Source organism: Hyla sarda, chromosome 2 (assembly GCF_029499605.1).
Source record: "Hyla sarda isolate aHylSar1 chromosome 2, aHylSar1.hap1, whole genome shotgun sequence".
NCBI lineage: Eukaryota > Metazoa > Chordata > Amphibia > Anura > Hylidae > Hyla > Hyla sarda.
Window position 1 is genome coordinate 488,656,191 of NC_079190.1, and position 72,089 is coordinate 488,728,279.

Below are 72,089 nucleotides of genomic sequence, written 5' to 3' on the forward strand. Positions count from 1 at the left end.
ACTTTTTATAAAAAAAAAAAAAAAAAAAATATTTATTTATGTAATTCCTACTATCCATATGTTTCCTAACCAAGCTATCAAGACAACACACACACAAACTGAAAATGAACATAAGTATAGCACAAATTGGCTTATCAAGATATAAACATAAAATTTTGCACTGCTCAGCTATAACTCAAACCACAAAACAGAAACATAACAAGCATACCACTGATTTATATATATATACACACAGATATACACACATGCATACATTTAAAAAAAATAATAATTATATTAGTAACACAATCATAATAATCAGGGCTGGTTTTAGGCTTAGCGTGGCCCTAGGCAAAAGTAGGGCCCCAAAAGTCGTAGTAGTGAACTAACCAGATTTGAATAGTTTTTGGTCACTTCAAATACTATAAAAAAAATATCTAAAAAGCTATTAAAAAGTCCCATCAAAACAAAAATAGTACCGATAAAAACTAAAAATCACAGCACAAAAATGAACCTCATACATCTCTATATACAGAAAAATAAGAGTTATAGGGATCAGAATAGTACAATTTTATATTTTTGTATAGTTCCCCCCACATTAGGTAAAGAGTATAGCTTCCAACATTAGGTTGGCAGTATAGTTCCCCCACATTAGGTGCAGTATAGTTCCCCCACATTAGGTGCAGTATAGTTCCCCCACATTAGGTGCAGTATAGTCCTCCACATTATGTGCAGTATAGTTTCCCACATTAGGTGCAGTATACAGTAGTCTCCCACATTAGGTGCAGTATAGCTCTCCACATTAGGTGCAGTATAGCTCTCCACATTAGGTGCAGTATAGTTCTCCACATTAGGTGCAGTATAGTTCTCCACATTAGGTGCAGTATAGTTCCCCCACATTAGGTGCAGTATAGTTCCCCCACATTAGGTGCAGTATAGTTCCCCCACATTACATGCAGTATAGTCCCCCACATTAGGTGCAGTATAGTCCCCCACATTAGGTGCAGTATACAGTAGTTCCCCCCATATTAGGTGCAGTATACAGTAGTTCCTCACATTAGGTGCAGTATACAGTAGTCCCCCACATTAGGTGCAGTATACAGTAGTCCCCCACATTAGGTGCAGTATACAGTAGTCCCCCCACATTAGATGCAGTATACAGTAGTTCCCCACATTAGGTGCAGTATACAGTAGATCCCCACATTAGGTGCAGTATACAGTAGTTCCCCCACATTAGGTGCAGTATACAGTAGTTCCCCCACATTAGGTGCAGTATACAGTAGTTCCCCCACATTAGGTGCAGTATACAGTAGATCCCCACATTAGGTACAGTATACAGTAGTCCCCCACATTAGGTGCAGTATACAGTAGTTCCCCCACATTAGGTGCAGTATACAGTAGTTCCCCCACATTAGGTGCAGTATACAGTAGTCCCCCACATTAGGTGCAGTATACAGTAGTTCCCCAACATTAGGTGCAGTATACAGTAGTTCCCCCACATTAGGTGCAGTATACAGTAGTTCCTCCACATTAGGTGCAGTATACAGTAGTTTCCCCACATTAGGTGCAGTATACAGTAGTTCCCCCACATTAGGTGCAGTGTAGTTCCCACACATAAGGTGCAGTATGTTCCCCCACAGACATACAGCCTTCAGCCATATACAGTGTATGGCTGGAGGCTGTATGCCTGTTTACTGCCCCACTTGAGTATTCCGACCACCGCTCCGAGGTCACGATCTACTGCTATGGCCTATGGGCCATAGCAGTAGATCCCGGGAGCGGCGGTCAGAACACTGAAGAAGACTGCAGGTCACTTACCATACCTGCGCGTCCTCCTCACTGCTCCGCTGTACTGTTGCTATGGGCGCACGCATGGGACGTCAGTGACATCACTGCGTGCGCTTCCTCCCAGCGCCCCCAGCGTTTTTAAAGTTAACGCGGGGCTGCTGTGAGGTAAATGGGGCATTCTTGTGCCCTGAAAAGATTTTTCGGGGCACAGGGATGTCCCGAATGTGACAGGGGCCCCCTGTGGGCACGGGGCCCGGAGCTGGTCACTGTTTTAAAGTGGCCGCGGCCGGGCTGCTAATCTTTTAATCTTTAACAAGAAGCCAACGCTGCGGCCACTTTAAAACAGTTGCCCCCCCTACTGAGCAGCCGGTAAAGGGCCCCCTGGGGGAGGGGGGCCCTAGGCAATTGCCTGGTTTTCCCCGCCCTAACGCCGGCCCTGATAATAATAACATACAACACCACACGCACATATCAAAAGTACCAACAAAATCATAACAGATACTCCTCTGCATCTTACCAACATTTTTTTTCTTTTAAGCACACACGCACATCATACACATCATACACGCACTAACCTAAAAACTAGACTAAATAAACTAAAACCTCATCCGGGAATAAAAATTATTTTGACACAGCACACAAAGATATCAACATAACATCTGGCCTAACTGCCTTATCTACTATAATAATGTATGACATACGAAACATAATATACATAGAAAATGCAATATAGATACTAAATAACAAATATAATATAAATGTAAACATGAATATAATATAATATGTACACAGAAACAGCGAAAAACTATAGAAAACCAAAGAAAAACTGTACACTAAAACTGTCTCCTCACCCACACCTCCACTCCTGTACATGGATTAGAGTCCATACCGTCCATACAGTTCACAAAGTCAGGTCCTTAACTGACCCATGTCAGGTCCCCCCAAAGAAGCAAAACACCACCATCCACAAATACACTCTCCCCACCTAGCACTCCTCCCAACCAACTTATACACAAACTTATACACACAAAAACACAACCCACTTTAGGCTCAAGTTTGGTCGCCTGTAAGCCCTTCATACCATATCAACCTAAAACAAAACAAAAAGCTGGAGTGTGCATGCATTAGCCCACCACCAGGAAGAAAGATGGCAGACTTGATAAATCAAAGTTAAACTCTTCGCCTAACTCTTCCCCCTACAATTCTCCCTAATTCTATCCCTTCATTAAAACTGACCCTGCTCTCACCCTATCTCTATGCCTATAACACTGTCCTTAATCAAAATAAAGGTACTCTACCCAAAAGGTCTAGTACCTAGGGCACATCAAAAGAAAAACCTTTCTGTAGGAGAGATGCCCTACTGGTACCAAGACTGCCATACTCCAAAGATCTGATCTTCCCAAGGTCACCAGTGATGTTCCTACACACCTCCACCTCGGAGAGGACTTTCTGCTGAGTAGACACTAGACACCGTGCATTCCACGTGTAGTAACTAACCACTAAACTGACTAAAAACAAAGTGTCCGATCTCGGCCACCTTGGTTTTTGAATGCCCTATAAGCCCACTCGGAATAAGCAAGGCTGGCAAGTTAACTCCAGCCGATGAAAGCACCCACCCGTTTGGAAGTGGGTCAACAGAACCTGTTTGTCAACTGCCTTGACTGGGTCCTGATCTCCCACACTCCCAGACCCCACCGACGTATCGCCTTCAGAGTCAGGGTAGCATAAGCCGGAAGATGCCCATGGGGCATACGGAGGTGCTTCACCCGCCCTCCTGTTGCCCATTCCTGAAAGAAAGGCCAAAACCATTCTCTGCAGGAGAGTACCCATGAAGGAGCCCTCTCTTTTCAGAGGTTTGCGATGTTGGCTTTCAAGAAGGTGTTCGTTAAGAACACCACGGGGTTCACCACAGATAAACCCCCTAGTCTCCTTGTGCGGTACGTAACCTCCCTGTTTCCATAACAGTTAGAAATACAGGCTGTAGATCCTAGTGTAGTAAGCCTCTGGCAAAATACACATGCTGCCCAGATAGATAAACAAAGGAAGCAGGTACGATTTCTTGACACCGTCGCCAGCGTCACCGACCTGTGCGGGAGCTGCCCCTCCGAGTGCATTTCTGTCCCTACTCGTACTGCTGACGCACAAGAAACCCCTTCTTTAGCGCCAGCACCAGCTGCCTGGGCACCCCCCCTCCCCAAAGAGGAGTGCCCTGCAGCACCAGGAAATCTTCCGGAAACCTGTCATAGGGGATCTCCCCCCCGAGCGGGTGACACCCGCGACACCTGGCACGTCCTGGGGAAGGCTCCACGAAGAGACAAGGTCTGATGCCCGAAGACCCTGCCCATGGGGGGGGGGTTCCCCACAGTGCCATGACCAGCACCGCCCACCTCACTTAGGGGACCACCCCGAAATGGTGATTCCGTCTACAGACCCCAGCCCCAGGACACCCCCCCCCCCCCTCACAGGGGGATGCTGCATAGCACCAGAGCCGCTCAGGGGACCGCCTCCTAAGCCAGTCTGGGAACGCGCAGAGACCCCGAACATGCCCTGCCCATCCCTACCGACAGGACACTTGGCGGGGTCTCTGACACCCACTGTAGCACTCGTAGCCATCTTGAGCGCACCACTGTACCCCCAATGCTGGCCCCGTTCCACTTCAGAAACGGAGCCTGGCAGTTTGGGGGGCCAAGCAGCCTGAACCCACTGACCAGCAGGTCCAGACTGTTGGAAAGAAGAAAAAACAAACTTGGTTACTTCTTCTTTCTTCTGTTTTTTCTTTCCTTTCTTCCTCTTCTTCCCAGTCTTGTCAGATCCCATCTTGTTACCAAAGGAGAAGTTCTCAAACCAAGTGGGGGACTCCTGCATGACGATGGCCTTGGGCACCCCACCCTCCAGGAGACAGCTGTTGCTGTCCATCTCGTATTTACTATCATCCGAGGAGGAAGGCAGGGCAACCCTCTGAGCTGCTTTCAGATGATCCTGAAACTGTGAGTGGGGGTGACACTTCTCCACTTTTACTGCCATTATCTTCACTGAGGGGAAAAGCAGGGATGGGGGTGACACAGACACCAGCAGCCACTGCATTAGCTTCTACACCCCCCACAGCTCCCCCAGCCACTTCAACATCGTCTCTGCCATTGCTATCTTCCATAGCCTTTACTTGTTTTTCCACATGCTCCTTCACCGACAGCACTTCATCTTCACCGCCACTACTCTCTCCATCATCCATCTTCCACCAAAGCCTCCTTACCTGGGTTTTCATGGTGGCGAATCTGTCATCATTCAGCAGCTTCTCCATGAAAATGCAACAGCCTTCCACAAGCTCTTGCCTCCTCTCCTCCAGCTTTTCAATCTCCAGTTTTAGAGCCACCATGCAGATTTTAAGTACTTGCCTCTTCTTTTTGGAACCTGTATTGTGGAGATTCCTGACCAGCTTCAACTCTTCCCTCGCAGCACGAAGCTCTTTACCACATGTCTCATATTCTATGAATCTTGCAGTCATGTGGGAACAAAAGATGTTTGTAGATTCCCTGGGCCCTCTGTTCCCCCACATCTCCACATCAACCACAACCTTCTTACTTGGCTTTTTCTTTGCCGTCGCCTGGGAAGCAGAGCCTGTATTGCTGCAGACTCTGCTTGATCTTCTCCCACCTGCTGGAATGCTGGCTGTAGCAGGCTGCTCTCCACCCCCCGCCAGCCTAAAACGGGAAGTGGAGGCCCGGGACTCTCGGGAAGCCATGCAGGAGGCCCTTCCCAGGAGGCAGCCACACTCCTGGGAAGATGCTAGTAGGAAACTCTGCTGGCTTTGGCCTAGTTCATGGAAGTCTGAAGCTCAAAAGACACACACCCTCCCTCTAACCTCCCTCGAGTTGGAATTACTGTGGCTGCTGGCTCCAGATTTGGCCTCCAATGGGTCCTCAAAAAAGGATTTAAGTTTGCATATTCAAATTTCCAGGCTCTGTCATTGTGCCGCTGTGTGACAGTGATTCTAATAGCGAGGACTGTAATCTGCATGTCATACTGAATATCAGTATTATATCACTAACACAGCACACTCCCTATGCGTGTTATGACAAGGAAAAGTGTTCTACACCCCTATTGAGGCTCTCTGAAGCCTGGTAATAGTCATTTTTAATAGCGATTTGCCTTGAATAAATTTGGATCAAACCTAATTTTTTTCGGAAAATTCGGCGAATCTGCTTTTCCTAAAATTGCTCATCTCTAAACATCACCTGTAATGCATCTAGCGCAGTGTTTTTCAAAACTGGTCCTCAAGACCCCCCAACAGGTCATGTTTTCAGGATTTCAGGTGATATAATTATGGTCAGTGAATCAGGCATCACCAGTTATATCACCTGTGAAAGACTAAGGAAATCCTGAAAACATGGCCTGTTTGGGGAGTCTTGAGGACCGCGCTTGAGAAACACTGGTCTAGCGGAACTACTATCAGGAAACGGGGTATGGCACACAAGATCCTGACACTGACCAGCACCAGGACCTTGTGTGTAGAAGTAATATATCGAAGTAAAAAGGACCAGGATCAGTAGTTATACATTTTTTTTAAATATCTGGGGTCTGAAATAATGTTATACGTCTGGTTTGGGATTTGATTAATCTAAGGGTCTGGTTTGGAGTCTGAATTAATTTTAAGAATCTGGTCGGGGTTTGGTTTCTTTTCTTTTTGGGTCTGAATAACATTTTAGGAATCTGGTCCAGGATCTAAGTTATTTATGTCTCGTTTGAGGTCTGACCAATTTTAGGGACCTAAGGGGGGGGGGGGGGGGGATTTATCAAAACCTGTGGAGAGGCAAAGTTGCCCAGGTGCCCATAGCAACCAATCAGTTCTCTTCTTTAATTTTTCAGAGGCCTTGTTAAGAATGTAAGAAGCAATCTGATTGGTTGCTATAGGAAAGTGGGCAACTTTGCCTCTCCAGAGAGTCTGAATTGATTTTAGGGGTTGGTCTTAAGTCTGACTCAATCTGAGATAGCAGAGGATGATACCTTGTCTCGGGAGAGAAGGAGGAGCTGGGGAGCTGCTGAGACAACACTACACTGACAATGAGAGGACTACAAAACTTCCTGTCAGGGTCAAATGCAGCAAAAACATGCTGAGTGCCAGCACAATTAGTGATACCAATATATAAGTAAGTTATTTATCTTGGATTTATCTTAGATAGTGTAGATATTTTTTTTTAATACAGAAAACAGTGCAAATATAGACCTGTTCTATGCAAATGTAGTTTTCATTTTTTTACTTTAGTCCCGTCTTATAAGCACCAAATATATTCTGGAATGTGTCTTTTAATTAATTTGGTACAATTTACTCCAGCATTTTCTTTTCTTTTAGACTGGTGTAAACGGAGCTGCCTCCTAAATGAAAATATTTTTTTTTTTTGTGTCTGCATCCACGTCTATGGAACGTTTAGGAGACCCTTTCATCCAAGTTATTCAAGGCATTATGCTAGTGTTTTTTTTCCAACCAGTGTGTCTCCAGCCGTTGCAAAACTACAACTCCCAGCATGCCCAGACAGCCAACGGCATGCAATAACTTTACTTTAGAAGTGGCAAGTCAATACCTAAAGGGGTACTCCACCCCTAGACATCTCATCCCCTATCCAAAGGATAGAGTATAAGATATCTGGTTGCTGGGGGTCCACCGCTGGCACCCCCTGCCATCTCCCTGCACCACCGGAGGCTTGTGATGTCACACCACGCCCCCTTAATGCAATTCTATGGGAGGGGGCATGGTGGCCGTCAGGCCCCCTCCCATAGACTTTCATTGAGGGAGCGTGGTGTGACGTCACGAGGGGCCATGGCTGTGACTTCAGCACCGCATCGCTAGTCATCAGGCATGGAGCAAAGTTTGCTTCGTGCACCGGAAGACTGCGGTGGCGCAACAGAGATCGCGGGGGTCCCAGCTGCAGGAACCCTGTGGTCAGACATCTTTTCCCCTATCCTTTGTATAGAGGATAAGATGTCTAGGGGTACCCCTTTAAGACATATAATGCAAAGTTATGACCAAAAGGGGCCCCCTCCTGAGCAGTGGATGTCACAATGAGTGAGCAGCAGAACAGAGGGATTATTGAGCCAAATACAGAAGCTAGACACATAAAACAGACATTTAAAGCATCTGCATGACCTGGTGAGTATCATACATGAGCATAACTTTTTTTTTTCACTGATATGACAGGTACGCTTTTAAAAAAATGTTCTACCGAAATTACACCGATACTTATTTATATTAGGAGAGCAAAAGCATTGTAGACCATAATGCCTATAGGTCATGTTTCCTCTAAACAGCACACCGTGTGGTCAGGCATGGTAATGCACGTAAAACAGTTTTTTTTGTTGTTATTCATGATCTAAAATATTGTAATTCCTGTAAACTGGTCTTTGATGAATGAAGTTCCAACTGCTGGGACAGCCATTAAACCCATGTCACACGTTACTGTAAAGACTAGATAGGAAGTCTGCCTCATATTAGTGGCATCTGTCAATGTATTCTATGGTAAGTAGCAGTAACGCTTTATTTATTGTTGTCCTTAGTGGGATTTGAACCCAAGTCCCCAGCACTGCAAGGCAGCAGTGCTAACCACTGAGCCACCATGCTGCACTTGATATTAACACTTTATTTATTGTTGTCCTCAGTGGGATTTGAACCCAAATCCCCAGCACTGCAAGGCAGCAGTGCTAACCACTGAGCCACCATGCTGCACTAAATAATAGCGCTTTATTTATTGTTGTCCTTAGTGGGATTTGAACCCAAGTCCCCAGCACTGCAAGGCAGCAGTGCTAACCACTGAGCCACCATGCTGCACTTATGGTAAGTAGCAGGCATGTCCCATAGACTTCAATAGTAGAACACTTTGGGCTGCTTTGGTAACTTTCCAAAATGTACAAGGGTGCAAAGCATGTACAAGGCAGTTCTCTTATTGTTTCTTCACAGTGAAAAAGGGTCGGAGTACTCAAACTGATACTCTAGAGGAGTGGTCTCCAAACTGTGGGGCAGTGGTCTCCCAACATGTGGCCCTCCAGATGTTTCAAAACTGCAACTCCCAGCATTCCCGGACAGCCGTTGGTTGTAGTTTCTAGGGTTGAAACATCTGGGGGCCACTGTTTGAAGACCATTCAGACCGGTTCAGTGGGATCGGACCAGGCAAGCTAGCCCTCCCTGCACCAAACTGTAACTAGTTCCCCATTGGCCCTTACTTGAAGCACTTTTGATAGGTACTAACCACTACGTACCCGGAACACCCCACAAGACTGGACATTCTGGAGATGCTCTGACCCAATTGTCTAGACATCACTATTTGGCCCTTGTCAGAGTCACTCAGATCCTATAGTTTTTCAATCTTTCCTGCTTCCAACTCGAAGCCCCACCCTCAAAAATGTACATAGCTTAAAGGGGTGCAAATGTTTTCAAATCAACTGGTGCCAGAAAGTTATACAGATTTGTAAATTACTTCTATTTAAAAATCCTAATCCTTCCAGTACTTATCAGCTGCGGTATGCTCCACAGGAAGTTGTGCAGTTCTTTCCAGTCTTACCACAGTGCTCTCTGCTGACACCTCTTGTCCATGTCAGGAACTGTCCAGAGTAGGAGAAAATCCCCATAGCAAACCCCTCCTGCTCTGGACAGTTCCTGACATGGACAGAGGTGTCAGCAGAGAGCACTGTGGTCAGACTGGAAAGAACTGCACAACTTCCACTGGAGCATACAGCAGCTAATAAGTACTGGAAGGATTAAGATTTTTAAATAGAAGTAATTTACAAATCTGTTTCACTTTCTGGCACCAGTTGATTTGAAAACATTTGTTTTCCACCGGAGTTCCCTTTTAAGGTGTCCTGATCACACACCTTGTGGTTATAGTTTCTGGATACGCCATTCCGTTCCTGAGATATCGGGGTTTTTATTTTGTCAGACAATTCAGGGAATAGTCAAATGGGCGTGAACTTAATTTTAATAATGGGAGTGATGGGTGGGATTATACAGTCAGGGGGTGTGGAAGTTTAACATTGAGGGGTGTACCTGTCTAAAACACACCTCCTGGCTGTATAATCCCGCCCATCACCTGATAGTCACTCCCATTATTAAAATTAAGTTCACGCCCATTTGTCAGACAAACTATAAACCCTCATATCTCAGGAACGGGAGGGCCTATTGAGAAACTGTAAAAAGCTGTGTGACCGGGGCGCTCTAGGCTATGTAATGATAATGCCATCTAATTGTTGTATGATTTTTTTTTATGGATACTTCCACAACCTATGTTCATCAGGACTAGAGATGAGCGAACTTACAGTAAATTCGATTCGTCACGAACTTCTCGGCTCGGCAGTTGATGACTTTTCCTGCATAAATTAGTTCAGCTTTCAGGTGCTCCGATGGGCTGGAAAAGATGGATACAGTCATAGGAGACTCTTTCCTAGGAATGTATCCACCTCTTCCAGCCCACCGGAGCACCTGAATGCTGAACTAATTTATGCAGGATAAGTCATCAACTGCCGAGCCGAGAAGTTCGTGACTAATCGAATTTACTGTAAGTTCACTCATCTCTAATCAGGACAAACACGATCTTCGACTATAATACAGTATTGCATTTTCAAGCATTAAAGGGGTACTCCGGTGGAAAACGTATTTTTTTTTTTTTATCAATTGGTGCCAGAAAGTTAAACAGATTTGTAAATTTCTTCTATTAAAAAAATCTTTATCCTTCCAGTACTTATTAGCTGCTAAATACTACAGAGGAAATTCTGTTCTTTTTGGAACACAGAGCTCTCTGCTGACATCATGAGCACAGTGCTCTCTGCTGACATCTCTGTCCATTTTAGGAACTGTCCAGAGCAGCATATGATTGTTATTGGGACAGTTCCTTAAAATGGACAGAGATGTCAGCAGAGAGGACTGTGCTCGTGATGTCAGCAGAGAGCTCTGTGTTCCAAAAAGAACAGAATTTCCTCTGCAGTATTCAGCAGCTAATAAGTACTGGAAGGATAAAGATTTTTTAATAGAAGTAATTTACAAATCTGTTTAACTTTCTGGCACCAGTTGATTTAAAAATAAAAAGTTTTCCACCGGAGTACCCCTTTAATTAGCTTTTAGAATCTAGCTCACTGTTTCCCAACCAGCGTGCCTTCAGCTGTTTCAAAACTACAACTCCCAGCATGCCCGGACAGCCGGTGGCTGTCCGGGCATGCTGGGAGTTGTCGTTTTGCAACAGCTGGAGGCACACTGGTTGGAAAGTACTAATCGACACGCAGCATACATGTTTGATAATGAATGGGATATACTCCATGGTAAGTGTCGCAGTATCATTGTCTCCCAGTGATTCACTAATTGATCTCTTAATTGGCTCAGTCAACAGTGTGAGCGCCGTCACATGACAAGCGGTAATTGCTACAAGCGTGTCACTTCAATTATACACTCTCCGGGGCTGAGGCTCTGTCTGCCGTGTGTGCGAGAGAGCGTTTGTATACCTCCACCACCTTTGTTGTTTTTATTAATGGTACATTATACAGGCAGTACTAATACCACTATATAGGTGTATGGAGCATCGCAGAACGTACAGTGGATTGGGATAGATTTTTAAAAATGTAACAATGGTCGCTTTTTGATTGCAATGGCTGCATATTGTTGTATGGTGTCCGTTGGATAGGGGATAAAATGTTTTTGCCCGGAATACCCCTTTAAACCTTTATATTATTCATTAAAGGGGTACTCCGGTGAAAACCTTTTTTCTTTTAAATCAACTGGTGGCAGAAAGTTAAACATATTTGTAAATTACTTCTATTAAAAAATCTTAATCCTTCCAGTACTTATTAGCTGCTGAATGCTACAGAGGAAATTCCTTTCTTTTTGGAACACTGATGACATCACGAGCACAGTGCTCTCTGCTGACATCTCTGTCCATTTTAGCAACCATGCATAGGAGATGTATGCTAAGGGCAGCATGGTGGCTCAGTGGTTAGCACTGCTGCCTTGCAGTAATGGGGACTTGGGTTCAAATCCCACTAAGGACAACAATAAATAAAGCGTTATTATTACTATAATAACGTCAGCAGAGAGAACTGTGCTCGTGATGTCATCAGAGAGCATTCCAAAAAGAAAAGACTTTCCTCTGTAGTATTCAGCAGCTAATAAGTACAGGAAGGATTAAGATTTTTTAATAGAAGTAATTTACAAATATGTTTAACTTTCTGCCACCAGTTAATTTAAAAGAAAAAAGGTTTTCACCGGAGTACCCCTTTAATTGAGGCTCAATTCACACCATTATTAGCTGTAACAGATAAAGAGTAGCAAACAAAAGTATACCAAAATGTATCCTGCTAAACATAGTCAGACCCCATTGATGCGGCAGAATGTTGTCCCTGAAAATTTTCGGACAGACATTCCATAGAATACAGGCACAACACAATAAGTTGGCATTAGGAACTCTCGTAAAAATACTCAGTCTCCATAGACAGCAATGCATTCCCGAGGGGATTCCGCAGAAAGGATTGACAAGTCTTCGGAAATCAGAATTTCTGCAGGAGTTGTTTCCACCGCGTGCACGGTGCAGCCGAATTCCATTCAAAACAATGGGAGACTGCTGTAATGGAATTTCCGAATGGATTCTGGTCCGAAATGCTGCCATGTGAATGCGGCCTCACACCTATGGAAAAAAAAAATTCTAAATCAACTGGTGCCAGAAAGTAAAACAGATTTGTAAATTACTCCTATTAAAAAAATCTTTACCCTTCCAGTACTTATCAGCTGCTGTATACTCCACAGGAAGTTATTATCTTTTTGAATTTCTTTTCTGTCTGACAACAGTGTTCTCTGCTGACACCTCTCTCTATGTCAGTGTGGTAGCTTGGGGGGTGTAGGGTATGGGGAGTGTAGCTGTGCAGGTAATAAAGGGTGTTTGTTAACCCTTGCTATTCGTGACGCCAGGGTGGGGGCTCCTCAATAAAGCTTTTCCTACCGCCGCCCTTCCCAGGAACGATAGGGAGGTAGATGATACTGAGTTTGAGTAGATAGTAATAATGGATTGTCCACAACCGGAAAGATTTTCTGCACACTGCATCAACATAACAGTCTCTCATCAATACAGCTTCCTTTTGGAGATTGACAATGGTTGGGACTTTAGCTTTTAGAGTCTCTAGTCTATTGCGCTGTTCCACTGGATTTAGGGGAATTAATTGCGGTCCAGTAGTCAGGCTAGTATTAACAGGGATTAGTATAAGACTCACGTTTTTTGGTTCTGCTGAGGCCATAGGTTTTGAGGCCTAGCGTGTTGTTGAAAGTTGTGTAGCACCGTCCTGTTAGTCCGGCATCCACGAGAGCAGCAACCCAAGAGAGCGATAATTGGACGCAGCTCCCTTATATGGGCAGGGGCTGGACTAAAGCTAATTGGTCCATGCGGATGTCAATCACCATTACAGAGAATGCTGGGTAACACATGACCCAAGGACCTCCTAAGGTCCTGCAACATACCATAGAGGTTACTAGCATGGTCACATGACCGAAGGTCCTGCGATGCTGAACAAGGTAAGTACTATACAGTCCTATATAATATAGATAGAATTACTAATATATACATTTATTAATATACAAGTTAAACTTAAGGAGAGGCGACTAGGGGCTGTCCAACCTGAGGAACCCTACCTGAACGTAGTTACTCTGACTTTGGGGACCTCTACACTAGATACTGGATGCAATACGGTACCGGGACACCACATCAGGAACTGTCCAGAGCAGGAACAAATCTCCATAGCAAACCTCTCCTGCTCTGGACAGGTCCCCTCGGAAATACTGGTGCAGCAGCTTCCCATTGTCTTCACCGTGCACACTGCAAAATTTACACAGCACGAAATTCTATAAATTAAAATTCGGAACTCCGCTGATAGAATGGACATGTGGAAATTTGTGTGAAATGCATTGCCATTGAATATTTCCGGGCTGAGATTCTGTAGCTCAATGCATGTTTACAGTAGTCTGATATTTAGAGAAGATTTGGGCAGCAAGAGGATGGGGAGAAGAAGCTTCATAACAGGAGAAAGAAGCATTTTTGTCTGATAAGATATTTTACAAACTTTCTTATAATCGCTTGTACTATTGATCTATGCAAAGTTTGTTGAAATGGCACAGGGCCTATTTACCTCACATAATAAAAAACTAAGCTGTAAAAACACCAAACTTTGGGTTTCATGTTTCTGACTTCTTCAGGGGCTATCAAGACTCCAAAATCTGTGGAACAAATTTCCAAGTTTCCAGACAGACTTTGCATTCGAGATGACTCAATAAACACAATCCATACATAAACTACCATGGACCCCGTGAAGTGTCAGACCCTCTAAGTAAATGGTTCTTGCTTCCAGCTGCTGCAAGCTCATTAATTTTGCATAGTGACCCATAGATTTACACTGACATGATTTAAAGCTGCTTTTTTTTTTTCTACATGAAGTGCGGAGTGAAATAGGAAAAAATGGCGTGCTCTCTGGTGCTTACAAAAATTTATAAATACCAAATGGGATTTCCTGTAAGTGCTAACGAAAAACAATGCGGTTTGATGCTAATTAGTAATAAACATCTAAATGACTCATTTACAAAGAGTGCTAGGCTGCATCCATCAGCACAGCCCCGGCTCACATCGCATATACATCATCCTCAGGGTGGAATGTGCTGCAGAGCGCAGGCTGTGGTCTTCACAAGGGGGCTTCGTTCTCCTATGTTGGGCTTGGAGAGTGGGACATTTGTGGGGCAACCAGATGGGGCCCAGCTTGGTCTAGACCTGTCCTTCTTTAATATAACCTAAGTCAACCTCTTCTCAGTTATGTTTCAAACAAGAGTAAAGAAGGCAAGAGTATTACGTCACCCTTCACTCCTGCAAAGGAGTGGTCTGAGATGGTGGGACGCCATTAAAGGGGTACGCCGGCCCTAATACATTTTATCCCCTATCCAAAGGATAGTGGATAAGATGTATGATCGCGGGGGTCCCCGCAATCTGTCATTCCGCTCCCACCTTTGCGAGCTCACTCACGCCACCTCCCATAGGCTTGCATTGAGGGGGCGGGGAGTGACGTCACATGGGGCGGAGTCATCATGTCACGATACACCGGCCTCGAGGTCCGGCCACGCTTCACACTCGGAGCCTCCAGCGCTGCAGAGAGCTCACAAAGGTGGTTGCCGAATGACAGATTGCGGGGGTCCCCAGCGGCGGGACCCCCGCGATCATACATCTTATCCCCTATCCTTTGGATAGGGGATAAGATGTATTAGGGCCGGAGCACCCCTTTAAAAAAAACAGTAGTCTCAAAACTGTGGCCCTCTGAATGTTGCAAAACCGAAACTCCCAGCATGCCCGGACAGCCAACGGCCTAAGGGACATTTTCCTTTGCATCCTTCGTGTGGAAGACCAGTATCACATTTCTACTAATATGGTAGGGTAATAGAACTAGGCTACTAAAAGGACTAGTGAAATACAAAGAAATACTAGGTATAAACAGACAGAGCATACACTATAATCTGCACCACACTGCAAAAGTCAAGGATAATTAAAGAGAAGTTAATTAATTAAAAACATTATACTCTAGCCTTCTGCCAAGCTGTATCTACAAGAAGAAACCCAGGCTAGAGCAAGATTCCAGAGAAATATAAGAAACCCTGGGTTTAAACAAACACAGCAAATGCTATAATCCGCACCACAGCGCAAAAGTCAAGGATAGTGAAAGAGAAGCTAACCAATCAGAAATGGTCAGGTTTACACCACTTCCAACCGGTGTGATGTCTGTCATTAGCTCAGGTCCCTCACTGCATTTCTCTCCTTTTTTGTCTTGTTCTTTCTGCTGTGACATCAAGGACACACTTAGATACCGGGTACCAAATTTTGGTGAGACCAGAGCAAAAATAAGGGACTGCCATCACCCAACCATTTGTGTAGCCCCCTATTACCACTACTGCCTGTGTCAAAGGGGTCCCTGGGGTTAGAGGATTCACCATACCTACCATGACCAACTAGTGCTAGTGTGCAATTACAAGATCCCAGCTGGCTCTTGACTTAAAGGGGTACTCTGCCCCTAGACATCTTATCCCCTATCCAAAGGATAGGGTATAAGATGTCTGATCGCGGAGGTCCCGATGCTGCTGACCCCCACGATCTCAGCTGCAGCACCCCAGCTGTTCTTGCCCTGCTTGTGACATCATGGCCACGCCCCTTCAATGCATGTCTATGGGAGGGGGCGTGACGGCCGTCACGTCCCCTCCCATAAACTTGCATTGAAGGGGCGTGGCCGTGACAACATGAGCAGGGCATGGCTGTGACATCACGGACTTCCGGAGATGAACCCTATGCTCTAAACATATGCCTGATGCAGAAGGGAGATGGCGGGGGTCCTCAGCGGCGGGACCCCCTGCAATCAGACATCTTATCCCCTCCCTTTGGATAGGGGATAAGATGTCTAGAAGTGGAGTACCCCTTTAACATCTGCAACCCAATGATGGCACAGTGCAGATGGGCCTTTCTAAGGCTGGGTCCACACTACGAATCCAGGTGGGGGGTGCTCCCGTATCCCAGCTGGACCCGGCCCGGATCCAGGTGGGGGGGTGCTCCCGTATCCCAGCTAGACCCGGCCCAGATCCGGCTGGGGGTGCTCCCGTATACCCCAGACGGACCCGGCCCATATCTAATTCATTTAAATGAGCCAACCGGAGTCAAAAGGTGACTCCATTCGACTAATTTTTGCCCCTTATCCGGTTTTGTGACCGGACCTAAAATCGCGGCATACCACTGTTTTAGGTCCGGTCAGAAAACCCGGTACGGGGCAAAAATCACCCGACCTGAGTCATTATCTGACTCCGGTCGGCTCATTCAAATGAATTAGATACGGGCCGGGTCTGGCTGGTATACGGGAGCGCCCGGTTTTCGCTCCCCCAACCGTTTCTGGTTCCCGTACACTAAAATCGTAGTGTGAACCCATCCTTATCTGCAAGTATAGTATTTATCTCTATTGGTATTAAAACAATACTAAATGTCCAGCAGGTCCCACCCTCCCTCCCAGCACAACCAAGCACAACCACCGTATAACAAGAAACCGAATACATCTCCACTAGATAACTATACATGTGGTGTACATGAAACCAATCTGTACATTATGCCGACCACAAGAAGCCCTGGGGATGTCTGAAGGTCATATTCATGGGTCACCCAAGGATATTAATAGACACACAAGGAGATTATCCCAAAACGCGTCACTGTAAATGAATAGTACATGACATCGGGTGCGTCCAGTTATTGCTTTTTATACCGCATCATCGTGAACAAACAACTACAACTTGTTTCTAAATTAATTTCATGTAACCCGATTAAACGCAGCCTAGAAAACCCTCGGTAAAGTCAATGGGGGGAATTCATCAAGCTGTGCTTACGTACACGACTTACGTACACTGTTTTCCATGGTGTAAGGGTTTTTTACGGGTGACACACTTATTATCCTATCACAGGGGGGTTGATAAATATGGCTCACATAAGCAAAAAACAAGAAATGACTTCACCACTTTGTAACACCACCTCTTCTCCTCTGTGACTTTTCTGCTCTAAAGCCGAATTTGTGACATAAATGTGCGATATATATGTATTTATTTCATTTTTTTTATCACTTTTTTCCCCTAAATGTACAGTACTAACCTATTTTTTGTATGTTTTTTTTTTCTCATTTCAGTTCCGTGTATGCAAAGGACAACTTCGGACTACGGTAACCAGCTTTAAATTTTTTGATTAATATTAATAAAATGAAATAAAAAATTTCATGCCAAAAAACACTCCCCCACAAGCCCTCGTTTGTTTAGCTTTCTTAACAGGTTTAGTAGTGGAAGCCATCTAATAGACGGAATCCATTACTAAGCTGGGTTTAGCGTTATCTACAAAAAATCTAGCACTAACCCCCAATTATTACCCCGGTACCCACCGCCACAGGGGGGCCGGGTGTAGCCAGTACCAACAGGCCCAGAGCATCAAAAATTGTGCTCCTGGGCCTAGGCGGTAACAGACTGGTGTTATTTAGGCTGGGGAGGGCTAGTAATAATGGTCCTCGCCCACCCTGGTAACATCAGGCTGTTGCTTCTTGGTTGGTATCATGCTGAGTATGAAAATACGGGGAACCACACACATTTTTGTCATAAATAATTAAAAAAGAAAAAACGCATAGGGTTCCCCGTATTTTCATTCTCAGCACAATATGAACCAAGCAGCAACATCCTGATATTACCAGGATGGGCGAGGACCATTGTTACTGGCCCTCCACAGCCTAAATAATGTCAGCCTGTTACCGCCTAGGCGTGCCCTTTTTGATGCCCTGGGCCTGTGGCGGTGGGTACCGGGGTAATAATTGGATGTTAGCGTTAGCTGTTTTTGTAGCCAACGCTAAGCCAGGCTTAGTAATATATTCCATCTATTAGACGGCTTCCACTTCTAAGCCTGTTATAAAAACAAAAAGCCACAAGTAAAAAAAAAATGTATTCCAAAAAACACTCCCCCACAAGCCCTCGTTAACCATTTTATTAATATTAAACAAAAAAAAAAAAAAACGCTGGTCATCGACACATACATGGATAAGAAATGAGAAGAAAAAAACACAGAAAATATGTTAATGCATTTACGGTATATCGGTCTAAGTTATCGGCTATCGGCCTGAAAGGTCACAGATTATCGGTATCGGCCCTTAAAAATCGATATCCGTCGATCCCTAGTCGAGAGGCATAACACTGAAAGCCTCCAGCGCTTCCTGCAGTGCTTACAGGTGGGTGCTGCATGCTAGATTGCAGGGGTCCCCAGCAGCGGAACCCCCACCATCAGACATCTTATCCCCTATCCTTTGGATAGTGGATAAGATGTCTTGGGGCCGGAGTACCCCTTTAAAACAGAATATCCTGTATTTTATACTAGTTCCCTGATGTGGAGACCCCCACACTTAACACCAGGACAACTGAATTGTACCTTTACATACAGTATAAACACACAACAGGGGCTATAAGATTGCATATTGCCAATGTTTAAAAAGCTTAAAGGGGTACTTCAAGCTTACCTGTCTACCCCATTTGTAAAATCCCCAAAAATGTATTTTCTTTTGTAGTCTTGTTTAGTACATCAATTCCCAGAATACATTGCTTTTCTTCAGCTCTTAAAGGGGTACTTCACTGCCCCAGCAATTGGATCATTTTGTTCCGAATGCTGGGTGCAGGCTGCGGGGGGTCGTGACGTCACAGCCACGCCCCTTGTGACGTGGGAAGAAAATGTTACAAGCGCTAGGGCAGTGGAGTACCCCTTTAATCACAGCCCTCCAAACCTCCCACAGCACCACTGCCAGTTCCCCACCCACAGCCTGTGCAGAACATCTCATTTCTCAATCAGTGAGGTTACAGCACCTGTTATTCATTCCCTGTCTGCTCCTTTGCTATTAAAATTGCTCAACAAAAAGAAGCAAACACACAGCATTCTTAACTAAAAGTCCAATTAAAGATATATAGGTATATGTGTATATGGCAGGATAATGGCGATGTAGGCTGTAGGGGCTGGTCAAAGGTGATGATATCACTCAGGGGGTGGAGCTTGAACTTAGAGACAAGATACCACAATGCCTCCAGAGACAGCAGATGATTATACATAGTCTTGGGAGAGAGGGAGGAGTTGGGGAGCTGCTTAGACAACACCACAATGACGGTGAGAGGACTACATAACTTCACGTCAGAAGAGAGGGAACAGGCAGGACGTTTCTAAAAGAGCACCACACTGACAATAAAAAGACTACACATCTTTCAGTCAGGAGATAGGGAGGAGCCAGGAAGCTGCTGAGATTACACCACACTGACAATGAGAGGACTACACAACTTCCTGTCAGGAGAAGTGAGGAGGCATGGAGTTGCTGAACAAGAGGACCACACAACTTCCTGTTAAAGAGAGTGAGTGGCCAGAGAACTGCAGAGACAACACCACACTGACAATTAGATGACTACGTAAATTCTTGTCAGAAGAGAGGGAGGAGCCAGGGAGCTGCTGAGACAACACCACACAGGCAATGAGAGGACTACACAACTTCCTGTCAGGAGAAGTGAGGAGGTATGGAGTTGCTGAACAAGAGGACCACACAACTTCCTGTTAAAGAGAGTGAGTGGCCAGAGAACTGCAACACTGCAGAGACAACACCACGCTGACAATTAGATGACTACGTAAATTCTTGTCAGAAGAGAGGGAGGAGCCAGGGAGCTGCTGAGACAACACCAAACAGGCAATGAGAGGACTACACAACTTCCTGTCAGGAGAAGTGAGGAGGTATGGAGTTGCTGAACAAGAGGACCACACAACTTCCTGTCAGGAGAAGTGAGGAGGTATGGAGTTGCTGAACAAGAGGACCACACAACTTCCTGTCAGGAGAAGTGAGGAGACATGGAGTTGCTGAGTCAACACCACACTGACAACAAGAGGACCACACAAGTTCCTGTCAAAAGAGAGGGAGTAGCCAGGGAATTGCAGAGACAACACCACACTGACAATTAGAGGACTACACAAATTCCTGTCAGAAGAGAGGGAGGTGCCGGGGAGCTGCTAAGACAACACCACACTGACAAGGAGAGGACTACATAACTACCTGTCATGGAGAAATAACATAAAAGCACTGGTTTACACAACACTTTCCCATTATGTGGTCCCACCAAAATCACTGTTGGCAGGTATGGTATTACTGGATGTTGTGTGTTTTTAAATTGGAAAATCACAAGATTTAGGCCCCCCCAATTACGTACCAGAGACCGCATTTACCTTCACCTCCTAAGCCAGCGCTTCCTAACCAGCGTTCCTCTAGCGGTTGCAAAACTACAACTCCCAGCATGCCCGGACAGCCAAAGGCTGTCCGGGCATGCCGGGAGTTGTAGTTTTGCAACTGCTGGAGGCACAGTGGTTGGGAAACACTGTCATAAGCTATTCCGCTGCTCCACTTTTCTTTTTTGACCGACGTCCCCTAATGTACGGTATATTAGTCAGACCTTTAAGCCATCCGGATTTATTCGCCATCTCCTGACCTCGCAAGCCACAAAACGCGGAAGTCATAAGAACCTCATGATCTCCGGCGTCTGAGATCGCGTCCTCCAGCAGTGACAGAAAGTGCTGCGGTTACCAGTTATAGGAAGCGATCCCCCCCGGTGACCTCGCTGTCATGTCTGCTGACCTCTAGTGATATTTAACCCCTCCCGCTACCATCTGCGGTCTCATTAGGGCCAGCAATGATGTAAAAAGTTAGTTAATGCAGGACGGAGCCTCCTGCAAGGTTAGAAGTGATCAATAGGAGATGTGTAGAATGCGGTATCGCTATCAGCAATGCGATCCTGCTCTTACAATAGGCAGATCTTTTACGGCGGAGAAAAAAAAATGCAGTGTTTCCTAACCAGGGTGCCTCCAGCTGTTGCAAAACTACAACTCCCAGCATGCCCGGACAGCCAACGGCTGTCCGGGCATGCTGGGAGTTGTAGTTTTGCAACAGCTGGAGGCACCCTGGTTGGGAAACACTGCATTAGACAAAGCTTTTCAGATAGAAAACATAATAATGAATATTATTTTTGAAGCATACCCAAAGCATACCTCTCATATCACAGAAAATAAATAATTTTTTCTATATGTTACTCACTACGTCGTGCCGATGCTTTAAATGTCTTTTTTTTTAATGTATCTGGCTTCTGTATTTATTCTGCTGCTCACTTATTCTGGCATCCACTGCTCAGAAAGGGCCGTGCACGAGGCAAGCACTGAGCCCGTCCTCACTCACCATGCATTCACTTCCTCCCTGAGTCTGCTGTGCTGGGTCTCTTCATCCAATCACTGCAGGCTGCTCTGTAACCCCCTCCCTCTCTGTTTTCAGACATGAGTCTGATAGGACAGGAGTGAGCACAGAGGAGTGCTAGTCCCGCACTCACTTACTGGACTCTGATGCTGCAGCTGGACAGGATTATGTTTAAAATCTGGGGTCTCAAACTGGTGGCCCTCCAGATGTTGCAAAACTTCAACTCCCAGCATTCCCGACAGCCATTAGCTGCAGTAAATGGCTGTCTGGGCATCTCCAGGCATGCTGAGAGTTGAAGTTTTGCAACATCTGGAGGAACACCAGTTTGAGACCCCTGTTTTAGATGGTATGGGGACCCCAGTGGTCTTTTTTTTTTTTTTAATCTACCGTATTTAAAATTTTTAGCCTAAAGTCTACCTGCGTGTTATACGCCGATAAGCCGCTGCAGTTCAATGATTTAAAGCGTGCGCTTTAAATCAATGAACTGCAGCGGCTTTTGCAGGTGCAGAGACCGCCACCGCTGCCGGCTTCTCTGCCCCTGCCTGTCCTGGGGTCTAAAGCCCTGCTGCCGACCCTTCTCTCCCCCTTGCTATCGGTGCCACTGCCCCATTGCCGGCGCCGACAGACAGGGGCAGAGAAGGGGCAGCGGCACCAACAGACAGGGGGAGAGAAGGGGCAGCGGCACCAACAGACAGGGGGAGAGAAGGGGCAGCGGCACCCATTGCCGGCGCAGCTGCCCCGTTGCCTCCCCCATCCCCGGTTGTATAATTACCTGTTGCCGGGATCGGGTCCGCGCTGCTTCAGGCCTCCGGTGTGCGTCCCCTGCGTCGTTGCTATACCCCTTTAAAATGTAGGGCTGTGTCCATAGAACAAAACCATGCAACCTGCTGGTATAGGTACAATTGGGTGTTAGCAGCTATATATTACGTTTTGTGCAGAGTTGCATACTGGCTATAAAAACAAGTGCAATGTGCAACATATAACAAAAAACAAGTCAGTCAAAGAGAATGGCGTCCTAGTAAATACTAACCACACTGCTGCTGAATGCCGTGCGTCCCAGGATGCCGCCACCCCAATACATGTTTCAGTCCAAAGACCTTCATCCAGGGGGCTGTATTCCTCCTTCTTTTAATACTTATTTTATTGTATGTCACAATTTGTTATTATAAAAATGAATTACTTTGCAATTATTTTTGTGTAAATTACTCAATTTTTTCAGTTGGGTTGCTTCAGAAAAGCCTTAGTAAATGAGACCCCATGTGTGTGCAGCTGATCGATCGTTTTGCCCAATGTGTGTGCAGCTGATTGATCGTTTTGCCCCATGCGTGTGCAGCTGATCGATCGTTTTGCCCCATGCGTGTGCAGCTGATCGATCGTTTTGCCCCATGCGTGTGCAGCTGATCGATCGTTTTGCCCCATGTGTGTGCAGCTGATCAATCGTTTTGCCCCATGTGTGTGCAGCTGATCGATCGTTTTGCCCAATGTGTGTGCAGCTGATTGATCGTTTTGCCCCATCCGTGTGCAGCTGATCGATCGTTTTGCCCCATGTGTGTGCAGCTGATCGATCGTTTTGCCCCATGTGTGTGCAGCTGATCGATCGTTTTGCCCCATGCGTGTGCAGCTGATCGATCGTTTTGCCCCATGCGTGTGCAGCTGATCGATCGTTTTGCCCCATGTGTGTGCAGCTGATCAATCGTTTTGCCCCATGTGTGTGCAGCTGATCGATCGTTTTGCCCCATGCGTGTGCAGCTGATAGATCGTTTTGCCCCATGCGTGTGCAGCTGATCGATCGTTTTGCCCCATGTGTGTGCAGCTGATCGATGGTTTTGCCCCATGCATGTGCAGCTGATAGATCGTTTTGCCCCATGCGTGTGCAGCTGATCGATTGTTTTGCCCCATGCGTGTGCAGCTGATCGATTGTTTTGCCCCATGCGTGTGCAGCTGATCGATCGTTTTGCCCCATGCGTGTGCAGCTGATCGATTGTTTTGCCCCATGTGTGTGCAGCTGATCGATCGTTTTGCCCCATGCGTGTGCAGCTGATCGATTGTTTTGCCCCATGCGTGTGCAGCTGATCGATCGTTTTGCCCCATGCGCGTGCAGCTGATCAATCGTTTTGCCCCATGTGTGTGCAGCTGATCGATCGTTTTGCCCCATGCGTGTGCAGCTGATCGATCGTTTTGCCCCATGCGTGTGCAGCTGATCGATCGTTTTGCCCCATGCGTGTGCAGCTGATCGATCGTTTTGCCCCATGCGTGTGCAGCTGATCAATCGGTTTGCCCCATGCGTGTGCAGCTGATCAATCATTTTGCCCCATGCGTGTGCAGCTGATCAATCGTTTTGCCCCATGTGTGTGCAGCTGATCGATTGTTTTGCCCCATGCGTGTGCAGCTGATCGATCGTTTTGCCCCATGTGTGTGCAGCTGATCGATCGTTTTGCCCCATGTGTGTGCAGCTGATTGATTGTTTTGCCCCATGTGTGTGCAGCTGATCGATCGTTTTCCCCATGCTTGTGCAGCTGATCGATCGTTTTGCCCCATGCGTGTGCAGCTGATCGATCGTTTTGCCCCATGTGTGTGCAGCTGATCGATCGTTTTGCCCCATGCGTGTGCAGCTGATCGATCGTTTTGCCCCATGCGTGTGCAGCTGATCGATCGTTTTGCCCCATGCGTGTGCAGCTTATCGATCGTTTTGCCCCATGCGTGTGCAGCTGATCAATCATTTTGCCCCATGTGTGTGCAGCTGATCGATGGTTTTGCCCCATGCGTGTGCAGCTGATAGATCGTTTTGCCCCATGCGTGTGCAGCTGATCGATCGTTTTGCCCCATGTGTGTGCAGCTGATCGATGGTTTTGCCCCATGTGTGTGCAGCTGATCGATGGTTTTGCCCCATGCATGTGCAGCTGATAGATCGTTTTGCCCCATGCGTGTGCAGCTGATCGATTGTTTTGCCCCATGCGTGTGCAGCTGATCGATTGTTTTGCCCCATGCGTGTGCAGCTGATCGATCGTTTTGCCCCATGCGTGTGCAGCTGATCGATTGTTTTGCCCCATGTGTGTGCAGCTGAACGATCGTTTTGCCCCATGCGTGTGCAGCTGATCGATTGTTTTGCCCCATGCGTGTGCAGCTGATCGATCGTTTTGCCCCATGCGCGTGCAGCTGATCAATCGTTTTGCCCCATGTGTGTGCAGCTGATCGATCGTTTTGCCCCATGCGTGTGCAGCTGATCGATCGTTTTGCCCCATGCGTGTGCAGCTGATCGATCGTTTTGCCCCATGCGTGTGCAGCTGATCGATCGTTTTGCCCCATGCGTGTGCAGCTGATCAATCGTTTTGCCCCATGCGTGTGCAGCTGATCAATCGTTTTGCCCCATGTGTGTGCAGCTGATCAATCGTTTTGCCCCATGTGTGTGCAGCTGATCGATTGTTTTGCCCCATGCGTGTGCAGCTGATAGATCGTTTTGCCCCATGCGTGTGCAGCTGATCGATCGTTTTGCCCCATGTGTGTGCAGCTGATCGATCGTTTTGCCCCATGTGTGTGCAGCTGATCGATCGTTTTCCCCATGCGTGTGCAGCTGATCGATCGTTTTGCCCCATGTGTGTGCAGCTGATCGATCGTTTTGCCCCATGTGTGTGCAGCTGATCGATCGTTTTGCCCCATGCGTGTGCAGCTGATCGATCGTTTTGCCCCATGCATGTGCAGCTGATCGATCGTTTTGCCCCATGCGTGTGCAGCTTATCGATCGTTTTGCCCCATGCGTGTGCAGCTGATCAATCATTTTGCCCCATGTGTGTGCAGCTGATCGATGGTTTTGCCCCATGCGTGTGCAGCTGATAGATCGTTTTGCCCCATGCGTGTGCAGCTGATCGATCGTTTTGCCCCATGTGTGTGCAGCTGATCGATGGTTTTGCCCCATGTGTGTGCAGCTGATCGATGGTTTTGCCCCATGCATGTGCAGCTGATAGATCGTTTTGCCCCATGCGTGTGCAGCTGATCGATTGTTTTGCCCCATGCGTGTGCAGCTGATCGATTGTTTTGCCCCATGCGTGTGCAGCTGATCGATCGTTTTGCCCCATGCGTGTGCAGCTGATCGATTGTTTTGCCCCATGTGTGTGCAGCTGATCGATCGTTTTGCCCCATGCGTGTGCAGCTGATCGATTGTTTTGCCCCATGCGTGTGCAGCTGATCGATTGTTTTGCCCCATGCGTGTGCAGCTGATCGATTGTTTTGCCCCATGCGTGTGCAGCTGATCGATCGTTTTGCCCCATGCGTGTGCAGCTGATCGATCGTTTTGCCCCATGTGTGTGCAGCTGATCGATGGTTTTGCCCCATGTGTGTGCAGCTGATCGATGGTTTTGCCCCATGCATGTGCAGCTGATAGATCGTTTTGCCCCATGCGTGTGCAGCTGATCGATTGTTTTGCCCCATGCGTGTGCAGCTGATCGATTGTTTTGCCCCATGCGTGTGCAGCTGATCGATTGTTTTGCCCCATGCGTGTGCAGCTGATCGATTGTTTTGCCCCATGTGTGTGCAGCTGATCGATCGTTTTGCCCCATGCGCGTGCAGCTGATCGATTGTTTTGCCCCATGCGTGTGCAGCTGATCGATTGTTTTGCCCCATGCGTGTGCAGCTGATCGATTGTTTTGCCCCATGCGTGTGCAGCTGATCGATTGTGTTGCCCCATGCGTGTGCAGCTGATCAATCGTTTTGCCCCATGTGTGTGCAGCTGATCGATTGTTTTGCCCCATGCGTGTGCAGCTGATCAATCGTTTTGCCCCATGCGTGTGCAGCTGATCAATCGTTTTGCCCCATGCGTGTGCAGCTGATCGATTGTTTTGCCCCATGCGTGTGCAGCTGATCGATCGTTTTGCCCCATGCGTGTGCAGCTGATCGTTTTGCCCGAGATGGTCGAGAAGCCGAAAACTTCCTCTGCTAATTGTATAATTCCCATTCAAATTAAAGGGGTACTCCGGTGGAAAACTTTATTTTATTTTTTATCAACTGATGCCAAAAAGTTAAACAGAGCCCGACGATGCGCTGAATAGCGTGAAACATGTGTCGCTCACTCCTGCACCCGCAAACTGTACCCCTCGTTCTGAAGAATAAAAGCACATAAAACGAAGATTGGTGAGTGCAATTGTCTTCTATTCTACTTACAAGTTGATTTACCAATTGCATTGGACTATTACGATTAGCACCACCATATTGTGCGCTGTAAACCCCCACACCTGTAATGAGAAGTGAAAGAAGTGTCAGCTCACATCTTCTAGAAGGTTAGATTTGTAAATGACTTCTATTAAAAAATCTTAATTCTTCCAGTACTTTTTAGCGGCTGTATACTACAGAGGAAATTCTTTTATTTTTGGATTTCTTCTCTGCCTGACCACAGTGCTCTCTGCTGACACCTCTGTCCATGCCTGGAACTATCCAGATCAGGAGAAAATCCCCATAGCAAGCATATGTTGCTCTGAAAAGATCCTAAAACGGACAGAGATGTCAGCAGAGAGCACCGTGGTCATGACAGAAAAGAAATGTAAAAAGAAAAGAACTTCCTCTGTAGTATACAGCTGCTAATAAGTACTGGAAGAATTAAGATTTTTTAATAGAAGTCATTTACAAATCTGTTTAACTTTCTGGCACCAGTTGATTTAAAAAAAATATATGACGTTTTCCACTGGAGTACCCCTTTAATGGGAGGTGCACAACCGGCATAGTGTGAGGAGCTACACTGTTCACACAAATAATAATGGAGACCGGAGCTTCCCTAGGAGCTATCTTTTTTTTATAGATGGGAAAAACTAATTCAAAAGGGAATTTGACCCATCAAAATACTTGTAAGTAGCCCAACATGTTAAAACTAGAATATAAAAAAGGTAAAATATTCAATCCTTGGGTCACAATAGTCACCTTCCACAAATAGCACAACATGTAGCATTGACAATGAAAAGTGGTTGTGCGGGATGGGTCCAAATTTAAGTAAATTAGAATATATATATATATATATATATATGTATATATATATATACATATATATATATATATATATATATATATATATATATGTATATAGTGGTCCAGTATAGGAGTTTCACCCCTGTAATATTGCTGCTCTGTCAGGTGGACTCTATTACAGTGACCTCTGTGCCCCCTTTAATCTATGTTCCCTAAATAGTTAATAAGCACCTATGTAATCTAATGTAATGTGTATATATTGGTATGTGCCTTTAAATACTGTTGTCATGTGTTGTAACTAAGGAAGTTACCAGTGACCATGTGACCTATAGAGTGACCTATGGGGCCCCTCCGGAGTCTCCCCCATAAAAACCCTGGGAGGAGCTAGTTCAGTCTCTTGTGTAGTTCCCTACTGAGTGCAGCAAGGTCAAGTCCTGAGAGAGTGAGTCTGGTGTCCTGAGGAGGCCCAAGGCCGACCATACAGCCACGGATCCACTAATCCGCTGCCCCACAGGTGAACGTCAAAACCTGGTAAGCTACATACGGGGTGAAGTCTGTGAAGTCAGTCTAGTCAAGTCAGTCAAGATCAGTCTGTATCAAGTCAGCGTGGGTCTGCAGCAAATTGTCCAAATCCACTATAAGTCCCAGTGAGCCCTACAGTCTCTGAAGTCACTGGTCACCTCCATGGGCCTAACTGAGCTGTCAAGACTATTACACCTGTCTACCTCAGTAAAGCTGCCGTTGTTCTGTAACTTGGCGTCGGAGTCATTATTTGCCTGTGCCTAGCCCAGGATCCAGCGGTATACCCATAGGTGGTGTAGAGGTTAAACCATGCCCTGGCATCACGAATACAAGGGGTTAATGCCATCTGCCCCTAGGGTAACAACATCTGCCCTCCATCACACCCTCACCACAGATATATATATATATATATATATATATATATATATATATATATATATACAATTGTTTATTAAGTCCTCATTGTGTTGCCTATTGTAACCCGGGTGACACCCGATACAAGCAGATATGGTCCATAGTGGTCGTCACTCAGCTTCTGCAAAATTTAATTGAGTTTCTTTAATTCTTTTATTTATTCTATATTGCATATTAAATACATATTCATAGCATTTTGCAAATGGCATTTTTCTTTACATTTCTGGTTTCCTACTAAATTTCACCCTGGGGAACAGGATAATAAAAATATTCATGAGGGAGCGAGGCATCCCCTCCCCCTTCCCTATATCCACATAGCATAATGCAGTTGTAGAGCGGAGGAATATGACGGGTGTCAGGCGGCTGACAGGACTGGTGTTTCTTCTAATTGAACCTAAAAAAGAATATTATCATCTCCGATTTCCAATGAATAATGGATTATACTGTAAATGGATATGTACTCGTATAGGATCAGTCCACGAAAAACTGATAAAGATAATCCTGAGCACATACAGAAAGGCTCCTCATTCCTTAATATATTTTATTATGGGATTTTCTTTTTTTTTTACTATAAAATTGAGTCAAGAATGTAAGATGTACAGGACACGATACTTCAAAGAGGCCCTGGATGTTACTGTTCCGCAAACAGGAATGTTCCACCCTACACATTGCCAGCATCACCCTATTCACAATGGGAATGGTAACACCTAGTTGACATTTTGCATGCACATTTCCAGGAGGAATAAAAGAGTGACAGCAGACTGAAAAACTCTACAATAAGTAAAATTGTTATTTTGTTGTGAAGTCAGATATTAACAGTGGACCAACTGGACCAATAATAGATATGACTTAGAATCTGTGCCCTGGTTTAGCCCTAAGTCAATGTGTGGACTTTCCCCTTAAGATGGTGTGGACTTTCCTCTAAAGAAGGTGTAGACTTTCCTCTTAAGAAGATGTGAACTCTCTCCTTAAGAAGGTGTAGACTTTCCTCTTAAGAAGATGTGGACTCTCTCCTTAAGAAGGTGTAGACTTTTCTCTTATGAAGGTGTAGACTTTCCTCTTAAGAAGATGTGGACTTTCTCCTTAAGAAGGTGTAGACTTTCTCCTTAAGAAGGTGTAGACTTTCTCCTTAAGAAGGTGTAGACTTTCTCCTTAAGAGGGTGTAGACTTTCTCTTTAAGAAGGTGTAGACTTTCTCCTTAAGAGGGTGTAAACTTTCTCCTTAAGATGGTATAGACTTTCTCCTTAAGAAGGTGTAGACTTTCTCCTTAAGAAGGTGTAGACTTTCTCCTTAAGAATGTGTAGACTTTCCTCTTAAGAAGGTGTCAACTTTTTCCTTAAGAAGGTGTAGACTTTCCTCTTAAGAAGGCGAAGACTTTCCTCTTAAGAAGGTGTAGACATTCTCCTTAAGAAGGTATAGACTTTACTCTTAAGAAGGTGTGGACTTTCTCCTTAAAAAGGTGTAGACTTTCCTCTTAAGAAGATGTGGACTTTCTCCTTAAGAAGGTGTAAACTTTCCTCTTAAGAAGGTGTAGATTTTCCTCCCGGTTTCTCCCCCAGAGTAGTCTCTGTTAATCAACTGGTGCCAGAAAGTTAAACAGATTTGTAAATTACTTCTATTAAAAAATCTTAATCCTTACAATACATTTTATGGGATGTATACAACAGAGGAAATGCTTTTCTTTTTGTATTTCTCTAGTGTCACGACCACAGTGCTCTCTGCTGACCTCTGCTGTCCATTTTAGGAACTGTCCAGAGCAGCATATGTTTGCTATGGGGATTTTCTCCTGCTCTGGACAGTTCCAAAAATGGACAGACGAGGTCAGCAGAGAGCACTGTGGTTGTGACATCAGAGAAATCCAAAAAGAAAAGCATTTCTTCTGTGGTATATTGCTCCTAAAAAGTACTGGAAGGATTAAGATTTTTTAATAGAAGTCATTTACAAATCTGTTTAACTTTCTGGCACCAGTTGATTTAAAAAAAAAAAAAAAAAAGAAAAGTTTTCCTCGGGAGTACCCCTTTAATAAGGTTTAGACTTTCCTCTTAAGAAGGTGTAGACTTTTCTCTTAAGAAGATGTGGACTTTCTCCTTAAGAAGGTGGGGACTTTCCTCTTAAGAAGGTGTAGACTTTTCTCTTAAGAAGATGTGGACTTTCTCCTTAAGAAGGTGGGGACTTTCCTCTTAAGAAGGTGTAGACTTTTCTCTTAAGAAGGTATCGACTTTCTCCTTAAGAACGTGTAGACTTTCCTCTTAAGGTGTCGACTTTCTCCTTAAGAAGTTGTAGACTTTCCTCTTAAGAAGCTGAAGAATTTCCTCTTAAGAAGGTGTAGATATACTCCTTAAGAAGGTGCAGACTTTCCTCTTAAGAAGGTGTAGACTTTCTCCTTAGGAAGGTGTAGACTTTCCTCTTAAGGTGTAGCCTTTCCTCTTAAGAAGGTGTGACTTTCTCCTTATGAAGGTGTAGACTTTCCTCTTAAGAAGGTGAAGACTTTCCTCTTATGAAGGTGTAGACATTCTCCTTAAGAAGGTGTAGACTTTTCTCTTAAGAAGGTGTGGACTTTATCCTTAAGAAGGTGTAAACTTTCCTCTTAAGAAGGTGTGGACTTTCCTCTTAAGAAGGTGTAAACTTTCTCCTTAAGAAGGTGTAGACTTTCCTTTTAAGAAGGTGTAAACTTTCCTCTTAAGAAGTTGTAGACTTTTCTCCTTAGGAAGGTGTGGACTTTCTCCTTAGGGAGGTGTAGACTTTCCTCTTAAGAAGGCGTAGACTTTCTCCTTAAGAAGGTGTGGACTTTCCTCTTAAGAAGGTGTAGACTTTCTCCTTAAGAAGGTGTAAAATTTCCTTTTAAGAAGGTGTAGATTTTCTCCTTAAGAAGGTTTAAACTTTCCTCTTAAGAAGGTGTAGACTTTCTCCTTAGGAAGGTGTGGACTTTCTCCTTAGGGAGGTGTAGACTTTCCTCTTAAGAAGGCGTAGACTTTCTCCTTAAGAAGGTGTGGACTTTCCTCTTAAGAAGGTGTAGACTTTCTCCTTAAGAAGGTGTAAAATTTCCTTTTAAGAAGGTGTAGATTTTCTCCTTAAGAAGGTTTAAACTTTCCTCTTAAGAAGGTGTAGACTTTCTCCTTAAGATGGTGTAGACTTTCCTCTTAAGAAGGTGTAAACTTTCCTCTTAAGAAGGTGTAAACTTTCCTCTTAAGAAGGTGTAGACTTTCTCCTTAAGAAGGTGTAAACTTTCCTCTTAAGAAGGTGTAGACTTTCTCATTAAGAAGGTGTAGACTTTCTCATTAAGAAGGTGTAGACTTTCTCCTTAAGAAGGTGTAAACTTTCCTCTTAAGAAGGTGTAGACTTTCTCATTAAGAAGGTGTAGACTTTCCTCTTAAGAAGGTGTAGACTTTCCTCTTAAGAAGGTGTAAACTTTCCTCTTAATAAGGTGTAGATTTTCTCATTAAGAAGGTGTAGACTTTCCTCTTAAGAAGGTGTAGACTTTCCTCCAGGTTTCTCCAGCAGAGTAGTCTCTGTTAGCAACAGCCTGCATCTAGATGGAGAGTAGACACCAAGAAGCAGTACCAAGTCAAAAGGCAGGAATTGGTGCATTGGTGAAGGCAGGCAGGGTACTGCCTGCATACCATGAAAATGGAAACGGTTGCATATAAGAGGTCAAAACTGTCAGCAAATAGTTAGATGTGGTCAAATATACAAGCCTAGTCTTAACTACTCCACTAAAGCTCAACCCGACAGCCTAGATAATAGATTCTTAACCTGTGTTATGTGAACCCTCGAGCAGTGGTCCCCAACACAGTCCTTAAAGCCCACCAACATTCTGTTTTTTTTTTTCAGTTTCTTCATTGGAATAGAACTGGAAAAATTCTAATCCTGGACTGTTTGGACTGTTGGTGGGCTTAAGGACTGGGTTGGGGACCTCTGCTCTAAAGGGTACACATCAAGTCTTTATGGGGTACATCTCCCACAGAATTCTACGGCAGGAAGCAGGAAAATAAATATGTCAAGAAACATGCAATGTGCTATTTTCCCCATTTCTTCAATAGAAATCCTTTAGTCACATGATGAATCACATGATTTTTAATGAGAAAAATGCAGGGGGGGGGGGGGGGGGGGGCGGAGACGCACCAATCCTACCCCCACCCTAAAAATTAAAAAAAGCCACAATTAAAACCCACTATTTAAAAAATAAACAAATAAAAAACAAATAAATAGCCTAATTTGAGTACTGTAGCTCAGTTCTATTTGATCTCTATGAGGCAGTATTATGCGGGTAGCAGGAGGAGGGCACCGCACAGTATGGGGCTCGGAGGGTCCACAGGCGATCTCTCTTCTATAATTAAAATCACCTTAAATGACTAACAAACGCCTAATCTAAATGCAGTATCTTGTCCTATAGAACAATGTTACCCAACCAGGATGCCTCCAGCTGTTGCAAAACTACAACATCTAGCATACCCAGAGAGCCAAAGGCAAACAGACAGAATTGTCCCATGGAATAGATCAAGTGTTTCCCAACCAGGGTGCCTCCAGCTGTTGCAAGTTGCCTCTATGTTGGGAGTTGAAGTTTTGGAACAGCTGGGGGCACCCTGGTTGGTAAACGCTTGATCTAGTTGGTCTGTCTGTTTGCCTTTGGCTGTCCGGCCATGCTGGGAGTTGTAGTTTTGTAACAGCTGGAGGCATCCTGGTTGGGAAACACTAGAAGTGAAGACCATTTGCATGGAGACTCTTTATATGACTAACAGATGCCTAATTGTACTGGAATATCTGGTCCAACAGTACAGTGTTTCCCAACCAGGGTGCCTCCAGCTGTTGAAAGTTACCTCCATGTTGGGAGTTGTAGTTTTGCAACAGCTGGAGGCACCCTGGTTGGGAAACACTTGATCTAGTTGGTGAGACAATTCTGTCTGTTTGCCTTTGGCTCTCCGGGCATGCTGAGAGTTGTAGTTTTGCAACAGCTGGAGGCACACTAAAACAGGCATCTGTTAGTCATATAAAGAGTCTCCATGCAAATGGTCTTCACTTCTATTGTTTCCCAACCAGGATGGCTCCAGCTGTTACAAAACTACAACTCCCAGCATGTTCGGACAGCCAAAGGACAACAGACTGAATTGTCTCACCAACTAGATCAAGTGTTTCCCAACCAGGGTACCTCCAGCTGTTGCAAGTTACCTCCATGTTGGGAGTTGTAGTTTTGCAACAGCTGGAGGCACCTTGGTTGTGAAACACTTGATCTAGTTGGTGAGACAATTCTGTCTGTTGTCCTTTGGCTCTCTGGGCATTCTGTGAGTTGTAGCTTTGAAACAGCTGGAGGCACTCTGGTTGGGAACACTAGAAGTGAAGACCATTTGCATGGAGACTGATGCCTAATTGTAATGCAATATCTGGTCCGATAGTACAGTGTTTCCCAACTAGTGTGCCTCCAGCTGTTGCAAAAGTACAACTCCCAGCATGCCCGTACAGCCAAAGATAAACAGAATTGTCCCACTGACTAGATCAAGTGTTTCTCAACCAGGGTGCCTCCAGCTGTTGCAAAACTACAACTTCCAGCATGCCCGGACAGCCGCTGGCTGTCCGGGCATGCCGGAAGTTGTAGTTTTTGCGACAGCTGGAGGCAACCTGTTTGGGAAACACTGATGTAATAGTGAAGACCATACACCAAGACCCACCAATATGGCTGATCTTTTCTGCGTATGTAAAGTGATACTTTATTTTCTAGAAAATCGTAGATCATGCGAGCCGGGGGAAAGAAGGAGACGAGGAAGCAACCGCTAAATGTATCAGATCTCTGTGGTTAAGGCCCCGTAACATCAGCGTCACCCTCCGCCGTACGCCGGGCGTGATTGTCATGCTGTGCGCAACCAATTCACCAGGGCAAGACCTCCTAAACAAACCACAGGCTAAATAAAGACAACCTGTCATTTCCAAATTCATGGGGGAGCGTAATGTACCCTCCGTGTTATACAGACCCAGTAATTACGCCTGTCAGCAGGGTTGATATTTTACACAGATATTGCCGGAGTCGCCAACCGGTAAGAACCAACCCTTGTGGACGGCTGAGGCTCGTTTCTTCTGTAGATACACGGCGGCGTGTTTGTCATTTATAATAAGGCATGCAACCACAAGATAAAGATGTTTGTTTGTAAGGAGGATCGAGCGACCAGGACGGCCGGCAGAGTCATCCACAGACAGGGCCACACTTCATGTGAACAGGGGGGAGGTGCAGTACCGCACACAGCCTGGGGACAGGTGTGGCGCAGTTTAGACATATTGGGGGAGATTTATCAAATCCTGCGTAAAGGAAAAGTTGACCAGTTGCCCATAGCAACCAATCAGATCGCTACTTTCAACTTTCCTCTGTGCCATTTCATTACAACCACTTGATCCCCGTCTGTGTAAATTCCTCCCCCCCCCCCGGCTTGATCCCCCTATGTTAACATTATTCCCTATCTTGGTCACATCCTTCACCCCCTTGTTCGCCCTGTGACACTTTGTTCTCCCTCTTGTTCCCCCCCGTGCCACTTCATCACCCCACTTGTGTCACCTTACCCCCCCCCTTGTTCCCCTTCATCACCACCACCTGTGTCCCCCTATCCTCCCCCTTGTTCCCCCTGTGTCACTTCTTTCTTCTGCTTAATCCCCTGTGTCACTAAATTCCCCCCACTTGTCCCCCGTGTCGCTTCATTCCCCCCCACTGTTCCCATGTGTCACTTCATTCCCCCTTGTCTCCCCTGTGTCACTTCACCCCCCCGTGTCACTTCATTGCCCCCCTTGTTCCCCTGTGTGTTCCCCTGTGTCACTTTATTCCCCCCCTTGTTCCTCCCTGTGCCACTTCATCACCCCACCTGTGTCAGATTATCCTGTCCCTTGTTCCTCCTGTGTCACCTTATTCCCCTCCTTGTTCCCCATCTGTCACTTTATTCTTCCCCTAGATCCCCCTGTGTCACTTCATTCCCCCCTTGTCCCCCGTGTCACTTCATTCCCCCCTTGTCCCCCGTGTCACTTCATTCCCCCCTTGTCCCTCGTCTCACTTAATTCTCCCCCTTGTTCCCCATGTGTCACTTCATTTCCCCCCCTTGTCCCCCGTGTCACTTCATTTCCCCCCTTGTCCCCCATCTCACTTAATTCCCCCCCCCTTGTTCCCCATGTGTCACTTTATCCCCCCCTTGTCCCGTGTCACTTCATTCCCCCCCTTGTTCCCATATGTCACTTCATTTCTCCCCCCCTTGTCCTCAGTCTCACTTCATTTCCCCCTTATTCCCTCTGTGTCACTTCATTCCCCCCCCTTGTTCCCCCTGTGTCACTTATTTCTTCCCCTTGTTCCCCTGTGTCACTTCATTCCCCCCCCCCCCTTGTCCCCCTTCTCACTTCATCCCCCCCCCTTGTCCCCGTCTCACTTCATTCCCCCCCCCCCCCTTGTCCCCTGTGTCACTTCATTCCCCCCTTGTCCCCTGTGTCACTTCATTCCCCCCCCTTGTCCCCTGTGTCACTTCATTCCCCCCCCTTGTCCCATGTGTCACTTCATTCCCCCCCCCCTTGTCCCATGTGTCACTTCATTTCCCCCCCCCCTTGTCCCATGTGTCACTTCATTCCCCCCCCTTGTCCCCTGTGTCACTTCATTCCCCCCCTTGTCCCATGTGTCACTTCATTCCCCCCACCTTGTCCCATGTGTCACTTCATTCCCCCCCCTTGTCCCCGTGTCACTTCATTCCCCCCCCCTTGTCCCCTGTGTCACTTCATTCCCCCCCTTGTCCCCTGTGTCACTTCATTCCCCCCCCTTGTCCCATGTGTCACTTCATTCCCCCCCTTGTCCCCTGTGTCACTTCATTCCCCCCCCTTGTCCCATGTGTCACTTCATTCCCCCCCCCCTTGTCCCATGTGTCACTTCATTCCCCCCCTTTGTCCCCGTGTCACTTCATTCCCCCCCCTTGTCCCATGTGTCACTTCATTCCCCCCCTTGTCCCATGTGTCAATTCATTCCCCCCCCCTTGTCCCCTGTGTCACTTCATTCCCCCCCTTGTTCCCCTATTGTGTTGCCGCACTCAGTTTGAAAATCCCTGCCTAAGGGTTACTAATTGCCCCCCATCACCGCCAATGCCGTCAACTTTGTTTGATTTTACCATTTACAAGTAGAGATATTTTACTAGGAAATATGTTTCCCATTCTGGATTATTGGGGTGTTATTATGCACCACTATTGTATTAATAATAGTGACCAAACACGAAATATTTCAGATTAGGTCACTAGAGATGAGCAAAGAAATTCAGTCCAAATCTCATCAATGATTCAGATTTGTTTGGATCCTAACTTTTGTTTGTGATTGTTACCTGCCTGCATAGGGATAGGTAACTTTGACTGCCTGGACTGGTGGGGAAGTCAGGGGTTAAGCGAAGGGGCTGGGCCGACCAGAGGGATTAACCAACAGTGTTAGGGATGGGGGGCGGGGTTAGAAATAAGGACGGGATATGGGGACGGGATATGAGGATGGGATATGAGGACGGGATATGAGGACGAGATATGAGGTCGGGATATGGGGACTGGATATGGGGACTGGATATGAGGTCGGCATATGAGGTTGGGATATAAGGTCGGTATATGAGGACGAGATATGAGGTCGGGATATGGGGACCGGATATGAGGACTGGATATGAGGATGGCATATGAGGTTGGGATATGAGCACGGGATATGAGGACGAGATATGAGGTTAAGATATGAGGTCGAGATATGAGAATTAGATATGGGGACAGGATTTGGGGACAAGATATGGGGACGGGATATGGGGACTGGATATGAGGTCAGGATAGGAGGTTGGAATATCAGGAGGAGATTTGGGGTTGGGATATGAGGAGGGGATTTGGGGTCGGGATATGAGGAGGGGATTTGGGGTCGGGATATGAGGAGGGGATTTGGGGTTGGGATATGAGGAGGGGATTTGGGGTCGGGATATGAGGAGGGGATTTGGGGTCGGGATATGAGGAGGGGACATGGGGTCAGGATTTAAGGACAGGATAGGAGGACATGTACTTCCTCCTTTGTTGCTTTTCCTCCCCCACAAGGATTAGGTAGGAAAACCGGGCAGTGCCTGGTACTCAGCTAGTGAAGAAATAAATACTAGATTCTATTGCTGGAGATTCTATCGATTCCGTTGAACCCTTCTGTCTTGGGTGGCCAAACCTGGCAGCATAATAGGTCAGATCATCCGGATCTTTCACTAGAATATCAGTATTTATTTTTCAGGTGTAGTTGATGCAATAATATGGGCTTTTATACCTCCAAGAAGGAAGATTAAAAAAAAAACTAAACGTGTTATACATTAAGTTTGTCATCGAGATTTTTGCCTTTCCCCATGGCTGATTTTAGCAAACTCTTCTAATAAATGAGACCAAGTGGGAGCCCGGATGACAGGGTTCAAGCCTTGAACACAGTTAAATGTACCTCACAGGGGGATTGCAACTTAACATCCTGACAAAAGCCATTCAACCCGAACTGATTGGGAAGCCAAGATTGAGTGTCCCAGTGTCAGCGCGCAGCGCGAGCGCATGACTCCGGGGCTGTCTACGCTAAGTAGATTAATGCTTAGATGCAATTATTAAGAAGAAATGAGTCTGGCGAGCTGCTCTCCTGACACTGTGTACAACGTAGACTTAAAGCGGAGACAACAATTAGAAATTGCGCTGGAAAGTAACGCTCTCCAATGGTGGTGGTGATGAGGTAACCTGAGACAGAGTCCATTAGTCTCATTTAAACGTTGATATTGCCATCAGATGGGAGGAAATTATACCCAGCCTGACAGGTCCCAAGAATCAGGAGCCACTACCACTGAAAGTAGAGGAAAATAATGTTCTTCTGGGTCCTCAAGGGAGACGATCGGGAGGGTTTGTAGCAGTCGGAAGGCAATAAAAAAAACTGATAATGCAAATGGGGGTCTGCATGTACATTAGAAGCTTACGCATATGTTTATCAGCCGCAACAGCAAAAACACCGACGGGTGAGGTGGCACCCAATGATCATCAACAGGAAAGTTCTTGAACTTGATGTTTTGGTGGAAGAAGGAAAAATAGGCAAGAGGACACATTGTAATGGCTAGACTGGGTCAGGGCATGCCCAAAATGGCAGATATTTTGAAGTGTGCCTGGTATGTATTAAAGGGATACTCCACTGGTCAGCGTTTGGAAAATTTAGTTCCGAACGCTGTGCGCGCGCGCACACAGCGTTCGGAACTAAATGTTCCGAATGCTGGCCAGTGGAGTACCATTTTAAAATACTAAAAATGCTCCAAGGAAGGACATTTGGTTAAAGGGGTACTTCGAAATCAAATAAACCGGTGGTAAAAAATTATACAGTATTGTAAATTACTTCTGTTTAACGAGAATCTGACACTGTACAACCACAATAAACCAAATTTACCAGGTACAAAGAAGGGTCACTTACTAAAATCCAATGAGTATTTCCTGAGTTACAGCACCGTAATCACCAGCTGCACTGCACAGCTCTGTGCAATAGAGGTCGGGAGGTAGCTCACCAAGCTCCCCCGCATCCTCCATATTCCCCCTTCCAGGCTGCCTTCATCACGAATATGCTAATTAATGCCAGGGGTGAGTGCTCTTCTCTCTATGAGCTCACTTGCAAATTAATAAAGAAGGGGGGCGGGTGGAGAATGTGAAGGAGGCAGAGGAGCTGGGGGAGCCGGCTCCCTGCCTCCATTACGCAGAGCTGCTCAATGCAGCTGAAGATTACAGTACTGTAATTCAGGATGGATGTAAGTAAGTGACCCTTCTTTGTAAAGCTGTTCAGTTGCACTATAGTACAGGTGAACAGGGTGTCAGATTTTCTTTAAAAATCTTAACCTTTCCAGAACTTATCCGCTGCTGTATGCTCTAGAGGAAGTTGGGTAGTTGTTTGCAGTATGATCACAGTGCTCTCTGCTGCCACCTCTTCCTATGTCAGGAACTGTCCAGAGCAGGAGAGATTTGCTATGGGGATTTATTCCTGCTCTGGGCACTTCCTGACACAGACAGAGGTGGCAGCAGAGAGCACTGTGGTCATACTGGAAACAACTACACCACTTCCTCTGTAGTTTATGAGTAAGGCTTAAGATTTTTAAATAGACATAATTTACAAATCTGTATAATTTTTTGGCACCCGAAAACAGTTTTTTCCCTCTAGAGTACCCCTTCAATTTGCAATAGGGGTTCCTGAGACTTATTGAGTAAAGGTCAAACAGTATCATCTCATCGGACAGAAGAGCACCAATTGCTGGAAAATCTACCATGTGTGAGGGAGAGGCACAGTACTGGGACTTGTAGTCCTATTGGTGGGAAAGACCAGACCCAAGGTCCAAAAGCTTCATGCAGCATCGAAAAAATGGAAATACTTATCTAAGTATCAGAAAATTGTTTTTAAATAAGACTATCACCCCAAGATACATGACTTACTAATATAGTGTTATTACAAATTTTACTGGCTTCAGCATGTTTTAGAGGGATTTACCCCTACAGGAAGTTGTACAGTCCTTTCACTGTCAGTGTGGTGTTGTCTCAGCAGTTCCCCGACTCTTTCCTCTTTCGTGACAGGAAGTTGTGTAGTCCTCTCATTGTCAGTGTGGTGTTATCTCTGCAGCTCCCTGGCTAATCTTCTTCTCTAGAGACGACACATCATCCCCTGCTGTCTCAGGAGGTGTGGCTTGTCTCTAAGCTATATCCCCACCCCCTGAGTGATGTCACCGCCTCTGACCAGCCCCTTCAGCTACATCACCATCTCCCTGTCATCCCCACATATATCTTTTTATGGAACATTTTGGCTGTGTTCTTAAGTTAAGTTTTTTTTTACCATGTTTTGGTCACAATTTAATTATTTTTTTTAAATAGCAGAAAAAAATCTTTATGTACTGTGATCAGGGAAACTGTTGTAAAAAAAACACATTGTTGTTACCACGATTTGCACACTTACGGTAAAAAAGAGCTATTTTGCCTGCAATTTCGAAAAATCTCTGCAATTGCATTTTAAGAAGGCAAGGTATAAACACAGTCTTAGATTGAGGAGTGTGTACAGCATACTACTCTGTGATGAATGCTGCCACAGGCAGAGGAGCAGACAGGGAATGAATACAGCAGGTGCTACAGCCTTTCTGATGTGCAGTAGTCTGCTGTAAAGTGAGATGTTTTGCAACAGCTCTGGGCAGTTGTCTGCTGTAAAATGAGATGTTTTGCAACAGCTCCGGGCAGGGAACTGGTAGGAGTTCTACGGGAGGGAGGGCTGTGCTAAAAATCTGACTAAAAGCAATGCATTCTGGGAATTTTATTAACGTCCATAAGTCTTATGGACAGGAGAAGTCCACATGATCTTCCTATTCTATGGACCCTGTTGGGTAATATGCAGTAGGTCAGCCCCATTGACTTGAATAAAATATAGTTGAGCTGCAATACTAAGCACAGCCTGTGGACGAGAGTGGCACTGTTTCCTGGAAATAAAAGAAAATTCCCATATTCAAACAGACAGATTAGTGTTTCCCAACCAGGGGGCCTCGAGCTGTTGCAAAACTACAACTCCCAGCATGCCCGGACAGCCGAAGGCTGTCCGGGCATGCTGGGAGTTGTAGTTTTGCAACAGCTGTGGGCAACCTGGTAGAAAAACACTGGAGTAGATAAATACTTGTATAATACCAACCTAATAATACTGTTTAATATATGAGATCTCTTAATGCCAATGTCTGCTATTAGCAAAATATCTCGGCGAACACAATAATAAACTAAAAAAAAAAAATCGATAGAGCGCAATTTCTCTATCTGGCGATGCTTAAATATTCATTAGAAGAATAATTTTACAGTTCCCATCTCTGACAGTAAAAAAAAAAAAAAAAACCTTAACAACGTTACTTATGGCAAATTGGGTCCAGTTTGCCGATAGCGCCATATTAATTTGCTTCACTTTTGAAGGTTGAGACAATTTTATTGTTTCGTGTTGTTTTGCTTTTCGCATTTTTTGGTTCCTTTTTTTTTTTTTCTCTCATTTTATTTTTCCAGCCGAACAGACTCTCGCGCAGTCGTAATGTCTTATCGCTGTATTATTTATGAAATAATTTACTTTACTTGTGGATAATTGCTTATCATTATTATACCGATGGCCAGAGATTCGTGTAATACACTTGGATTAAGTGCAATAGCAGCTGTTAGACATTGGCACCTGTCAAAACCGATATGTGCCGCGATGTTTATGTACGCAACCCTTTCTTTGGGCATGTTAATGGTGCCCCATTGTCTGAATTCGCAGATAAAAGGTTGAGGGATAATGGCTCATCACAGTTTTCAACTTCTGATGCGAGACACCATAAAAAAACATTTCCTTAAAGAGAAAGCGTGGCTTTATTTTAGATAGCAAGGAGTGCATTGTCCTCACCTGATCCCGACCTGATCAATACAAATAATGCCCGATAACCTCTACTTTATTTTAAGTATATTGGAATATTGGCATACAGATAAACAGATTTGGAGCACATGAAAGGGTCAATAAAAAAAATATTATTCAAAAAGCTCAGTTAAATATTAATTCCTATCATTCCATCTCTATCCCGACGTGTTTCTCTCCTTCATTTTTTTTTATCTTACTCATACTTATCCCTACTTTTACAGGAAAGAAGCTTGTATTAGATATGCTAAAATATAAATTCCAAAAAAGTCCTTCAAATAAACACAGATGTGTAGAAAATAAATGACAAATGAAGATAAACCCCAGGACCCGATGCATAACAGAAAATACACTGACCCCTAGTGCAATTTTGTGACCCTTACATTAGTTCCTATCAATTCACCTCAATGCCAATGTGTTTCAACTCCAAATGTCCTCCAAATAAACACAGTACCTGATTCATATAACAGCAAATGCACTGACCTCTAGTGCAATTTTGCGACCCCCAACATTTATTTCTATAATTTCCCCTCTATCCCGACATGTTTCTCTCCTTTATTTTGAATCTTACTCAAAACTTATTACTACTACAACAGGAAAGAAACTTCCTAAAACTTAACTCCAATTTCAAAAGTCCTCCAAATACACATGATGTGTATAAAACATGTATCACAAATGAAGATAAACACCAGGGCTGTTTCTCCCCCCCTTTTTGATAGCAGGGTTCATCAGGGGACAGCAAAGGCCAGGTTCATGTTCTTAAAAAGAGAGCAAAGGTATTGATAAGTAAACCTACATAAACGAAAAAAAAAAAAAAAAGGCTATGATGCTAAATGTTGCACACTCACTCATGCTCCCTTAAGATGTAATGGGTGAGGACCTCATCCCTCCAGTCACTCTTGGTCCCCAATAGAAGTGGCCCAGTGATATTACCATACTCTGTGCATGGGATTGCTGCAGCCAAAAACTGTCCCCAGCAGCCACATGCAGCAGTATGTTGCACCAACAGCGTAAACACTATCCATGCCCAGTCCATATGTTCATAGGACCACGCATTTAGGTATAGGTTATAGGCCAGAGTTTTTATTACCCCCTTAACCCACCCAGACTTACCAGTGCCCCACTTACTCAAGCATTCCCCGGACCTACTCTATCTCATTGAGAGCAAGTCTCAAGCCCACCCCAAAGCATAACAGTACATGATAGGACATCTCTCCTAAGAAGCTCACTGACTAATTTTCCAAGATGCCCTGGGACTTCGTAAATTTGGGGTCCTTCACATATTCTCAGATTAAATGGTTCATCAGGTTTTGCTGCTGTCTGTTAAAGATTGTATCTAGCATAGGTGTCATCAATGCAAACCATAAGGCTAATGTGAACAGAGCCTAACCTTTTCTCTACATATAATTACACCAGGTTCTTTATGAACCCGTCCATAAAGATGGACTGATGCCACATTCATATCTGGTGTTGGTTAGACATTTGAGCACCACTGGCTGTCTTTTGGGTATCCGTTGGATATTTTGGACTAGTTAAACACAGTGGACAGGTCCCAAAAAGTAGAAGACAATGCAAACAGAAAAAAGAGTATGAGTCTAGTTAAATACAATGTAAAACCCCTTTCCAAATCATTAACCAATGCCAATCTACAGACCTAATTTAAAGGGGTACTCCGCCCCTAGTAAGATGTCTGATGGATGGGGTTACTGTGCTGGGACCCCCACAATCTCTGTGCGGCACCCGGCGTTTCTTCACAATGCTGGGTGTGGGCGGCGTGGGTCATGACGTCACGGCCATGCCCCTCATGATGTCACGCCATGCCCCCTCGATGCAAGTCTATGGGACCGGGCGTGGCAGCCACCACGCCCCCTCCCATCGACTTGCATTGAGGGGGTGTGGCGTGACATCATGAGGGGCATGGCCGTGACGTCATGACCCACGTTGCTCGACAATATGTTCCGAACGCTGGGGCAGCGGAGAACCCCTTTAAAGGGGGTTCATAATATTGATGGTTTATCCTTGCTTTAATATCAGACTGGTGGGGTCCCACTCTCTGGTCTTCTGACTAGCACCACGACGACCTTCAAACAGCTGTTCTGGAGGGGTACCAAGAGTTGGCTTTTTCTCCAATCTGCTATGGAATTCTTATTTTAAGGAAAGGATATCAATATTTCGACCCTAGAAAATGCTACAGAGGATCCCACAAATCGTAATAACTAGAGATGAGTGAAATTACATTGATTCGTTTCCTCACGAACTTCTCGGCTCGGCGGTTGCTGACTTTATGCTGCATAAATTAGTTCAGCTTTCAGGTGCTCCAGTGGCTGGAGACTCTTTCCTTGGACTGTATCCACCTTTTCCAGCCACCGGAGCACCTGAAAGCTGAACTCATTCATGCAGGATAAAGTCAGCAACCGCCGAGCCGAGAAGTTCGTGACGAATCGAATTACTGTAACTTCACTCATCTCTAGTAATGACATTTTAGACAATACGTATCGGTTTGACCTATAATACACACTGTACTTATACTCGTTTAGGTAATTGGCCAACACGATGAGATTCTTTTGTACACAGATTCGGCTTTCGTGGTCTCAGCATGTGAATGACATGTGGTCTATAGATAAGATAACAGCATTATATAAGATCGCTATTCCAGAGTTATTATTCCAAACCATCTTATTATATACGGCTTGTGATACAAGATGAATGCCGATTTACTGGTCTGCAGGTTTATTTTTCAAATGGTTCATTGTACAGTTAAAACAAATATATGAAACCATTCCAAGCCCCCTGTGGTGAGCCAAGGGGTGTGAGGTGAGGTGTAAAGGGGCAGATGGTGTTGCCCAGAGGTAGATGGTATTTACCCCTTTGTGTTCGTGACGCCAGGGTGTGGTTTGCCTATGTAACCACCCGAAGGTAGTACCGCTAGTCCTATGTTAGGCAGGGGAAAATAATAGTCCAAGGCCAGGTTAAGGTTAACAGTAGCTTTTACTGAGGTAGACAGATGGTACAGTCTATACAGTTCAGCCAGGATCCCAGAGAGGGGAGCAGTAACACGGGGGACCTCGCAGCTTGCTGGGAGTTGCAGTGACTTGAGAGACTATAGGTGCAGACCACGCTCACTACAATTGACTTCACTTGACGGAAGATGATGACAGAGCTAAAGATCACTTGACTTACTGACTTGTGGCTGCAATCTAGGTTGAGACCTCCAGATGTGCTGGACACTGACCCTGAGACGTCTGGACTGGACTTGACCTCAGCAGAAAAGTGAAACACAAGAGAGAGATGGTAGTACCTTCCCCTCTTATAAAGGGGGCTGAGCAAGGGGCCCATAGGCCAACTGCGGGTCACCTGGTGCTCTCTGGGTAACAAACATATGATTTAAACATGTGACAAACGTTATCATGTGACTAACAATCATGTGACTCACTTCAAAGGTCCTCTGAACTTACTATACAACCTATTCACATTATGGGGGAACACTGCAGGAGAGCCCTGAGGACGTAAAGGGTCTCAACCTGACAGGACTGTAGGAACATATCCCGTATTGGGATACTGGATACTGGTGCTCCCACAATGAACAAGACCCACCTGCCTCCAGCTCCCTGACAAGTATAGGCATGAGCACACTGAAAAGTTTAAACAAAAAGAGGGGGTGAGCCCCTATTGTAGACCACGGACTACACAGACCTGGTGGTGTGCCACACTTACCAAATAGGCTTGCATATGTAAGCATCAGCCTTTCGATCCCACTTAATCCTGCAGCAGTGGGTCAGTAGTGAATTATCGGATACAAGTTCTGGCCGGAGTGCCTTAAAATAGATGTCTACAAAACACAACACAAGGAGCAATGTGAACGGAGAGGATATTTGATTGTGAACAAGCACTAAAACAAGGTGTTTTTGGGGTTCTCAACTTATTATTGGGGACCAAACTAATTCATAGACAGTAAGCTTACACGAGCAGGTATTCAGTCCTCTTGATGAATATTTAGTCTGCATTACTGTAATGCCTAATTTTTGTATTTCTTTTTTTTAAAAGTAGGGAATGTTACTAGGGGGGGGCACAAGAGGGGTCTATTAATGTACGGGCACAAAGAGAGTCCATTAGCAAGTTGGGGGGGGCATAAGACGGTCCTACAATTGTGTGGGGAAACAAGAGGGACCTCTGGCGGTGCTTACACTGAACTGAAGTATGAGAGTGATTTCATTTCCAGGACCTTCAGTCACTCATAAAGCCCAGACCCCAACTCCAGTCGTATATCACTGAGGCAAGAAGCTTCAGTGCTACATAACTCCCATCTATCGTTGTATCAGCTGCTTGCCTACATGATGTTGTGTTGTCCCAGTACGGGATAAAGTCCCATACAGCACTTAGGCCCTGTCAATTTGAGTCCCTCTGTGTGCTAAGGGCCCTCCTGCAGTGTCTCCCCCATAGTAATATATATTCTGTATAGTGTTATGTGTGTTATGGATAAAGGACCTTAACGACCTTTGAGTTTGTCACATGATAATGTGTTCACATGATGTGTTTATTACCCAGAGAGCACCAGCTAACCAGGTGACCTGCAGCTTGACCTATGGGCTTCTGGCTCAGCCCCCCTTTATAAGAGGGGGAGCCATTACAATCTCTCTCTTAGGATCCTGAGGCAGAGTAAAGACCAGACGTCTCAGAGCTAGTGTCCAGCACATCTGGAGGCCTCAAGCCACCTACAGCCACAGGTCAGTAAGTCAAGTCATCTATGTCTGCTGTCACTACCTACAGTCAAGTCAAGTCAAGTCTATAGTCAAGTCTATTATAGTCAGCATGGCTGGAAGTTACTACAAGCCCCAGAAAGCTGCGAGGTCTTTCTGTGTGTGGTAGCTTGGGGTGTAGGGTATATGGGGTGTAGCTGTGTGGTAACTAAAGGGTGATTGTTTAACCCTTATCACTCGTGACGCCAGGGTGAGGGCTCCTCTGTATATGCTTGTCCTATCGCCACCCGTCCCAAGAGTGATAGGGAGGTATAATAAATGATTGTCCACAACCGGAGGGTTTTCAGAAAACTGTCGGAAATTTTACTGCAGGTTTTATGCAACATTAAACAGGAACAGTCCTTGTACAATCAGAGTCTATGAGGATCCTGACAGTTGGTTGGGACCTTGTGAGTTTTAAGCTCAGTAGATTTATATGCGCTGTTCCGCTGGATTTAGGGGATTGAGTTTAGGTCCAGCAGCCACGCTAGCTTTAGCGGGGATTGGTATTGTAACTCATGATTAGATTCAGGCCGAGGCTGGCAGGCTTCAGGCCTAAGCTTATCTTGAAGGATATAGCAGATCTGCTCAGTCTGGTAATCCGGAATCAAGAGGAAGTACTGCAGGATCAAGGGAGCGAGGATTGGCTGGCAGCTCCCTTATATGGGCAGGGGCTGACCTTGAGCTCATTGTTCCATACCATCTGTCATTCACTTTACAAGGAATTATGGTCTAGACATGTGACCACACAAGTGACCTAGGAAGGTCCTTTAACATACTCTAATAGAACTAACACTAGTCACATGACCTAAGGTCCTGTGACACTATATATACAATTAAATATGCAATTAAATGTACACATAAACATCACAAAAATGAAGAAGGACGAGGTGACTAGGGGCTATCCCATCAGGAGGACCCTACTGGAATGAAGTAACTCTGGCTTTGGGGACCACCATACAAGGTACGGTATACCATACAGTACCGGGACACCACAAACCCCCTTACTTAAGATAAGTCAACCTCGACGTCTGTCCCCTAAGGCAGAGGGACAAGTGCAACAATTGTTTTTTTACAGTCCTGGGCAAAGTCTTTCAAATGTCCATTATTCAGGCTGTATAAATGCAACAAGAGTCTTTGCATATGATAAGAGTCCTTGCAAGCTCTGAAGAATTTTTGTTATTTACTATATATTAGTTTTTTTTCTAAACAAACTTTATATATACTTTGATGGACAGACATGAGTACTGATAAACTCACAAACAGGATTATGCTGTTCAAAAATTTAGTAACAGGATGACATTATAAGGCATTTGATACATCCTAAACTTTTACTTACTGTAACAGTGAGCGCTCCGGTCCCCTCCTCTGGATCGCTGACCGGGAGCGCAAGGTCTCCTCCATCGGGGATGCGGTTAGTGTGGCGGCCGGTCCCCGCACACACGCCGCATCCCGTGTCCACTTACCCGCAGCCCCGTCCCCTTGCGCTGCCTCCCAGTGCACGCGGCCCTGCTCCTTAGGGCGGGCGTACGCCAGCTTCATGAAATTTAAAGGGCCAGCGCACCATTGATTGGTGCCTGGCCCTTACTGTCTTAATAAAGGTCTCCAGCCCCTTCCTGCCCTCGCCGGATCTTTGTGCCTCGTGCCAAGAGAAAGCGTTCCTATTATTAAAGTGTTCCCTGTCTGTTGCCGACCCTTACCCGTGACCACCGCCTCTGAACCTGTGCTGCCTGCCTAGACCTGTTGCTAGTGACTACCGCTTCTGATCCTGTGCCGCCTGCCCTGACCTTTGCTAGGTCTGACTATGCTTCTGCCTGTTTCTCCTGTACCGCACCTATCTCAGCAACCTGAGGGGTTGAGTCGCTATCTGGCGGAACGACCTGGGGGCTACCTGCCGCAGCAAGACCATCCCAACTTGCAGCGGGCCCTGGTGAAGACCAGTAGCCCCTTAGATTCCGTTCCCTGGATCCGGCCCACGCCATCACCCCTCTGGTCCAGTGGATCCACCTCCAGTCACCTGTCCGGACCGTTACACTTACTTTGTCATTTTTTCTATTTTCTTTTGGCTGACTAGAAACATTATATAACATATTATAAATCTCACTTGACATTTTATTTACCACATTTGTTACCTGTCTAGTACACTGTAGTTATATTGGCTTGCCTGTGGCTGTCTACCAATAACTAGCTACTAGGGTCCATTGGCTGCACACACTTATCCCTAGAACTCAACAGATAAACCTTACCTAGGTTACTGTTACGCCGAGCGCTCCGGGTCCCCGCTCCTCCCCGGAGCGCTCGCAACATCCTCGCTACGGCAGCGCCCCGGTCAGATCCACTGACCGGGTGCGCTGCGATACCGCCTCCAGCCGGGATGCGATTCGCGATGCGGGTGGCGCCCGCTCGCGATGCGCACCCCGGCTTCCGTACCTGACTCGCTCTCCCTCGGTCCTGTCCCGGCGCGCGCGGCCCCGCTCCCTAGGGCGCGCGCGCGCCGGGTCTCTGCGATTTAAAGGGCCACTGCGCCACTGATTGGCGCAGTGGTTCCAATTAGTGTCTTCACCTGTGCACTCCCTATGTATACCTCACTTCCCCTGCACTCCCTCGCCGGATCTTGTTGCCCTTGTGCCTAGTGAAAGCGTTCCCTTGTGTGTTCCTAGCCTGTGTTCCAGACCTCCTGCCGTTGCCCCTGACTACGATCCTTGCTGCCTGCCACGACCTTCTGCTACGTCCGACCTTGCTTTTGTCTACTCCCTTGTACCGCGCCTATCTTCAGCAGTCAGAGAGGTTGAGCCGTTGCTAGTGGATACGACCTGGTTACTACTGCCGCAGCAAGACCATCCCGCTTTGCGGCGGGCTCTGGTGAACACCAGTAGTAACTTAGAACCGGTCCACTAGCATGGTCCACGCCAATCCCTCTCTGGCACAGAGGATCCACCTCCTGCCAGCCGGCATCGTGACAGTAGATCCGGCCATGGATCCCGCTGAAGTACCTCTGCCAGTTGTCGCCGACCTCACCACGGTGGTCGCCCAGCAGTCACAACAGATAGCGCAACAAGGCCACCAGCTGTCTCAACTGACCGTGATGCTACAGCAGCTACTACCACAGCTTCAGCAATCATCTCCTCCGCCAGCTCCTGCACCTCCTCCGCAGCGAGTGGCCGCTTCAGGCCTACGACTATCCTTGCCGGATAAATTTGATGGGGACTCTAAGTTTTGCCGTGGCTTTCTTTCACAATGTTCCCTGCACTTGGAGATGATGTCGGACCAGTTTCCTACTGAAAGGTCTAAGGTGGCTTTCGTAGTCAGCCTTCTGTCTGGAAAAGCTCTGTCATGGGCCACACCGCTCTGGGACCGCAATGACCCCGTCACTGCCTCTGTACACTCCTTCTTCTCGGAAATTCGTAGTGTCTTTGAGGAACCTGCCCGAGCCTCTTCTGCTGAGACTGCCCTGCTGAACCTGGTCCAGGGTAATTCTTCCGTTGGCGAGTACGCCATACAATTCCGTACTCTTGCTTCTGAACTATCCTGGAATAATGAGGCCCTCTGCGCGACCTTTAAAAAAGGCCTATCCAGCAACATTAAAGATGTTCTGGCCGCACGAGAAATTCCTGCTAATCTACATGAACTCATTCATCTTGCCACTCGCATTGACATGCGTTTTTCCGAAAGGCGTCAGGAGCTCCGCCAGGATATGGACTTTGTTCGCACGAGGCGTTTTTTCTCCCCGGCTCCTCTCTCCTCTGGTCCTCTGCAATCCGTTCCTGTGCCTCCCGCCGTGGAGGCTATGCAAGTTGACCGGTCTCGCCTGACACCTCAAGAGAGGACACGACGCCGCATGGAGAATCTCTGCCTGTACTGTGCCGGTACCGAACACTTCCTGAAGGATTGTCCTATCCGTCCTCCCCGCCTGGAAAGACGCACGCTGACTCCGCACAAAGGTGAGACAGTCCTTGATGTCAACTCTGCTTCTCCACGTCTTACTGTGCCTGTGCGGATATCTGCATCTACCTTCTCCTTCTCTACTATGGCCTTCTTGGATTCCGGATCTGCAGGAAACTTTATATTGGCCTCTCTCATCAACAGGTTCAACATCCCGGTAACCAGTCTCGCCAGACCCCTCTACATCAATTGTGTTAACAATGAAAGATTGGACTGTACCATACGTTACCGCACGGAGCCCCTCCTAATGTGCATCGGACCTCATCATGAAAAAATTGAGTTTTTGGTCCTCCCCAATTGCACTTCCGAAATTCTCCTTGGACTACCGTGGCTTCAACGCCATTCCCCAACCCTGGATTGGTCCACAGGGGAGATCAAGAGCTGGGGTACCTCTTGTTTCAAGGACTGCCTTAAACCGGTTCCCAGTACTCCCTGCCGTGACCCTGTGGTTCCCCCTGTAACCGGTCTCCCTAAGGCCTATATGGACTATGCTGACGTATTTTGCAAGAAACAAGCTGAGACTCTACCTCCTCACAGGCCTTATGACTGTCCTATTGACCTCCTCCCGGGCACTACTCCACCCCGGGGCAGAATTTATCCTCTGTCCGCCCCAGAGACTCTTGCTATGTCTGAGTACATCCAGGAAAATTTAAAAAAGGGGTTTATCCGCAAATCCTCCTCTCCTGCCGGAGCTGGATTTTTCTTTGTGTCCAAAAAAGATGGCTCCCTACGTCCTTGCATTGACTACCGCGGACTTAATAAAATCACGGTAAAGAACCACTACCCTCTACCTCTTATCTCTGAACTCTTTGATCGCCTCCAAGGTGCCCACATCTTTACCAAACTGGACTTAAGAGGTGCTTATAATCTCATCCGCATCAGGGAGGGGGACGAATGGAAAACGGCATTTAACACTAGAGATGGACACTTTGAGTATCTGGTCATGCCCTTTGGCCTGTGCAACGCCCCTGCCGTCTTCCAAGACTTTGTTAATGACATTTTTCGTGATCTCTTATATTCCTGTGTTGTTGTGTATCTGGACGATATTCTGATTTTTTCTGCCAACCTAGAAGAACACCGCCAGCATGTCCGCATGGTTCTTCAGAGACTTCGAGACAATCAACTTTATGCCAAAATGGAGAAATGTCTGTTTGAATGTCAATCTCTTCCTTTCCTAGGATACTTGGTCTCTGGCCAGGGACTACAAATGGACCCAGACAAACTCTCTGCCGTCTTAGATTGGCCACGCCCCTCCGGACTCCGTGCTATCCAACGTTTTTGGGGGTTCGCCAATTATTACAGACAATTTATTCCACATTTTTCCACCATTGTGGCTCCTATCGTGGCTTTAACCAAGAAGAACGCCAATCCTAAGTCATGGCCTCCTCAAGCGGAAGACGCCTTTAAACGGCTCAAGTCTGCCTTTTCTTCTGCTCCCGTGCTCTCCAGACCTGACCCATCTAAACCCTTCCTATTGGAGGTTGATGCCTCCTCAGTAGGAGCTGGAGCGGTTCTTCTACAAAAAAATTCTTCTGGGCATGCTGTTACTTGTGGGTTTTTTTCTAGGACCTTCTCTCCGGCGGAGAGGAACTACTCCATCGGGGATCGAGAGCTACTGGCCATTAAATTAGCACTTGAGGAATGGAGGCATCTGCTGGAGGGATCAAAATTTCCAGTTATTATTTACACCGATCACAAGAATCTCTCCTATCTCCAGTCTGCCCAACGGCTGAACCCTCGCCAGGCCAGGTGGTCTCTGTTCTTTGCCCGGTTTAATTTTGAAATTCACTTTCGCCCTGCCGATAAGAACATTAGGGCCGATGCTCTCTCTCGTTCCTCGGATGCCTCGGAAGTAGAGCTCTCTCCGCAACACATCATTCCTCCTGACTGCCTGATCTCCACTTCTCCAGCCTCCATCAGGCAAACTCCTCCAGGGAAGACCTTCGTTTCTCCACGCCAACGCCTCGGAATCCTCAAATGGGGTCAGTCCTCCCATCTCGCAGGCCATGCGGGCATCAAGAAATCCTTGCAACTCATCTCTCGTTTCTATTGGTGGCCGACTCTGGAAACGGATGTTGTTGATTTTGTGCGGGCCTGCACTGTCTGTGCCCGGGATAAGACTCCTCGCCAGAAGCCTGCTGGTCTTCTTCATCCTCTGCCTGTCCCCGAACAGCCTTGGTCTCTGATTGGTATGGACTTTATTACAGACTTACCCCCATCCCGTGGCAACACTGTTGTTTGGGTGGTCGTTGATCGATTTTCCAAGATGGCACATTTTATTCCTCTTCCTGGTCTTCCTTCAGCGCCTCAGTTGGCAAAACAATTTTTTGTACACATTTTTCGTCTTCACGGGTTGCCCACGCAGATCGTCTCGGATAGAGGCGTCCAATTCGTGTCAAAATTCTGGAGGGCTCTCTGTAAACAACTCAAGATTAAATTAAACTTTTCTTCTGCTTATCATCCTCAATCCAATGGGCAAGTAGAAAGAATTAACCAGGTCCTGGGTGATTATTTACGGCATTTTGTTTCCTCCCGCCAGGATGACTGGGCAGATCTTCTTCCATGGGCCGAATTCTCGTACAACTTCAGAGTCTCTGAATCTTCTTCCAAATCCCCATTTTTCGTGGTGTACGGCCGTCACCCTCTTCCCCCCCTCCCTACTCCCTTGCCCTCTGGTTTGCCCGCTGTGGATGAAATAACTCGTGATCTTTCCACCATATGGAAAGAGACCCAAAATTCTCTCTTACAGGCTTCATCACGCATGAAGAAGTTTGCTGATAAGAAAAGAAGAGCTCCCCCCATTTTTTCTCCCGGAGACAAGGTATGGCTCTCCGCTAAATATGTCCGCTTCCGTGTTCCCAGCTACAAATTGGGACCACGCTATCTTGGTCCTTTCAAAATCTTGTGCCAAATTAATCCTGTCTCTTACAAACTTCTTCTTCCTCCTTCTCTTCGTATTCCTAATGCCTTTCATGTCTTTCTTCTTAAACCACTCATCATCAACCGTTTCTCTCCCAAACTTATTTCTCCTACTCCTGTCTCCGGTTCTTCAGACATCTTCTCCATAAAGGAGATACTGGCCTCCAAAAAGGTCAGAGGTAAAACTTTTTTTTTAGTGGACTGGGAGGGCTGTGGTCCTGAAGAGAGATCCTGGGAACCTGAGGACAATATCCTAGATAAAAGTCTGGTCCTCAGGTTCTCAGGCTCTAAGAAGAGGGGGAGACCCAAGGGGGGGGGTACTGTTACGCCGAGCGCTCCGGGTCCCCGCTCCTCCCCGGAGCGCTCGCAACATCCTCGCTACGGCAGCGCCCCGGTCAGATCCACTGACCGGGTGCGCTGCGATACCGCCTCCAGCCGGGATGCGATTCGCGATGCGGGTGGCGCCCGCTCGCGATGTGCACCCCGGCTTCCGTACCTGACTCGCTCTCCCTCGGTCCTGTCCCGGCGCGCGCGGCCCCGCTCCCTAGGGCGCGCGCGCCGGGTCTCTGCGATTTAAAGGGCCACTGCGCCACTGATTGGCGCAGTGGTTCCAATTAGTGTCTTCACCTGTGCACTCCCTATGTATACCTCACTTCCCCTGCACTCCCTCGCCGGATCTTGTTGCCCTTGTGCCTAGTGAAAGCGTTCCCTTGTGTGTTCCTAGCCTGTGTTCCAGACCTCCTGCCGTTGCCCCTGACTACGATCCTTGCTGCCTGCCCCGACCTTCTGCTACGTCCGACCTTGCTTTTGTCTACTCCCTTGTACCGCGCCTATCTTCAGCAGTCAGAGAGGTTGAGCCGTTGCTAGTGGATACGACCTGGTTACTACCGCCGCAGCAAGACCATCCCGCTTTGCGGCGGGCTCTGGTGAACACCAGTAGTAACTTAGAACCGGTCCACTAGCACGGTCCACGCCAATCCCTCTCTGGCACAGAGGATCCACCTCCTGCCAGCCGGCATCGTGACAGTTACCTTTATGAATTTGTGTATATACTTAGGCTTACAGGAGCGCCTTCTGGCCAGGAAGAGCATCCTGAACACATAAAGAGAAGAAAGTTAGTGTACACAACAGTGGCAGGAATTGAATAATGACATAGGCTACAATCCCTTAAAGTTTTGTTTCTTTGTTTACTTAGAATGTGAAATATTTTTGTTTTGTGTACTAAGTTATAGTGAGGTAAGTACACTACAGTGATTATTTGATGTACTATGTGTACATTAATTATTTGGAATGTCAGTCTTGGTATCTGATGGGTAGGTTACCCTGAGTAGACCTTTGAGAAGGTGTTAGTGAAGGGTGACAGGAATGTTACTCTCAGTGGAGCCACCTACTTACAACTACTAAAACACCTGATATTGTGTACAAGAACCATTTACATTTGGTTCGACCTGAAAACAACATTTATTAGAATTACAACAAGTTTTAGGTGCATTCACCTGATAAGTGCAATTAGGCAAGGAAATAATATATTACTATTATGTTATATACATTTGAACAGACGCACAAGGATCATCAGTCCACCAGCACTAGGAATCCATAGGACACGGCTACCACATTTAGCCGGGCATACACTTGTGAATCTCCTAAGGGCTAGGAGTCTCTTGACCCAAGGGTCAGGTACAAACTTGATGGTTGCATGGATAATTCAAACTGTCGAAGCAAAGTTCTGCTTGGTGCCTCCTTAAACAATTTCAACAGTCTGTGCAGACATAATTAAGACAAAATTAAGATCAAGCAGGAAGGTTAACACTTTAAAAGAAGCTATTTTGTCGTTGTCCAATTCCTCTTGCAGAACCCCTGCCCCTCTTGACTTCAGAATTGGGCAAGGGGTTGACGTTGGTGTCCCACACCCCATTAGAGAGGGTAGAGTGGGGCACTGTAGGGTTAACATTGACCATATAATTAATGGCCGCTGCTGAAGATGCCAGTGGTAGAATGGCTGTAAATCTGTGCTGTTTATTGTGATGAACTCTGCAAAAGTTGAATTCACGATGTGCAAAGTCAGGCCTGAAGCCATGTTATTCTGAACCAATCATGAGAAGCAACATTTCACCCCATCACCAGCATCATGTACAGTAAACAGTAAAGTCGTGTACTACATAGTCATCAGTACACATAAAAGTCATGTACACATAAAATTCATGTACAGTGGGACTGTAACACTCACAACCACACAGTCCACACAAATGTCATATGTCACTAATGTCATATCAAATGGGATATTGTGATAATGTGATATTTCTTATGTCCCCGTGCTCAGGATACTTTACTTGCCAGAAGGTATTCCTGTTACTCAAAGAAGCACGTAATAAAAGTCAAAGGTAACAGAATATCAAATGTTATCTACAAAAATGTCTAGCTTAAGAAAATGTCTAGCATTAAATATAACTAGTGTTCTGGGGAGAAGTATGTAATGCCAAGGGACCCCAGTAGCCAAGGCATTGGGCAGAGAGCCTTCGGGAACCCAATCGGCCAGTGTCATGTCTAGTCTTGTACAAAGTATTGTTATGCATAGTGAAATGTCATAATATGCACAGTCAACTGTCATAGTCATAGGTATGTTGGTATTTCTGTTAAATGCTAATCTACCAGAGTATGTATGACATTTATACAGAGACTCTATTGCATTATTGGTTTTCGTTAAACCACAGCCTGGAAATGGAAGTTGGGTTACAATGCCCCAGGACTGCATTTGGCTCCCAGGCCACTTCAACACTCAAAGCCCGACAGGACTTTCGTCGAAGACAACTTCTGTCAAGTAGGGGGGTTTGTGATGTCCCAGTACAGGATATAGTCCCATACAGTACTTAGGCCCTGTCAGGTTCAGTCCCTCTGTGTCCTAGGGGCTCTCCTGCAGTGTCTCATCCAGAGTAATATATACTATGTATAGTGTTATGTGTGTCATGGATAAAGGACCTTTAAGGACCTTTGAGTTAGTCACATGATAATGTGTTCACATGATCTGTTTGTTACCCAGAGAGCACCAGCAACCCTCCCATAGGCTTGCATTGAGGGGTCGAGCGTGATGTCACACGGGGGCGGATCAACAGCAATCAGGCCCCGTGATCAACAGTAATCAGACCCGGAGCGAACACGCTCCAGGGATTGATTATAACGGGGTGCGGCGTGCAAGATCACGGGGGTCCCCAGCGGCAGGACCCCCTGCGATCAGGCATCTCCTATGCTTTGGATAGGGGATAAGATGTTTAAGCGCCGGAGTACCCCTTTCAGCCAACCTACAGCCACATGTCAGTAAGTCAAGTCATTTATGTCTGCTGTCACTACCTACAGTCAAGTCAAGTCTATAGTCAAGTCTATTATAGTCAGCGTGGCTGTCCTAAAGTCTGTCAAAGTCACTACAAGTCCCAGCAAGCTGTGAGGTCCTTCTGTGTTACTGGCCACTTCTCTGGATCCTGGCCTAGCTGTAAAGACTGTTGCGATCTGTCTACCTCAGTAAAGCTACTGTTAACCCTAACCTGGTCTTGGACTATTATTGCCCTGCCTAACCTTGGGATAGCGGTACTACCGTTCGTGTGGTTACCAGGAAAACCACACCCTGGCATCACGAACACGAGGCTACAACATCTGCCCCATACACCTCACCTTCGTGGTCCGAGACACCACAATGTTAATAATGTTGTTCTTTGTAGTGGTATTATTTGGTAACTGTATGGCTATTATCTCCGTTGACATCTATGCAGTAAACATAAAATACCTGGACTGGGGACCCACTCAGACCTCCTTTGTGACCCCTTGACTGAGCCCCTAGTTATGGCCCTAGGTATTATACAGGCAGACAATCCCTTTAACTTATACCGTATTCCTTAGGGGGACCCTCTAGGCAAAACTGAGATACTGTGTTAGGCCTAGTGCACGTACCAGAGGTGTGGGATATGGCAATGATGCAAAGTGATAAACCTCTGTCATTATCTTCCCACTTGGCCCTTAATCATAATAACACAGTGGCCCTTATTTACTAAGAGTGTTGTGTAGGTTTTCTTTGTTGGTTTTAATTCCCTACAATTTATTTTCCACGGTATTTACTAAGGTTTCCCTACATTTTCCACTTTCCCTACACTTTACTTTTTTACACCTGCTCTGATCTGTCGGGTTTTCCTCAGCTCAAATCCACCACATTTTATGTGGAAACCTTAGTAAATATGTTGAGTTTTTGTGAAAATGTTAGGGACACGCCTCTTTTTGGAGACCACGCCCCTTTTCCCGGCAGTCACGCCCCTTTTTGGGGTTTTCTTCGCAAAATGGAGAGTAAGGCTGGGTTCACACTACGTTTTGTCCCATACGGGAGCGCATACGGCAGGAGGGAGCTAAAAGCTCGCGCTCCCGTATGTCACCGTATGCGCTCCCGTATGTCATTCATTTCAATGAGCCGACCGGAGTGAAACGTTCGGTCCGGTCGGCTCATTTTTGCACCGTATGCGCTTTTACAACCGGACCTAAAACCGTGGTCAACCACAGTTTTAGGTCCGGTTGTAAAAGCGCATACGGTGCAAAAATGAGCCGACCGGACCGAACGTTTCACTCCGGTCGGCTCATTGAAATGAATGACATACGGGGCGCAAGCTTTTAGCTCCCCCCTGCCGTATGTGCTCCCGTATGGGAGAAAACGTAGTGTGAACCCAGCCTTAGTCAGGTTTTTTTCAATTCTGGCACAAAATCTGGCGCAGACAGAATTTCTGACGCAATGCAACAGAATCTGGCGCACAACCTGACAAAACATGTCGGGTTTGTAATAGTAAATGAGGGCCAGTGTCTCAGTTTCACCGGTATTGTGTCTGTTATGGCTTCTTTTTGCCTAATATTTCAGAATCTCTCCCCGATATTTATTACCAAGCCGCAGACATTATTTTATGTTGTTTTGAAGCAGCTCTCCCATAGGCCTGCGCACTAAATGTATCCACACATAACCAATTGGCTACAATTAGACTTCATTGTAGACATCTGAGAATGTTAATAAAACTCTGTGCTGTGCATCTAGAGCAGAGATAATAGAGCACTGAAGGGATGGCTCTCCGAGGATACATGGATTGCCGGAATTCCACAATGGCTTTTTGTTGTGTCTCTAATGATCGGTTAAATAGTCTCCCATGAGGCAGCCTGAGATTGAGCCAGATCCCAGACTTCCTCAGTTACTGGCAGCTATTTCCATACACAGAGTCTTATTTACAATGAACAGAGCCCTCGCTGCCCAAGATCAAAGGCAATAAGGGGCGAACAGCAAGGAAGGAATTACTTCTGACAGGTCTACAAATGTTTAGGGAGCTGGAGAAATAAAGTCATAGGGAACAGATTACGTGCTCCGCCCCCTCATCGACAGAGATAGATAGATATGAGATAGATAGATACATATGAGATAGATAGATATGAGAGAGATAGATAGATAATTATATTGATAGATAGATAGATATGAGATAGATAGATAGATAGATATTAGATAGATATGAGATTAATAGATAGATAGATAGATGGATATGAGATAGATAGATAGATAGATATGAGATAGATAGATAGATAGATAGGTAGATATGACATAGATAGATATGAGATAGATAGATATGAGATAGATAGATAGATAGATATGAGATAGATATGAGATAGATAGATAGATAGATATGAGATAGATAGATATGAGATAGATAGATATGAGATAGATAGATAGATAATGATATAGATAGATAGATATGAGATAGATAGATATGAGATAGATAGATAGATAGATAGATATGAGATAGATAGATAGATATGAGATAGATAGATATGAGATAGATATGGGATAGATAGATAGATAATGGTATAGATAGATAGATATGAGATGGATAGATAGATAGATAATGATATAGATAGATAGATATGAGATAGATAGATAGATAGATATGAGATAGATAGATAGATAGATAGATATGAGATAGATAAATAGATATGAGATAGATAGATATTAGATAGATACGAGATATATAGATATGAGATAGATAGATAGATTGATAGATATGAGATAGATAGATGAATAGATATGAGATAGATAGATAGATATGAGATAGATAGATAGATAGGTAGATATGAGATAGATAGATATGAGATAGATAGATATGAGATAGATAGATATGAGATAGATAGATATTAGATATGAGCTAGATAGATAGATAGATAGATATGAGATAGATAGATAGATAGATAAAGAAATTCCAAAAAGCAGCAAACCACGGCAGGTGTATACAATCTATTTGGTGCAAGCCGTCATCTGGTTCCTGGTCAGGGTCACCATGTTAAATCCAAATAGCAAAGGACCGCAGCACACACGGGAAAACTTCAAAATAGGTGAGTATTTATTGCATCTTCACAACTGATTTTGCTGTGAAGATGCAATAAATACTCACCTATTTTGAAGTTTACCTATGTGTGCTGCAGTCCTTTGCTATTTGGATAGATAGATAGATAGATAGATAGATAGATAGATAGATAGATATTAGATAGATATGAGATAGATAGATAGATATGAGATAGATAGAAAGATATTAGATAGATATGAGATAGATAGATAGATAGATAGATAGATAGATAGATAGATATGAGATAGATATGGGATAGATAGATAGATAGATAGATAGATAGATAGATAGATAGATAGATAGGAGATAGATAGATAGATGGATATGAGATAAATAGATAGGTAGATATGAGATAGATGGATATGAGATAAATAGATAGATAGATAGGTAGATATGAGATAGATAGATATGAGATAGATAGATGGATATGAGATAGATAGATAGATAGGTAGATATGAGATAGATAGATATGAGATAGATAATATAGATAGATATGAGATAGATATGAGATAGATAGATATGAGATAGATAATATAGATAGATATGCGATAGATAGATATGAGATAGATAATATAGATAGATATGAGATAGATAGATAGTACAAAAAAAATCTTGTCCACAGCACCATGGTCATAAACCCTTAACCCCTTAACGATTAACGATGCAGGATGTAAATGTACGTCCTGATGATGTGGTACTTAACGCACCAGAACGTACATTTACGTCCTGAGCATAACCGCGGGCATCGGAGCGATGCCGGCATCATGTGCGGCAGGTCCCGACTGTGGATCGCAGCCAGGGACCCGCCGGTAATGGCGGACACCCACGATCCCGCGGATGTCCACCATTAACCCCTCAGATGCCGTGATCAATACAGATCACGGCATCTGCAGCATCGCGGTCACTTAACAGGATGATCGGATCGCCCGCAGCGCTGCCGCGGTGATCCAATCATCCTGCACGGCAGACGGAGGTCCCCTCACCTGGCTCCGCTGTCTTCCGGGAGTCTTCTGCTCTGATCTGCCTTCTCGCAGACCAGAGCAGAAGATGACCAATAACACTGATCAGTGCTATGTCCTATACATAGCACTGAACAGTATTAGCAATCGAATGGTTGCTATAAATAGTCCCCTATGGGGACTATAAGAGTGTAAAAATAAAAGTAAAAAAAGTAAAAAAAATTAAGTAAAAAAAATTTGAAAAACCCCCTCCTCCAATAAAAACATAAATTGTCCCATTTTCCCTATTTTACCCCCAAAAAGTGTAAAAAAAATTATTTTATATACATATTTGGTATCGCCGCGTGCATAAATATCCGAACTATTAAAATAAAATGTAAATGATACCGTACGGTGAACGGCGTGAACGTAAAATAGCTGCTTTGTTATAACATTTTATTCCCAAAAAAATTAATAAAAATCTAATAAAAGTTTTGTATAAGCATATATGGTATTAATAAAAAATTCAGATCATGGCGCAAAAAATGAGCCCTCATACTGCCGCTTATACGGAAAAATGAAAAAGTTATAGGTCTTCAAAATAGGGGGATTTTAAATGTACTAATTTGGTTAAAAAGTTTGCGTTTTTTTTTTAAGCGCAACAGTAATAAAAAAAAGTGTATAATCACGGGTATCATTTTAATCGTATTGACCCAGAGAATAAAGAACACATGTCATTTTTACCATAAATTGTAGGGCGTGTAAACAAAACCTTCCAAAATTAGCAAAATTGCGGTTTTCTTTTTAATTTCTCCACACAAATAGTATTTTTTTGGTTGCGCCATACATTTTATGGTAAAGTGAGTGATGGCATTACAACGGACAACTGGTCGCGCAAAAAACAAGCCTCATACTAGTCTGTGGATGAAAATATAAAAGAGTTATGATTTTTTTTACACTCCAGTGACACTAGATTTTAACTCATTAAGGATTCAGGGTGTACCTGTATGTCCTGAGTCCAGCTAATGGGGTTTAAACCGTTCTCACGAGCGGAGAACGGGTTAAACTCTGTGGGTCCCAGTTGCTACGGGCAGCCAGGACCCACTGCAGATGCCCGGCATTAACCCTTTAGACACCGCAATCAAAGTTGATAAGTTGATCGCGGTGTCTATAGTGACAGAGCTGATCAGGACTATCGAGACAGAATCGCGATCTCCCGATCAGCTTACTGGACGATAGGAGGGTCCTCGTCTGCCTCCTGGTCGTCCGATCGGCGATCTACTGCTCCAAGCCTAAGGATATACTAGTGAATGTCTCAATTTTAACATCAGTGTTGAGGGATAGCCAATGTCATTGTATACATCTACCACAGTAGTGCACCTAAATTTCTGTACTGCTCCAAGCCTGCGCCGATCACACTGATCAATGCTATGCTATGGCATAGCAGTGATCAGTGTATGCAACCAGAAGATTGCATGGCATAGCCCCCTGTGGGGTCTAAAAAAAAAAAGGTAAAAAGTGTTTGAAAAAAAAAGAGAAGGCATGTGAATAAGCCGCCTGTCCCCCTCCCTAATTATAGTTTGAATCATCCCCCTTTTCCTATTTTTTAAATAAAATAATGTAATAAAAAAATCCTATGTGGTACCACCGTGTGCGTAAATGTCCGAACTATTAAAATATAAGTTTAGCTAAATCGCATACACGTAAAAAAAAAAAAAAAGACAAATCCAAAATCATGAATTTTTGGTCACTTCATATACCATAAGAATATTAGTAAAAAGTGGTCAAAAAGTCCCATCAAAACAAAAATGGTACCAATAAAATCAGAAGATTACAATTTTAGACATACTAATTTTGGTGCATGTAGTTATAGTAGTAAAATAAATAAAACCTACATAATTTGGGTATCCCTGTAACTGTATGGACCTACAGAATAAAGATAATGTGTAATTTTTACTTAAAAGTTGAAAAAGGAAATAGTTTTTTTCATTTCACCCCACAAATAATTTTCTTTTATTTTGCCTGTAGGTGCAAAATTGAACGCGTTATGATTTTTAGAAGCTGAGGAGGAAAAAACCAAAGTGCAAAAACGAAGATTGTTTTCAGTCCTTAAGGTGAAAATGGACTGAATCCTTAAGGAGTTAAAACATAAGAACACATAGCCCCCCAACATGTTTCGCTCGTCTGAGCTTCCTCAGAGGTCTGAGCAATTAGCCCATTGAGAGTTACTGTATGCATTGTCTTTTGTATGGTTTTCGCTGTGATTTGGATCTGTTATAGTAAGTGGCTATTCATTTTGGCCTTTGCCTCCCTTGTGAGGATAACACAGACCAGAGTGCACTGAGCAGACCTCATCTCCGTGGTTATGTAAGGATGCCCGCGCCATGCCAAATGATATGGCAGGATGCCTCGCTTTGGCTATTATGCTGGAAATGCAAAACTTTTTGTGGTTAATATACAGTAATCTGAAGGAGATGGCATTACTGGAATCTTATCCACCATTCCCCCCCTGTTATATGCATCTAAATTAAAGACCTACCTGACCTCTGGATTGCAAGAAATTAGTCGCTCCATCTGTAATTAGCTGAAGGCTTTTTTTTTTTTAGCCGTCATATATTTTTTAGTAGGATATAAAATAACTTTCTATGATACCTATTGTGTCTTGAACTTCAGTTCATTAATTTTAGTGTCTTTGTTTAGTAAGAAGATGAATGGGGGGGGCGGGGTAAATTTATGGGAAAACCATTAGCTGCAAAAAATCAGTAGCCGCATTTCTCTCCTATGTATTAATATAGTAAATGAAGGCTTCTGGTTTGTGATAAACATATTAAATTTTCATGCCTTGCTCTCTAATCCGTATTCTCCGATTTTTCTCCCTCTCTTACTATTGACCGTTAAGATGATTTTTTTTTTACATTATCTGCGCACTTCCACCTCCTATTTTTTTGTCTTCCAGCAATAATAACACAGCACTTAGTACAAGTCTATTATTATTATTATGTTTTTTTCCTCTCTCTCCCTAGGCAGAATGGATTTACTGAAAGAAAAAACAACTTGTACAAAGTATCCCTGGCCCCGGAGGGGAAGGGGTGAAGGGTTAAGTGCCTCTAGCACCTATGGAGAGCTTTTTTTTTTTTTTTTTTTTTTTTAAATAAATAAATAAAATAGACAAGTTCTTGCCTGGAAGTGTCCCAGTGTTATTTACGGCCAGGAACATCAATGTGAAGGATCACTTGCTCATCTGTATATATAAAATAATTTTTTTGTTTAGTTTTTTGCTTTGTGTTATCAGCATACCGTGTCCCGATCCCGTCAGAGGGTTCTTACTTCCACCTTCAGAGTAAAAGGCTTGATGGGTTCCAATTGTTTCCTTCTCATGGCCTTCTTCTTATCGCTCGTTGGAGCCATGCTTTCATTATAATTTTCTTTGCCCAGTTATTTATCCCCTGACGAACTTAGCACCATACGGGGAAACACGTTGGAACTTATTTTTTTTCCTATATATATTTTTGTTGTTTATTACAATTTTGCCATTGCATACTGGTTACGTTGGATCCAGATTGGATGTGTACTCAAATTACCCCTCTTCTTGGTCTGTGAGCATTTGCCTCATTTTTGTTGCATTTATTCTGCAATTAGGCCTGATTTGCCCATATTTTAATGCATATCATCTAAAAGTTTCATTTTATTCACGGTGGTACCTTTTAACATTGTGTTCTATTCCCATTTTGTATGTATTCAACTGCCTGTGAAATATCCCTATAGAAGTCAATGAACCCTGATAGAGGAGTTCTGCACAGTGTCTTACCAAAAGAGAAAGGAATAGGACAAACCAGGATGAGGCCTCCTTTCTACAAGCACCCTATAGAAGCCGTATAGTCTGCCACTATGGTACGTACAACCTTAGTAAACCCATACCTGGTTTTCTAGCTTTTCCCTTACAGGTTGCCAAAAAAAGTATGACTAGCTGTAATAATTTTAGTATGACATTGGGAGGAGCCAGAGAGAGAGAGAGGAGAGCTGAAAGAGGGAAGAGAAAGCAGGTACGATGGAGGTCTAAGAAGCTTTCCATTGCCATTTTGCCCCTGAAAACACTGCTTGTATGTGGTGAAACATGTCGGGGGCATTGTAGGCATTACATTCAAATAAAAGTTACATTTAATTCTCTGCAGCTCTGAGGCATTTGTATATTATAATATTGGTGAGTACACCATAGCTTTATCAGGATGCAGCGGATTTCACCCTCTCCCAATTTATTAGTCATTCTTGTCAATTCTTGCATATTTTCTGAAGACAAACTTAAACAAACATTCTTAGGGATAAATGTAAGAATTATGTGCAGCCTTTATTCACTTATCACTGCTCTGCATTTCTCTGCCAAAGACCAAGTATCCCGGGAGGAGGGAGCGGCGGGATAAATCAGTAATTATTAACATTTACTAATCATTAATTCTATATAGAATTGGCTGCAGAATGTGATGGCCGCCTGTTATGGTTTTTTGAACTGTAAGCAGAATTGTGAGATTGTATATTGTGTAATGTAATGTACGCCTCGCCGAGACACCGAAGAGTAAGGATGGAGACAAATATACAAGTGCATCTCATTTCTGGACTCTTCCCATTATCCTAACATAAATACTACTAGGGATTATACAATTTAGACACCCTATTGGTTGGTGTGTGGGTGGGTGTGTGAGTGTGGGGGGGGGAGGGGCAGGGTGTTCTGGAAGGCACTTTTGCCCCAGGTACAAACTTCTTAGGGGCACACAATTTGGTTCCCCCTTAGAATGTAAGGTGAGTGGCGATATATACAATGTATATATCACAAATCAGTACAGTACAGGAGCAGGGAGTCCGTCATATTATTGTTTAGCATGCTACTGAATATGCATACAGGAGTCCCTTGGGGGGAAATACCTGCCTACTAGGGGCATCTACCAAATGGAGGGGGGATTGCCTAGCTATGGAAGGCTTCTACCTTATAGGGAGCACAACTGGGGGCATCTACCTAATGAGGGTGGGGGGATTAACTACCTGCTTGGGGTTTCTACCTAATTAGGCTTATCTACCTACTCAGCATATCTTACTAATGTGGGTATTCCCTACCCACAAGGGGCATCTTCCCAATGGGGTTATTTGCTTTCCACTGGGTGCATCTACCTAATGGGGTATTTCCTAGCTACTGGGGCATCTTCCTAATGGAAGAAAAAACTACCTACCTACTGGGGGCTTCTAACTAATGGGATTATATACCTACTATTTCAACTACAAAGATCATCATGTCTTATTACTGTCTGGGAACCTTCGTGCCTATGGTTTGCTTTATAAGCTAGCTCCTAGATGTGTAGGAGTGCAGAAACAGGAAGGAGGGAGATGGAGCTGAACTATCCTTATCCTCTTTTGTCTTTATTGTGATCTTGTGTTATCTGCCTCCAGTTGTATAATAGCTTTATCATAATGTCTGCCTCTTATGGTGCCGAGTCTGCCCCCAGTATATGCAGCACAAGCTGAAAAGAGATCTTTACATAATACAAAGTGGTAGCGATTCAGTATGGATTTGGGTAATATTATTTTCCTTGTTTACAGGATGTGTAAGGGCAAGCCCCATTGACAATGAGGTTGGTTATGCCTACTGATCGTTTTAAAGGGGTATTCTGGGATTGTGTTTTTGACTGTGCTAGAGGGGCTGTAAAGTTAGTGTAGTTCATAATATAGTGTCTGTACCTGTGTGTGATGATGGGCTCGCAATTCTTATGTGATCTTTGCCCCGATGTTCATTTTTAGTGTCGTCATTTGAGTGTCGTCTCAGGTCTTTCCCGGGTTGCTATGTGGTCTGAGACATTACATCATATACAGGTGTTGAAAGAGAGCCTGTCTGCTTTAATGGGTGGAGCAATCACTGGGTGGGAGGTAGATCATTCTCCACAGAGCTGCAGGGAATTGTAGTTTTAAGTGCAACATGCATAGAATGGGGCCTAGCTGTGCTGCTATGGGTGGGGTGACTGATGTGTGGGAGGGAGATAAATCACCTCCTACCTAGAAACAAGGGATCCTGGGGATTGTAGTTGGAGGGATAAAGCTCCAATAGAAAATAGCCAGTTAACACAAACAAGCCAGCAGCATGATGGGGAACAATGGGCACGGCCATTTACCACTAACACAAGCACGGATCCTTAGAAACCACAGTAGGACTCCAACAGGAGGAAATTGGGACTTCAATTGCACTTCTCCAAGGAATGGATGAAACAGAGTGTTATCAGGTATAAGGCATTCATTTGTATAAAAGTGCTAGCACTCTTAGCATAACACATCAAAGAGGAAGGAAAAATTGGCCCCTTACCGGAGGGTTAAGAGGCCAATTTTTCCTTCCTCTTTTGACTTATTTTGTCCATACATTTCTCACTAGGTGCCCTCCTGTGGTATGCATGGATCCTTGGGATGCATGTCTTTTACTGGCTGACAGATAATTAGTAAAGTCCCCTTATGGTGGATAGCCCCTTTAATTATACATTTACCGGAGGAGTAACAGAGAAACAAAACTGAAGACTTGTCATATACTGTAAAAAGGGTCTCCAAATTTGGTTTATCATCAGGAATATGTACTGAAACTGAAACAGACATATCTATAGAAATAATAGTTCCTATCCTCTTTAAAGAAATCAAGGAATTAAAATAAAGGAGCCCAGCTATATCTAGGGGCATCATTCAGGGCAACAGTCAGGGTTCTTGTTCCCTAAATCTATAAATGATATACCAAAAAAATAGATTAAAACTGATAGATGTGTCATCATACTATAGTCCATCAATCACACCTCTAGTCCCATTGTAGTATAAAAATGATTTAACTAATGTATATCAACACTGGCATCATGGCTTCTATTTAGAATGATCCCTCTTGCAGCAGATCCAACCAGTAATCAGTGGCCCCTGTTATATTCGAATGTAAACCATGACACTGTGCCAGATCCATCATGCGGCAGATCCAACCAGTAACCAGTGGCCCCTGTTATATTCGAATGTAAACCATGACACTGTGCCAGATCCATCATGCGGCAGATTCAACCAGTAACCAGTGGCCCCCATTAATTTATAATGGGCTCTTTCAGGGCTCCATGGTATATGCTGCACCATCAAAGGTGGAAAGTGATCCTAACAGTTAAATACTATAGGAAAAATGAGACCCCCTCCGATGATGGCTTCATTGAGAAAACCGTAGCAGTGGTGAACAAGAGGAATAATTCTGGGTGATTAATTATGTAATTCTGGATTAATTGTAACTTCATTTGTGTTGCAGCAGTGGCATTGTGGACTGAAACCAACCATGACAGCATCAATTCCCTCATTGCAGCTTGTGGTTACAGATACTTTTTAGACAGAACAATCTCTCGCTGTTGTCAGGCTAAGAACTTCCAAAACTGTTGCATTTGCAACCAAGCCAATTTCATGAGGTCTGTTACGAATCTATCACTCCAAAATATTAGAATTGGAATCAAAAATATATAAAACGCTACCGTAAAAACTATATGATACCTACAGCTTGTAGTGATTTGGACACTTTATAAGTACATTTTGAAAGGGGTTTTCCCAAATGGACAATGTCCTTTTATTTGTCCTTTTATAGAAAGGGATCTTCTGTTTGGCATCTCCCTTATGAGACAGAGAAGAGAAGCACTAAAAAAAAAGTTCACACGTGCTCTGGGTAGTCTACATTGGAGGTCCTCAACCCAGTCCTCAGCGCCACCAACAGTCCAGGATTGGAATTCTTTCCTGTTCTATCCCACTGGAGTAACTGAAAAAAATGGAATGTTTGTGGACCAATGGACTACATGACCATGGATTGCTGAAAGTAAGAGAAGCCATATTTGCCAAGATCACTTGTTCAACTGGGTGTGGTCTAATCTAAGGAGGAGTTGACAATCCCTACAAGAGTTTACCATGGGTCGTCTTCTGTCTTCCAAAAGGGTTAATGTTTTTCACATAGTTTAGGCTATATATGTTGAAGCTCCGTTCAGGTAGCCCCTTTGCAGAATCTCATGAATTATCAGGACCTGAGCAGACAAAGAAATACTGCAAGCCAATAGGATCCATTGGTCTGCGATAGACCATCCAGCTAAATTTTCTAGCCCCAAACAGAACATCTGACATTGACCTTGAACGAGGCCTTACTGACACCCCATAAAAAAAGGTTCTTGAGCTGTGGTATTTGACCCATTTTCAAAACCAACATTAGTGGTACAGGACACGATATGTATAGAAGACAGGACAGCACTCACCATTCAACGGAGCTTTATTGAAGCATTCCACTTGTGCCGGGCAGGTACAGTGGTGAAGGTGGGGGACGTAAGCAGGACAGACTGTTTTACGCTCTTACAGCGCTTCTTCAAGCCGGTGTACACAGATAGCTGATCGGCATCATGCCAACCCCTAACAACCCTGCTGATAAGCTGATCAGGCAAGCTGCAGTGCCCAGATGTAAACACAGTGCCAGATGCCTCAGCTCCATACATTGCGGAATGGCCATGCCAGGTAACTGTAGCTCAGCTCCCATTCCTATACATGGTCACAGTACAAACATATGTAGGGAGATTTATCAGATTTTGTGCAGAGGAAAAGTTGACCAGTTGCCCATAGCAACCAATCAGATTTCTTCTTCCATTTCTCAGAGGCCTTTTCAAAAATGAAAGAAGCGATCTGATTGGTTGCGATGGGCAACTGGTCAGCTTTTCCTCAGCACAGGTTTTGATAAATCTCCCCATGTTGTCCAGACCCATAATGTATACTATAATGGATACTAAGGGCCCATATTTTACTCAGAGCTTTTTTTTCCTTTTCTTTAAGATCTCAAAGCATGCCAACGTATGAAGGTATTCTTTCCTGGAATAAATGCTTCTGGAGAGGAACACAGTGCCTTAAAGGAGTACTCCGGTGGAAAACTACATATATATATATATATTTTTTTTAAATCAACTGGTGCCAGAAAGTTAAACAGATTTGTAAATTACTTCTATTAAAAAATCCAAATCCTTCCAGTACTTATCAGATGCTGTATCCTCCAGAGGAAGTTGTGTAGTTCTTTTCTGTCTGACCACACTGCTCTCTGCTGACACCTCGGTCCATGTCAGAAAATGTCCAGAGCAGGAGAGGTTTGCTATGGGGATTTTCTCCTGCTCTGGACAGTTCCTGAAATGGACAGAGGTGTCAGCAGAGAGCACCATGGACAAGACAGAAAATAAATAGAAAAAAAATTCCTGTGGAGCATACAGAAGCTGATAAGTACTGGAAGGATTAAGATTTTTAAATAGAAGTAATTTACAAACCTGTTCAACTTTCTGACACCGGTTGATTTAAAAAAAAAAAAAATAGTTTTCCACTGGAAAAGGAAATGAAATTACCCCTTTAAATGGACATAATTCCTACCAAAATTGGTGTACGCGGTGGAATCATAGTCAAGATAGTCTAGAGGCTAAAGGGCATTTCGGGGCCACCAAGTTTAAGGAACTATAAATTTCTTGTATATATGTAACTAGAAAGGAGTAAATCTAAGGTAAGATTCACCAAATCTGAATCTAACGAAGAGTTTGATCGTCTTACCAAGTGTTCTTATTCACTGGAGAAGTCTAGTAGAACCCCTTGAGACCTTCTCTGGATAATCTGAACACTTAGAAAGTTAAACGACTTTTTCAAGTCGACGGCCGATTCATTAGATTCTGATTTGTCAAATCTTACTGTAGAATTTCTCATCTCTTGGTCTTCGGCCACGTAACCCGATCCACTGCTCCCCAATCTTACCATCCAAGCCCCTCATCATCAATCATATAAGAAAGGGTTGACGATGTCCATTCTTGTACAGAACTGTATGCTTCTTGTCTATTGACTTGCAGAGCCAACCCACAATATTTACTTTTCGTCAAGTTGCAGAACGCCGGGTGGTCAGCTTCACGCCGAGGTCAATGGCAGTACTTGAAAGGCAATAATGTTATCCCAGTACCGGCCAATAATTTCGAGTAAATGCCATAACAATATTACAAGAAATGATATTTTTTAAAGAATTTATATGGGAATGATGATGAAATATGAAAAGCTTGTTTGGCAGTCAGAGGCAAACATTAGCGTCCGAGCTCATATTTCCAGACAGTAAATGAAACGTTCCAATCATTCCGTTTTAAGAGCCATCATTGGCATTCAGTAGTCAATAGCCCTACTGAGCCATCACCGCAAAATATAAATATATTCACCGGGTCAGAACGTTCTCTATGTGTCAGTGATATTCTTTAACCCTTTCCCGTTCCCCTAAACTCAGTTTTTTTTAGCTTACTTTTTCTTCCTCGACACCTTCTAAGACCAATAACTTTTTTCATTTTGTCAGTTCTATTAGCATCTATTTTTGGGGGGGACAAGTTGTACTTTTTACTGCTACCCTTTATTTTATCATATAATGTTTTACAAAGACAGAAAAAAAAATATGTTTGTAGAGCATAATTGAAGAAAAAAAAAAACGTCACTGAACAATTTTGAGGGCCAATCAATTTTTTCGGAATTCTGACATGGTATTTTTATTCGACTGGTCAGTACAAATTCAATAATACCAAATTTGGATTATTTTTTTCCCCATTCTACTACAAGAAAAAAGGAATAATAAATAAAATAAATAAATAAACAAGTGACAAATAAATAAATGATTAAATCTGTACATGTTCTGACCTCTATAACGTTCTTTTTTATTTTTTGTTTTTTTTACCTTCGGAGCTGTGTTAGGTGTAAATTTTGGCAACACCACTTTTGTATTATTTCGACTTTTTATCACTTTTAATATTTCTTTTTTCCTAAGATGTGATGTGACTAAAAAAAAATCAACAATTTTGTGGCTTGGATTTTGTTTTTGCATTTACACCTCTGATCATGTGGGATCAGGAATTCGGATACTTTGGAAAATTGCAAATATTTTTACTTAATTTTTTTTATTTCATTGAAGGGATTTTATTTATATTTAAATATATAATGTTTATATATATATATATATATATATATATATTTTTTTTTTTTTTTTTTACTTTTTTTTAATGTTTTTTTTATTTTATTTTTTATTTATTTATTTTTTAACCTTTTTTACCCAAGGGCACAGGGGGCCTTTTATAAGCAATCATTCAATTGCTTATATAGATCAATGCAATCAGGAGTTAAGTCGTGGGAAAAAAAAGTGTGGGAACTCACCAAAGATTTGCACTTAATTGTTGGTCCTGCTAATGGGAACAGTGTACCTGCTGTGGAAAAAGTGCAGGAACTCCATTCCCATACG